General features: G+C 42.6%; 3 protein-coding genes across 4 annotated transcripts; 2 read left to right on the top strand and 1 right to left on the bottom strand.

Moving 5' to 3' along the window:
* The first annotated feature begins 3,840 nt into the window (after positions 1–3,840).
* On the top strand, positions 3,841–10,909 carry RSPH1 (radial spoke head component 1). The gene is made up of 9 exons (XM_074929365.1): positions 3,841–3,894; positions 4,484–4,597; positions 4,719–4,824; positions 5,998–6,088; positions 6,321–6,456; positions 6,754–6,825; positions 8,188–8,395; positions 8,832–8,972; positions 10,768–10,909. Exons 1-9 carry the CDS (start codon positions 3,844–3,846, stop codon positions 10,815–10,817), a joined length of 969 nt encoding a protein of 322 aa, XP_074785466.1. The 5' UTR covers positions 3,841–3,843; the 3' UTR covers positions 10,818–10,909.
* A 10,678-nt stretch (positions 10,910–21,587) lies between these two features.
* UBASH3A (ubiquitin associated and SH3 domain containing A) lies at positions 21,588–43,043 on the bottom strand. Of its 2 annotated transcripts, none has more exons than XM_074929353.1 (14): positions 42,931–43,043; positions 39,479–39,532; positions 37,672–37,858; positions 35,496–35,694; positions 34,630–34,799; positions 33,535–33,743; positions 32,564–32,690; positions 30,498–30,606; positions 28,962–29,084; positions 28,063–28,155; positions 27,119–27,263; positions 23,221–23,327; positions 22,606–22,712; positions 21,588–21,725 (listed from the first exon to the last, which is right to left on the bottom strand). In XM_074929353.1, exons 1-14 carry the CDS (start codon positions 43,041–43,043, stop codon positions 21,588–21,590), a joined length of 1,881 nt encoding a protein of 626 aa, XP_074785454.1. The 2 variants fall into 2 exon arrangements, with proteins under 2 accessions (XP_074785454.1, XP_074785445.1); XM_074929344.1 differs by having other exon boundaries at positions 23,215–23,327; positions 30,498–30,597.
* Positions 43,044–44,728: 1,685 nt separating this feature from the next.
* On the top strand, positions 44,729–63,571 carry TMPRSS3 (transmembrane serine protease 3). Its single transcript, XM_074929335.1, has 13 exons — positions 44,729–44,820; positions 46,257–46,401; positions 48,379–48,489; positions 49,367–49,483; positions 51,278–51,401; positions 52,454–52,579; positions 53,326–53,369; positions 54,157–54,322; positions 55,639–55,808; positions 57,446–57,541; positions 58,665–58,807; positions 60,307–60,459; positions 63,359–63,571. Exons 1-13 carry the CDS (start codon positions 44,803–44,805, stop codon positions 63,377–63,379), a joined length of 1,434 nt encoding a protein of 477 aa, XP_074785436.1. The 5' UTR covers positions 44,729–44,802; the 3' UTR covers positions 63,380–63,571.
* Positions 63,572–70,864: the final 7,293 nt, after the last annotated feature.

Genomic DNA, 70,864 nt, shown 5'->3' with positions numbered 1-70,864 from the left:
TAGTGGGCCTCAAAAGTGCCTTTTGGCCATTCCTCCCTACAGAAGGGCTCTCTGGCTAAATTCAAAGTGAGGGCCTGCAAAGCAGGATAAAAGGACATCCCAGGCTGTCCTCTCCCACAGGAAGCACCCTTTGGGGTCCTGTGCCTATCAGCCTTCTGCTTTGCTGTGTCACTGTCCTTCCCTGTTCGTAAGCGCCTCTGGCAGCAACATCTTCGGGTTCCTCTGAAGCTCTCTGTACCTGTGGGGCTTCTTGCTCCAACTGCAAACCAGAAGCTTCTCCAGGGCAGCCTGCAGCAATGGCAGCTGCTGCCCTCTCCTGCCAGGGTGACTGGCAGTTGCTGGCAGCAGCTGCCAGCTGAGCCAGCAGTACAAGCAGAACAGATAATCAGTGCATCCACTAACCCTCTTGGGCCTTTTTCCAAATGAAATTTATATCCAAGTTCAGAAGGACCTGAAGAATATTTATGGTATTATGTTGTTTCTTTGATGGAAAAGGAAAACATCAAGAAAATAAGGATAATAGCAGCCCTTCTTTCAATAATAATATCCTTAAAGCTTAATTTTAATCTGACATTGAATCACCAAAATGGAACTGGAAGACCAGAAACTACAAAATATATCCTCCTTGTTATTAATTATATGCATCTGTATAAGCTGTAGTTGTCCTCACAAGACAGTTTCTAGGCATAGCAAACCTTACGTGATAAACCGCCTTCATTTAGGTCAAACTGTGTGATGCCGACATACAGACATTTGTGCTATTTGCCACATCTAGATTCAGAGCAGTTTAAATTTTATAAAGAAATAGTTCTTGGCTGTTTCCCAAGAAAAGTGAACTGTTCCTCCTTCAGACCCTTTCCTCCTTCAGGACTCTGAAACAACACAGAGAGCAAGAGCGGTTAGTGATGACCAGGGGGAGTGTCTCTGACGGCTTGTCACTGCTTCCTGTTTGTGTCACAGCTGTTCCCTGGGCCACATCAACTGTGAAGCCAAAGGACACATCCGGTTATTTTTGTCATCAGGTTTAACAGGGAGCACCTCTATATGCATCCTGAACATATTTTCCCTTACAACTCTGAGCCACAGTGTCTGCTTAGAATTAATATGCTGCTCATGGAGTAAGTAACCAGTTTGTAATTAGAGTCATTACCTTACCGTAGATAAAAGAATTAAGCCATCCTTAGGTGAAAGAAGAAACTTGGGCATCATCAAGACTGAGAAAGGAGGAAATGAGCAAACTATGCTTCAGGTGACATACACTCACATCCAGTTCTGCAGGAGGTAAGCAATCGGAGCAGTAGTTTACATACCCTGCAGTTACTTATTAACAGTACAGCCACTCTTACGCAAATTAGGCTTCCCTAGTCAAGTGCTGGGGATGTGCAGGAAAGAGAAATAACCATACGATTTTGAGTCAATAAATATATAGCTTCTTAAAGCTCTGTCAGCTAACAGAATTTAATGTCAGTGTTCTTAAAGGTTTCCAACTGAAAGCACTCTCAAATTACTAACTGGGTGTTAACTCAGAAGCCCAAATGCTTCCTATGAGCTAAGAACATGATGGTATTTGGCAATAGTTCTTTTCTCTTTTCATCTTTGCCCAACTGAAAACAAAAAGACACATATGCCACATAAGTGACATGTCTTAATAAATAAATGCTATTATTGTCTAAATACTGGGTATTCAGATTCCTACCTATGAAAACTAAGGAAATTACCTGAATATATGGCATATCTTTGTATAGAGACAAACCTGGTTTTCTTCTCATTTTGGTGGTAAAGGTTTGACCTAGGGTATAAGGTGACCTCCACCATGTTTTCCAACCACTTGCCACTCCTTTTGCGGCCTATCTCAGAAGCCTTACCTCCTCTGACCAGTGCTTAGGTAGCCAACAGCTTTTCACCACACATACCATCGTGTGGCTCTTCTTGTGAAACCTCGGCCATTAAATTACTGTTCAAGGTGACAGTGAGGTGATTTGCTTGACTCCTGTATCAGTGGCAGGCCCTGAGTCCTGCCCAGCTCCTGCAAACACTGTGAAGCTGCTGCTTTGCAGAGGGGTGAAATACCACTTGCATTCAGCAACCCATTCTCAACATCTGTGGGAGGCGGGCATGAGCTGTAATGCAGTCATCTTCAGCTCCCTTAGCTGAGGTAGATTTTTAGGGCATTTTCCTCTGTAAAGAAAGCACTATCTTGCATTGCGGCAAATAAGATCTTTTAAAAGAGTGATTGTTTTTGAATACTGTTGCTCACATAGGAAACATAAAAAAATGCCACGTAAAATACAAAGGAGGTCTTTTCTGCGTGGGGTATTATTGATGATTAATATGGTCTGAGGGTGGCTATGATATATTATCCCCTCTCCTTTTCCTTGTGAGCTACTCCCTTCTACTCTTCTTGCCCTTTTGAGAAAGGAGAGCCCTTCTCTTGCCTCCCTGCATTCATTTAGCTGTAATCATATTAGTATGGGAGGCTCTTGACTGGCTGAGGTGACTGCACTTGTCATCAAGTTATGTAGATCACAGCTGAAGCTGACTGAGGGGTTTGGAGAAAAGTCAGAACACAGAGACTTTCCTACATACTAAGATTATTGAGAATTGTGGTTACTAAAAGAAAAAAAATTAGCAGAAGTGTAGTATGTGTGAAAGCAGAAGATGCCTAATCATGGACTCGTCATTCTCTTTATAGTAACTTGCTTAGAACTGTGCAGCGCCCCTGTCACCACAGCAGTACAGGTCAATTTAGAAAAAATAACAGGAGACGTTAACTTGTACTCCATTCATTTATGCAGAAACACAGTATTTTCCAGGCCAGATCTCAGGTGGTTTGATGACTTCCAGTGCCTAAGGTCCAGAAGTGATTAGCACCACAGCATTTCCCTGCCTCTGTCCTGACCCCCAAATTACCCATATGGTCTGTTGTGCCACACTTTGCATAGAAACGAGAGGAATCTCTTCAGAGTGCCCCGAAGTGCAGAGCCTGACTGCTGAGAGTACACCCAGGAATGCTGGTGACAGCCCAAGGACGTTTCTGTGATACCCGTTGAGGAGCACACGTGAGTCATCTGTCTTCAACCACACCACCAGATGTGCGCTGTCACAACAGCTGTGGAAATCCTGTGGGATTTCAGAGACTGGAGGTGAATGCTGCTGGCCTTCTGGCTCCAGTTTAAGGAGTGTCCTGAATTTCCAGTGGGATTCATCAGGCCACGTGGGTGCAATGAATCTGGTCTGTTGCGCAGGTGAATGAGACTCATCATCAGACTGAAACCGTAGGATATAAACCGACAAGATAAGACCTACGTGTGGGAGTGGTTTTAAAATCTAAAATGCTGCTTACAGGCCTAGGTGTGGAATCGGTTTTAAAATCTGAAATGTTGTTCTACAGGCCAAACCAGCCAAACTACTGGGAGCTCTCAGAAGACTCAGAGGGGTCTCAGGTCACACCTCTGATGTCACCAGCCTGTTTCCCGGCACTTAAGGTACAGGTCGGGAAAACCAAAGCTCGAGAAGCCGTCGTCAACGCCGCAGTCCTCTGGCGGCCGCCGTCCCCCTCCCGGGACTGCCGGTCCCGGAGGCGCCAGCCGGCCGGAGTACCCCTGGGGCGGCGGGGCCCTCCGCTTGCGGTAACGGCGCCTCTCCTCAGCGGCGAGGCGGCGGCGCGGAGGGGGCGCGGCCGCGGCCCCGGCCCCGTTGCTCGCCCGCCCCGGCGCCGCGGTGAGGGGCGGGGCCGCCCCGCTGCTCTCAGCACCCGGGACAGCAGCGCGACCCCCCCGGCGGCGGCGCGCACCGCCCTCCCCCGCCCGCCTCGGTTGCCACCGTGACGGCGACGCCGCGGCCATGTCGGACCTGAGCTCGGAGGGGACCGAGGAGGCCGAGGCCGATTTCGGGGTCCGCAGGGGCGGTCGGGGCGCCGCTGGCGGCTCAGCGGCGCGGGCGGAGGCGGCCTCCCCCCTCTCCCGGCCCCTGCTGCGGCGAGGGGACGGGGCCCATCCCCGCTGGCGAGCACCCGCCGAGGGCGCCGGGGAGGAGCGGGAGGGAAGCGGGCGCCGGCCGCCGGCGCCTCGGGCAGCGCGGGGGGGCGCCTGCGGGGAGGGGGAGAGCGAACGTTAAACCCCCGAGTATGCCGGCCGGGCCCAGCCTGGGGGAGCTCCCGCGGCGCTCCCTCGGTGGGCACGGGATCTGGGAAGCGGGGCTGGGCCACGTCACTTGGGACCTGCCTAACTTTCTCTGCCGGGTGGCAACAAGTCATCCATCCGTACCTGCCAGCCCTGGGCCAGGAAGGGAGGGAAGCCTCTGGGTGCCGGGATCTGGTGAAAGCGTCTTCGTAAGCAGAACAGGCGTTGGCCAGGTGCTCCTGCAGTCTCCGATTCAAGCCGAATTGGGGCAGTTTTGAGCAAACGCCTGTTTTCCTCTGTCTAATGGGGTTAGGTTCAGTCAGGTGCAGCCCTCCTAAACGTTTTTTTTCACATGGGATTAGGAGTATGATGGTGAACGCAATTCAGAAGGTGAGCGACATGGACATGGAAAAGCACGTCTACCCAATGGTGATACATACGATGGAGAATATAAGCATGGTCTCAGAAGTGGACAGGTGAGACGGTGACAGAAGGCAGCGGTAGTGCTTATGTTTAAGCAGTTCTGTTTGCTTGGGCAGTATGCTAAAACAAGAGTGAGAACTGACAAGTATTTTATCTACACCAAATATGTTTCAGGGGACCTACAGATTTAAAAATGGTGCTTACTACACTGGACAGTATCTTCAAAACAAAAAACATGGCCAGGGTATATTTTTTTATCCAGATGGATCAAAATATGAAGGTAAAACACTGAACACAGTTGCAAGGATTTCTGTAACTGAAAGGACACATTCCCTCTGAACCCCCCCACCCCCACGAACCCTCTAAATGCAAGGAAATAGTGAATTGAGAATGTGTTCTTCTAAGATAATTTTGCTGTTAAATGTTTCCCTTTTATCCACATTTTTTTTACTATAAGCTTTGAGAAGTGTGGGTTTTGTTTATGGAGATTTATGGTGATCATTGTGAGAAGTGTGGTGTTCAGCAGTGGTTTATTCTTGTCATGTCCTCCTTTCAAGTGGGGTGTTCCAAGTCCTGAGAAATATTAAGTATCTTTTACAAATCAGTACAATCTTCATAGAAGAGAGTATAGTTACTTATTTCTGAATGATGATTAGAACCACAGATTTGTTCAGTATAAAGAATTTAAGGACTTTATTAGGTCCAATTTAAAAAGATACTGATTAGAGCACGCACTTACTCAGGGATTGGGATGTCTCTGAAGTCTGAAGAGCTTGAAACTTGCATTGTTTCTCTTCTTCCAGAAGAGTACCTGAAACACCCTGAATATCAGTTAGGCTTCAGGGGACAGTACTTTCCCCCCTCTTTTCTAAGCTAGGCAAGAAAGAACATTCACATTGTGTGGGCTAGAAGCAGAGAGCAAAAAGAGCAACCCAGTTTTGCTTTACAGGACCTTCTGCACCTGTGGTTTGTTTTGTTTTGTTTTCTTCTTTAATTTCTTCTATGTTTGAATAGAAGACCATCTTTCTGAATATGTATGCCCCATGACTGACAGGACAGTTTTAGCAAATGAGTCAAACTAAAGGAGTCCTTTTTTTTTTTTTTTTTATTGGAGTGGAAATGTCACATTATCTAATGCAACTGTAATACATTACCAAATTTAAAGGTAGGAACAGAATGTTACATGGCTTCTTGTGTTCATGATGGTAATGGAGAGTGATAATGGAAACAGACTGTGATGGACTAAATGAAAGGGAAGGTCAGGCAACTATATACATATGTGTGGAGAGAGACAGAGAACAAAGAGCAAGGGTTTAGAGTAAAGAATCACAACAGTGCCATAGCTTTATTTTCCTTCTCTAATAATTCATGCATCATAACTTTACAAACTGAGCACTATATCACACAGTGAAATAAACCACGTCTCATTGTTTTTATTGTATTTTCATTAAAGGCGACTGGGTGAACGACCAGAGACATGGCTATGGAGAGTATACGTATGCAAATGGAGACACCTATACTGGAGAATGGTTTAACCATAACAGGTTTGTTTCGTTCTTACAGTGATGTTTCAAGTCACTCAATGGTATTAACATGCCAAGGTCATTTTCAAAGCATGGCTGACAGCAGCAAATCAAGAGCTACCAGATGACTTTGGGAATTTAGCCCAACTTGAGTCATTTCAGCTACTTAACTAATAGTTTTAATACCTTACGTATAACATCTTAAATTCTTAAAATTCAGTAATGTAAAGCAAAACTATTATTTTCTCCTTAGGCATGGGCAAGGTACATATGTCTATAAGGACACAGGATCTAAGTATGTTGGTGGCTGGGTAAATGGAATCCAGGAAGGAGAAGCTGAACTTATCCACCTAAACCATAGATTTAAGGGCAAGTTTTTAAATGGCAATGTAAGTGTGCTGGAAAGCTCTCTATTAATCTGAACAGTTAGCGTGGAATTGCCTTAATATGATATGTTTCCACTTAAAGTAAAAATCTAGGCTCCTGATCTTTTGTAGTATTTCTTGTACCATGTGTAACATGAAATGGAATCAATCTGTAGGACAGAATGTCAAGTTTCTCTGCAACTTTGCTTTCAAACTATATTGTTATTGACTATGCATCTTGTAATAAAGCATATTTTACATTTAGATGCTTAGAATGTATTAACTTTATAGTTCTGCTGACTTTTTTGTATCTTTGTGCAGCCTATAGGTCGTGGCAAATATGTCTTTGATATTGGATGTGAACAGCATGGTGAATACATACAATCAGAGCAGGTAAAAGAAGTAGTGCAAATTATACTGAATATCAGAGAACTCAGTAAATCAAATCTATTGTTGAGTAATCTATAAAATGGCTTATAGACATTGATGTTAACATGGATCTAACCAGTCAAAAAAGGGTAGAAACTCATGCATTCTTAAGAACCAAGTGAGGTTTCATTTTGCTTTTTTCTTTAGCTTCTCGATTGTGTAAGCTTCGACAAGTACAAGGTGTGATTTTTGCACAACTTGCAGACAGGAGTCCTTTCTGCTTAAAGTTTAGAAGAATTTGGACCTTCCCAAAACATTTGGAGTTTCAAACCACAGAAGAATGTAGATCTATTTGTCCTTACATTTAGCCTATATTCCACTTTGTTCTGAGCACCAGAAAACAATGAGAAATATTTCTTCTTGCATTTCAGAATTACTTGATGCTATGCATACAAATGGTAATTTGCAGCAGATTCATGTTTTGGAAATATGTCCCATTGTTGTCCTGGTCCTGTTAGGAGCTTAATATCCACAGCTCCTAATAATTGTAGGAAACAGCTGGGATCAGGGCCTGGTTTTTCTTCTCCTTCATGCATGAATGTTTTGAAATGTTTCTGATTAATGTGGTGCAAAATAGCTGTGGAAATAAGAAACATACCTTAATATTACTGGTTTGATTTCAAGAAAATAAGCCACATTTTAGCTTAGAGTTTGCTGCCTCTGCTGCCTGACACATTAGTTCCCATTACACACTCTGAAAATTCTCCAACGCAGCAATTGTTTCTTAAGGCAAGGACAAAATAATTATAAAAAAAATCCTATTGTTAGTGCTAGAGATTTGTAAAATATGGAGACTGTTTTCCTTTTTTGGCTAAAAGCAAGATATCCTCAAATTAAGTATCATATTCATATGAGTATCCAAACTGATGTGTATTTAGTATCCTCAATTCTGTTGGGAATTGTTGAGGCAGAGACCTGTTTTGCCACTCTGTTCCTGTGTGAGATAGACAGCGTCACATCTACCAGACACAGCATCAGGTCTTATTTGCCACTGGTACGCTATAGCCAGGCACAGATGAGGAGACATAATTGACAGGCCCCTTGCAACCATTCTGTTTAAGGGAGGGACAAAATTTTACCTTAAAGAAAGCAAGCTGGCAAACACTGATCATTAGTAATAGTCAACTGACTTCATCAAGGTTTAAAGTGTAGTTAACTTCCAAGATTTGTGGCTACTGAAGTTCCTCTGCCTGTAAATACTTTAAAATGCCATGTCATTGCTTCTTTGAGCCCAAATAAAGAGGTTTTAGTACACAAAACCATCATCTTAGTTACTCCCTTAATACCTTTAAGATGAGATGCTGAATTTCATGAGTTGTCTTCTAGGATAAAGGAGAGGAAGAGGAGGAACCCTCATTACTCATTGGACCAAAATGGAAAGCATCAGAAATTACCAAATTAACATTCTGGACTCCCCGTAGGGAAAATCCACCTTCTCCCAGAGAAGCCTCCCTAGAGGCAGCAGCAGCAGAAGCAATGGAAGAAAGAGCAGCAGCAGCAGTAACTGAAGAGAAGACAATACCATCAGTTGAAGGTTTGTTCTGCTGGACAGATGGAAACTCTGTGGTTTGACTATTCCCTGAAACTGTGTTTTTCAGGTTTAATATCAAATAGTGTGAGAGGTTTTTTGTTGTTGTGTTTGTTGGTTTTTTTCCTTATAATTTACCACATATCAAATGATAGGAACTTCCAATTCAGTTCACAAACTGCAATATATATGTGTCTGTTTTATCTTGCATAGCATAATGAGACACAACTGTCTTGGGAAGCTTGTGAATTATTTTAGTCTATATCATGGCCTGTTATACAAACTTGATTATAAACAGTTACAGAAAATTTTATGGGATTTCTCATGTGAGTAAAGACTGCAGACTTTGGTAGGAGTTATTAGCTACTGCATGAAAACAATGGCGGAGTACAAATTTGTAAAAATTATTTTTGTTCTGTATTTCTAATGTCTCACGTTTCAGTCACTGATGAGTCTGCTGAGGGTAAAGATGATGAGCCTTCTCTTCATGAAGTATCCAGTGAAGTTTTTAGCCCAGGAAGGGATGCAGGAGAGGAATATGAGGGAAGCAGAGAGGAAGAAGACAGAGATCAAGAGGATCCAGGTGAGGAATGGGACATACATGCTCATTCTTCAATTAGAAATCAGGGTTTGAAATGATATATGTCAATCAGCTGAAGTCATGCTGCTGCTGTGAGAAGTCCATTATCAAGCCGAAGAATCTCTACCTTTCATAAGGGGGGCAGTCTTCTACAGATGTAAATGGTTTTGAGTAGTCAAGTTCATATACTGTAACAGTACAAATTAGAAGTGACACTTCTGTGCAGTATCTATGCATGTACAGTTGACAGAATTCACAGAGCTGAGTTTGTAAGTGACTGCATTTGCAAACTTTTTTTTTGTGAGAAATGAGAAGGAAGATTTCAGACCCTGGGAAATTTTCAGGGCATTTTGAGCACTCTACTTTTCTCTCATGAATGGAACTGTGTATTCTTATTGTCTCAACTGAACTGAAGCAGGCAAAACAAATCTGAAGAAACTAATTTCAGGTATTGCTATGCATCATGGTTTGAACAGTCTGAAGTTGATTTGCTTCTCCTACAAGCCAAAGAGATTTGGAATTCAGACGTTCAGAGTTTTTTCCAGGCAGTTCAGAAGCCTGTTTTAAGTATAAAATACTAAGAATCAACTAAAGGATGCATCTATATTCATGCTATATAGGCCTATAGGCCTCTACACAATTGTGTTGTTTGTATTTACTGTTAAGAGTTACAAGCTCACATATATGATGTATGAAAACATAAGATAAATTTATCCATTTGTAATCAGTCCATTTTACAATAAATCAAAGCAAACCGCTATCCATAGGGATCTGAAAGACTATTAAACCATGTGAAAATGCCTGGAAATATACACTAAACATTTAGGTCAGCTCTTGGAATTTTCATAGTTTATTTGCTCTCATTTTTTACCCATCACCTCTGAAGGTGCTCTCCTGCTTCAGGGCAGACTGGCTGGCTAGCTGATCTGGTTTGTAGGACTGCAGTTTTCCTGCATAGCTCTGCTTTGAATTTGGCAAGAGTTCATTGACCCTTGTCTGTCTCAAAGGCTCTTGGACTCAGATAACCATTTTGAACTTGTTTCTAATAAATTTTCAGGCCTACCACAATGAAGCAGTTCTAGTATCCCCATTGCTTTTTTGTTTGTTTTTTTTTGTTTGTTTGTTTGTTTTTTTTTTTTTTTTTTGTTTTTTAAAAGGGCAAATGGACCCAAGTATCTATCAGAGACAGTGTAGTTGCAGATACCAATGCATGAAAACATAGGAATGTGATAGATGTTCTCAAAGCTCCTTCCAGCTCTTTTTTTCTAGAATCAGAAAGTTGGATGATTTTATACATTTTTCAGCATAGGTCTACATCTATAATTAATTAGGCAACATATTGTTCCCCTTGACTTTATGTTTAGCAAGATTAAGTTATAGTAAGAGGAAATGATTTGAAGAAAATATGCATACTGTGAAGAGCAGATGTAACAAAATCTGTTTTCTTACAGCCTTGTATTTTCTGTCCCGTTACCATCATTTTTTTCCACACAGGAATTCCATCCTTCTTGCTCCATGTTTCTTATGATATTGTCTAAATAGGAGACATTTTTGGCTATTCCAGAGTTACATATGGGCTGACTGGCTGACAGTCAGTATGTGTGTACCGAGTCTGTCTGGCAGCTGACAAACAATGTATAACAGCTAAATTCAAGTATTGGCAGTGAAAGGCAGTGGGGAAGGAGGACTGGGGTAGACAGCATAGTCCTGGAATTATGTTTTAGGTTACTTGGATTACTTTCCAGTATTTTATAATAAAATGCATACTTTATGTCCTGTCTTTCTTTTCCCTCCACAGGAACTGCTAGTTTAGAGCATGAGGAAGATGAATCAAAGGAAGCAGAGTAATTGTATACAACTAAAGATGAAGACCCTAAAAAAGAAAATTCCAGAGTAAATCATTGAGTAAACTTGCAATAGTTTTATTCATAAAAGGCTGAGTTAAGATACTTTGAATAAACATTTCTGTTACTGGTCTGTCTGAAATATATATCCCTGAAACTTTTATGATCCTGGACTGTGCAGTCTCACAACAACTTTCTTTATTCCATGTAGCAGGTAGTCATTTGTTGAATTTAGTATGGGATTATTCTGGATGCATGAAGTTGTGTCCTCACAAATTTGCAGAAGCAAACTTAATCTTCTTCCACTACTGCTAGTTCTTCTTTTCCTTGAATCCTTCCTCTGAGCGCAGACACCTGGGGGTCTTGCTTATGAAGACAAAGGCAGCACTGGCCTTCCAGCTCTATCTCTGTATCCCCTGTCACTAGACCACTGATTACAGACCTACATTTTCCTTGCCTTTTTTTTTTTAAATTGATCTTGTAGCTGTAGAAGCTGTTATTGTTGCCCTAAATGGGCCAGTTTGAACTGAAACTGAATTTTGCTTTCCTAACACACAGGTGCACTGTTTAAAAATTCTTCCTTTGTAGTCTGTTTTTGCTCCCACTTTCTGTATACTACTTTTTTGTGTGTGTGTTGCAGCTCAGTCCCAGATTTCTTGTTTATCATGTGGCCTTCCTTAAGCTGTTTAAAGGAGACTGTCAACTGATCAGGGTGAGGAAGTGGATCTGTAACAAATTCCCAATGCTGTGCCATACTGAACACTCTCATTGACCCACAAGCTCTCAACCAGCATGCTGTCCATAGTACAAAAGAGCTCCGTGCATTCAAGCTACTTCTTCACATAAAGGAAAACTCTCCTTGTTTTCCCTTTCTGTCTTTACTAAGCCCTTCGTTCATTGGAGAGCTCCACCTGTGTGAGCTGTTCCATCATGTTTCAGTTTTTCCAGGGAAGTCACAGTTCTGTGTGTGCACACAGAGCAGTTCCTAGCTCCTCCTTTTTGTTTCCCTGGATCCATTTGTTTATGTATACTCAAGGGATATGTCCTTGGACACACAGCACCTGGATCACTACACACCTCACAGGGGAGGAACCCATCACCCCCAGCCCCATGAGAGGCTCAGGCACAACATCCTGGTGTCCAAGCCCTGTCTAGGCTGTCACCACTGACATGCCAAGGGTACTTTCTTCACTGGTGCTGGAGATCAGGCCCAGTAGAGCATCAACACTGGTGTTGCACAGTCCCACGTTGTTTGGAGGAGAGTGTCTGCCTTTCCCCAGCACAAACACAAATTACCAAAAGCTCTGCTTGTTATATTCCCATCTCCCAGATGAATAAGCATCCCTACACAGCAGACAAGCAGTCCAGCACTCCCTAATCAGCACTTAACAACTGAACATACAGCTCCTTTTAAATCAAGAACCTGTCAATCAGGAAGCAGCCAGCAGGAGACAACAGCTGCAGAAGGCCCCTAGAAGCTACCAGAATCAAATGACATTATATAAATAGTAAGTTAAAAGTACGGAGCAAGGCAGAGCTGCACAAAGTTTTGTACATGCACTAAATGGCACAGACAGATATTTTATCCTCCTTTGCAGGTGAATAAAGCTGCTCTGAAACAATTTTTCCTGATAATATGTAAGCAATACATTAATTATTAACATATGTATCTGTCTGACTTTACTTGACTCTCATACTGTGGAAATGTTGGTGCAAATATTGATGAGCCTGGAGTCCGAGGTAGAGAGTTGCCAGCCAGTAGCAGTTTGGTTTTTAGGTAAAATGACTGGGTTTGGCCCAGTTGGGATAAGAGATGTTGTACTGATATTGCTGAAACAGGACTCACATTTTCTTATTATTCACCTCAGAGAAGGAAATCTATAGTAAAATTTTAGTTTAGGAAAAAGACAGAAAACATTTTAACAAATTCATTTTCTCTACAACTCACAATTTCAGCAAAGGAATGTCAGAAGTTTGAAAGTCAGTGATAAAAATGGATTAACAGAAAGTAAAGGAAACGAGTCATATGAAATAAATCGTCTGTTACTTCTTCACTGCAATTTTTCTTCTATCAGAAATGTCATAGTGAGAAAATTCCCATGCAATCTTTCCCCTCCTGTCTAGGTGTCATTCTGTTTGCAGTTTCTTGTCACTTCAGTGAACATTTTTAGACGTGGTTATCTTTTCCTGGTTTTGCTTTCTTTGGCAGAGAAGTGCTGCATTTCCATTAGTACTGTAGCTAGATCAAAACAAACTTGGCTTGCTAATGTTGGGCGCTTTTTTTGTCTTTTTATAAAATACTAAAAATAATTTGTTTACCTGCTAGTTTTAATATATTCTACTGTAAATTTGAGAAATAGCTGCACAACATATTTCCCAACTCACTTGCATTTTAAAGTAATCTTCAGGTCAAACTGAGTTCATTTCTGGATAATTTATAGTACCTTTTCCCCTGCAGCACTGTGCTGTTTATTAGTGCATGAGTGACCTCCAGTGGTACACCTGCGAAAAAAATGCATCCTGTCTGGAATGCAACAAAGGAACACTAAGAACACCTGGAAGTCTCTCATGTGTTACAAAGTGCTCCTGAGAAGATGTCTTGCTCCCGTTAGAGATCACCAGTGCTTTTCTTGGGGGAGACATTTTATTTCACTGTATTTTCCAGAAATACCTTAAGGATAATTTGGAAACTACTTAATAGTATTTCCTTTATTCCTATCTTGGAGAGGGAGGAACACCTGCCAAAACTTGTTGCACAAAGGTGTGCTAAGCCTCTCTCATCCTTCTGCCTCTTTTCAGTAATGAAGAAAGACAATGTTAGATAGTACTAGGGAAGTAATTTTCCAGACCTCTTCCTAAAGAGTAAAAAAAAAAAAAATGTGCTGAATGCAAGGGTATGATGTTGGGCTTAGGGCTTTGAAGCTTTCCCTCCAGCTGTTCATCCTTAGATTATCACTCTGGTGTCCAAATTACTTACTTCAAAAATGGCATTTTTTGAAAATATCAGACCATTTTAACCTATGCATCTAATATTTGTTTAGGTGCCCAGCTTTTTGCCTTTAAATCATAGAATCATAGGATTACTTGGGTTGGAAGGGACCTTTAAAGATCTTCTCATCCAACCTGCCTGCCATGGGCAGGGACATCTTTCAGTAGATCAGGTTGCTCAAAGTCCTGTCCAACCTGACTGCAGTATATCAGTGACATATAAGTCATGAGTTTGAGGTTAATTTTCTCCCACATATAAAGCTGTGTATGAAAAAAGTGGTGCTGAGACTATCTATGCTACATGTTTTAGAAAAACATCATATGTGACTTGCAGAGCTACTTCTTACCCAGAGATGGGACTTTTTCCACTGTTGACATGGAAGCTGGTCACAAGACTTCATTGGAACTAAATGAGGTACTTGGGGGGGGGGTCTCTCTTCTCATATCATTCTTCTCATACCAAGGTCTTGGAGGGCACCTATTTCCACCTGCAAATGCAAATTAAACCCCTTCAGAGAGATGTCCATTTTACATTCACAGACGTTAAGGCAAAGACCTGTTTGAGCTGTTGCATAAACCACCTGAGACCCCCGTGCACGTGTAGTGTAGTTTTGCAACAACAGCATTATGTAAATATAGTAGATAGGCATAAAGGTTGAGACTTCTTGGAAAAAGTATGAATATTCATGTCTTTGAGGTATATAAAGGATAAACATTTATTTTAGTATGTGCATGTTAGGAGGAATGATCCTCCATGCACCTGGAGCCAAATAAAGAATGCCTGCCTTCTGAAACCTCAAACTGGGTCTTAGAGGGTCCTTTTGTGACTTTTACCAAATTAGAAATAATGTCAGAAATCAAATGTTAGTGGAAGAAAACAGGTTAAGGAGACATGAAAATTCTTTTGTAATTGATTCAACAACTTCCCCACATATATACCTGCTATGGTTTAACTTCAGTAGGTGGCTAAGCCCCACACAATGGGATCGTGAACAGAAATGAGCAGATTCTCCTTCCTTCAGCTTTTGTTGCTGAGCACAGCATCTTATGGTCTGGGATATTCCTTTGGTCAGTTGGGTTCAGCTATCCCAGCTGTGTCTCCTCTGAACTTCTTACACACCTCCAGACTATCTGCTGACAGGGCAGGGTCAGAAGCAGAAATGGCCTTGATGCTGTACAATCACTGTTCAGCAATAGCTAAAACATCCCTGTGTTATCAACACTGCTTTGGTCACAAATCCAAAACAAAACACCCTCCAAGGTACTATGAAGAAAATTAACTCCATCCCAGCCAAAACCAGTACAGTATCTCAAAAAGTGACATCCCTTGAAAAGGTCTTTGGTAACCTGCCTTGTTCAGCCTTGTAGGCCCAGCAAAGAAGTTATTTGTAATCTGCTTCTCTAAGAGACGTAAGAGACGTGACTAGACTCTGTAAAGGTATGCAGCCCTCACATTCCTGTGTTAACTCTTACATTCACCCAACAGGTTCAGGGTCCCAAAGTTGTAGCCACGCTGGCACAATGCTGTGCCTGAGCTAATAGACACCATGAGTAACTAAGGTAAAAAATACCAGTGCTGCTCTGTGCCGAGAGCATCTCTCCAGGTGTGGCACGAACACAAAGACCTCTGCATGAAGTGCTGCTGAGCTGTGAGGGCAAGTGAAGTGAGAAACTACAGGGCAGATGCAGGTGTCTGTGCATTTGAACCCTGAAGAAAAACACAAAGGACAACAGAGTCTGAAGTTTTGTTGTGTGCATGAAGTGGGAAACAAAGCCATAAAAAAGATTTACATGTGCGTTCCTTATTCTTCTGCCTGGAGTACACAGCTTGGTTCCATTCCTGCAGGCAATGTGACTCAAAGTTCGTGACTCATTTGCCAACCCACACAATCACAGAGGTTTTCACTGGCAGAGGTATCTCCACAGACAACTCTTTAGAATTTTTTTAAATAGCACACTTGCTGTCATGTGATGGAGCAGTTTCTGAACCATCCTCAAGTACAGTGATGTACCAACTGATTTTAAACTGAACACAACAGCACATAGTAAATTAACAAATTCCCAATACAAGTTCTGTGAGACCACAAAACCCTGTTTCTTAAATACATCTAGCTTGCAGTCCTTTGTAAAGGCTGATTCTTGACTAAGATTCTTTTGAATAACTTGGTACTAGGTAAAAGGTTATACTGCACATAGGGTTTTTCCATTCTGTGTATTATTTATTCAGTTTTCTAGCCCCCAGGTGGCAAGGGAAACCTGGCAGAACACCTGGGAAATTATATCTTAGTATCAGACAAATTTAGGGCCAACTGACAGAAAATAAGGTCATTGTATTTTAAATGTGTTCTGTCAAAATTGGATTAATGAATTTTCATAAACAGATTTGCAACAGAAATTCCTGCTGTGAATTAGAAAGCACACATGTATTAGAAGCATCTCTATTTGCTCTCCACATCCCACCCCTAACAGTATCTGGACATCAAAATGCTACAGATTTAGGGCCTGGCTTTCAAAACACTTAACCACAAAAACAGTTCCAGTAAGGAGGCACTTTCAGGTGGATCAAGTTAAATGCTTTTAACAATATGGTTTTGGTTTTATTCTTTGCATTTGTAGAGGTAGGAGATGCTGCCTCCTGAGTATCCTCACCAAGAACTCAGGAAGCTCAGGGAGATCCCATTTGGAGGTTTTGCACAGTTTTTCTCCAGGTTTTTCTTTTAACTAGGTGTTAGAATCAAGAACTCCAAAGTGCTCTCCAGACCTTTTGTGATCTCCATTAAAAAATGGACTGTCAAATTCAATGGTTCACTAACTCCTTCCTATTCACCATAGTACAATCTTTCATTTGTTCAAAGCTTTCCTTTCTACTCAAGTTCAAAGAGTCATGAACATTTTAATTCTTAATCACCCATTAAAGAAAGCACTAAAAGGTCAAGACTAGACCCATACATTATTCTGAAATCACAATAAACAGCTGCATACGGTCTTTTCAAAACATTTTCTTCTGTTTCAGAGTATTTCAATGACAAAGCTCTTAGGAGACAGTCAAAAATCTCAACTGCTGTAATCCCTGCCTGGTGATTTAAAATTGTGCAAAGTGAACAGAAATAACTACTGTTCTGAGTCAGCAGACTTTCACATTCACCTTGCACCAGTATCAATGCTGGCACAAGGAAAAGCTTCGGAAAAATCAGGAACAAAACATTCATAGCATTTTTTTCAGAAATACTTTTCAGAAGAACTGGACTCAGGCATCTCTCCAAGCAGTCCTGCCTAAAATTAGTCCCAAACATTATTATAAATTTCTATGTTACTATTCTTTCAAAGTCTATGGAAGGAGCATTCTTGTTCAATAAAATGCTGCTTTTCCTCCCCATCCCTCAATCACACCAGAACTTACTTAGTCATGTAAATATGAGGTTGTGTTTTCCCACAAGGTGTCACCACAGATTAACTTCACCGTAGGTCTTCATCAAAAGAATTTATATTTTCAGTTCTTAAGATATAAACAAAACATTCAAATTCTCTCAGTAGTACTAAAATCTTATACTGAAGTACATAACTTTGTAATGAAATAGCTCCAATTAAGGAAAATTGCAATGGAGTAAAGCAATGTCTATTTTTTGAAGTCACATAAAAAAATCAAGAAACTGGAAAAGAATTTCCTATTTCTTTTGGTTACTACAAAAACAAATTCAAAGCTTCGCAGGACATTTTCTTCATTTCACCTGTGTTCAGCAATTAGTTTCATATTATGAACACACCACATTAGGAATTTTCTCTGTCTTCTAAGCACTAGATTTGACAACTAAGAATCCTTGTACATTAAAGATATAGTTTTAGCTCTGATCCTAAAAAGTGTTCTTTAGAGGTGAACCTGTGCTCATGTGGGGTCCCAGGAAAGCCAGAAATCTTTCGAGTCCTTCTGAGTAAAAGAATTTGTCCTTGCCCTTTTGTTATTAAGACTGAGATACAATTTCAATGGCTTGCTATTTCTGCTGCCTCTTCTTTCTGTCCAATTGATTTAGACGGTAGAAATACCGAAGTCTTTATAAGTTAAAGACAGTATTTTGCAACTAAGTATTTGTCCTCATCTGCTTAGCCGTGCATTGTCTGGATTAGAAACTACCACAAGTGAAATAAATAAGTCCCCTTTTTCCCACATGCCCTGAAGTTTAATTCATTGCATTCACCAAAGTAAGATTAATTGGAGTGCATCTGTATTAAAAAAAAAAAATCATAGTGGGATTTTGGTTCAAGTGTCTTAGCAGTCTGCCTTTAAGTATATTTAGTTTGCAAATAGTGTTGTTCATGCTTTGTGGGTATTTGATTAGATGCCAGGATTGGGTGAACCTGTTGAATCTTTCTCCCATACCCCCACCTGTAAGAAAATTCCTACCAGAGAGAGAGGTACTTTCCCCAGCGGTGTCCTTCTCCCCTCTCAACACCTGCCTCAAGGGCAGCCTGCATGCACTCATTTCAGATAGGAACTTGATGGACAATAACAGGATTAGAGTGCTGTAAACTGGCTTTTAGTAACATTATTAGTGTATGTAGTAGAAGTATAGTCTATAGTAGAAGTATTTCATTGCTATGTTGTACACAGTGGCAGCAGCGTAGGAAAGCTGTTCAAAGAAAGGAGATAATGCTGTTCTTACAGGTTACTTTTCACAACAGACTGACCCCAACAATAATTCTGATGCCATTGGGTGAAGGGAGGGATGCCATTTGGTATTTTATTTTGGTGTTTAAAAAAAAAAAGATCCAGATTCTCAACCCAAACTGGTATTTGCAGCACAATCTAGGATTAATATATAAGAGCATTATGGAAAAAACCTGCACATTATTTCTAAAAAGACAGAGGAAAGTTTTTCATGAAAAAACTTGAAATTTTATGTCACTAATTCTTTAAAAATGACCAGTCTTTTAAGTGGCTTCGAAGACTCGTGTTCTTGAAGGAAGTTTCCTTTTCCTCTTTCTTGCCAGTAAGTGCCAACTCCATACCCTGCAGGCAGGTGTGTCATGTAAGGAGTAGAGCACAAGTCTCACCTGCCTCTCCTTATTTGTCTCTGGCTCCATCCCCAGGCGGGCAGTGTGCCATCATCATGCCCCGGTCTCACAGGGTGTCTTCAGAGCAGCAGGCATTTTCCCTTCCTGCATGAACCTGGAGCACCACTGCTGCTCCCACCCATCCTTATCCTCACCTGGGCTTTTGATTTGCTCCAACCAACCTCCGTGCCTGGGCCACCAACCTCCATTTATGCAATACAGTTGCATAGACATGTGCCCCGTGTCTTACCTGCATTTCTTCTCACGTAGAGAGGAGGGATCAGTCCCGAGGCTGGGGCAACTCAAAAGGCTGAAAGCAGATAGACTGAAACCTGGGACACAGACTGCAAAAGCTGTCTCAAAAGGCAACATTTCAAAGGTGAGGGACAGTGGTAGCATGGACCATAACAAGTACAGCTGCTACCAGGTATTAAAACAGAGCCAGGTCCCTATCCAGAGGCTGTATTTCTAGAAGAAGGTTGACCCAGATACACATACCTATGTCCATGCAACCCTGGTACTTCACACCCCCAAGCCCTGGTCAGAATTGGGACCATCTCTCACATGGGGGTTTGATTGAGCCTGGGGCAACAGATTCTCAGATGACACCTGTCCAATGGCTTGAAATTGCTAGATGAAATCAGAGCAAGTCACACCAAACCCAACAACTTTTATGGAGAGGAAAGCCCCATGGGAACACTGTGAGGTAGGAACTGACTTCTCTGCAAGCACTGAGCTCGAACCTCCTGGGACTGACCAGAGATGTGCCATGCCCAGGGCTAGATCCTTGCCCACCCCCATTGTCCTGCTGTCCCCATTTCCCCCTCCATTTTCACCTGGACAGGTTCCTTGGTGAGGAAACAGGGTGTCCAAAGGGGCTGTTTTTCACCAACAGAAAGTTGGGCTTGCCCCTGCGGCAGGGCTGAGCCGAGTCTAAGGGAGGAGACAGTGTGGTGAGAGACCCTTCTGGTTGCTGTTAGCACAGCTGACCGCAAGACAGACATGTTGCTACCTCCCTCATCACCTTGTTCCTTCCCTACGTGCTGTTTTCTTGTGCCTTTTCTCAGCTAGACCTCTAACTCACAGCCCTCCCTGAAGACCACAGAAGAGCCTGGTTGCTGCCTCCAGGGCTCGGTGCAAAATCATCCCTCACCACAACTGCCCCTCCCAGCTGACAGTGAGTGTGTGACAGGGTGAAATACGAAGGAGTAACCAAGCCACAGTCTTAGTGCTGCAGTGGTGTCCTGCTGCCCTGGAGCAAGAGGCACTTGGGGTTTTTACCTTTTCCTGGGGCTGCATCCATAGCCACCCATCTCATGTGCTTGAGCTGCAACCAGTGATGTAGTTGTATGCTCTTTCTTGCATTGCTTGCTAGCTAAAGAGCTCCTGTCTTCACCCTGGGGCATTTGATTTTCACTTTAAAATTACAGTGCTGTCAGAAAAGTAAGAGCTCAAGGAACTTCACCAGAGCTGGAAAGTCAGTTTGAAACATTTCAGGTGCAAGACCAAGATATGAAATTTCCACACCCACAGATAATGGCGCTTGTCACCTCTCAACCCTAAAGCCTGAATGTTGGAGGGTCTCTACCACATGTCCTGATGGCTAATGGCATACATGCAGAGATGTGTCAAGCAGGAGCAGGGAGATGAAGAATGAAAACGAATATGAAAATATTTTTAGTCATGCTAAGAGAGAAAGAGAATCTCTCATTTTTTCCTTTTATTGAAAGAAACACTTGTGCTTTCCCAGAGGTAGTTATCTGAGACGATAACTAGAAAGGAAAATTAGAAAGGAAAACAGACTGTGGAACAGTGTGTTCCTGTTTGTGCATAAAATTTTAGGGCTACATTCCCTCAATTAAACAAATGACCAAGAGAAGAACTACAGAGACCTTTTAGGCGACCCATCTGGTAGGTGTATCACCATTTATACAATTTGGCATGGAACAGCACAAAGCAAAGCTGTTGTCCTGCAACTGCCATCTCAGGAAGTGTTCAGCAGTTAGAGTTGCTCACATCACAGTTTTGTCACTAGTACAGTAACAAAGGGTATCTTTCTTTGTCCCAGCAATAGTAAATCAATCAGTTCACTTTTCTTCAAAAAAGAATAATTTAGTCTCTTTTTCAATATGGATCACTCAGGAATTACTGAATGGGGAGCTGTTGTGATAGAAAATGGAACCCCTTTGTGGAAGAGGTAAATAAATAGTCAGTGTGGTATTTGCTCTTGCGGAACTGACGGAGTAAACAGGAAACCCAGTGGCTTTAAGTAGAGCTGGTCTCTTTGGGTAGGAAATGGATTTTTTTGAGTCCCAGTTTCTCTGCTTGTCTGAAAATATCCAAGTGCATGAAAAAAAGCAATTCTTACTGGATGTATTTTGGTCTTGGAAAATGTAACATTGTCTACTTTAGTGCCTTTAGCAGTGGAATTTATAATCTGGCAGTTCGGTATTTATTAAATGTTGGTGCTCTCAGAAAAGTTTAAAAGGTACTTTCTTCTCCCCCAGAAGAGTTACTTCTCACTTGCACGTCAGTTCCCAGGTTCCTTCTTCTCAGCCACTGAAATAAAACCAAAATTCAGGCACCAAACCAAACATCAAGTGTTTTTCTGTGCTTTGGCAACTCAGAGAGGGTACTTCCCAATCTCTGTAAGTCTTCTGGATGAGTCACTGGACTGTGGTGAACCATAACCTGTCTTTGGCTCATTTTTGACAACTGCAAAGGCAGAGCCAGCCTTCTAATCTTCCACGATACCGTTTCTCCAGTTAAATGCTGCATTTGCTCCATGAGTTAACGTCTTCACTGGTGGGTTGACCATCTGCCATTTGTTCTCCTCTTTCAGCTCTTCACAGAAACACATGCCCAGTGAAGGGATCTAGAAAAGAAGTTACCAGCAGAGTTACTAGCAGGGTCATTGCTCTGACATAAAAGAGGAGGCTTTGCTACAGAAGAGAGCAGACCCTGAGACTGTTCTGGAAGGAGAGACAAGGACATTTTGCCACTTCTGAAATGAACTAAAACCAGACTGGAGTCCTGTGGGGTGAAAGCTGAGGTTGTGTCATCACCCCACATTCAGACTCGGGTTTGATGATCAAAATAATTCAGTCCTTGTTATGTATTGACTGAATTCTCTGGTTGGTCATACAAAGACAGATGGTAAGGAAAATCGGAGTGAAGATTTCTGACACTGGTGATAATACACAAATAAAGTAAACAAAAAGCCTCAGAGACCAAGTCTCAAGCACAGGCCCCACTTGTGAAGCTGGCAAGAAAACCCTTCTCCACTTCATTCTGTAGCTGAGCACCAAAGTTGTGAACTTAAAGTGTCTCAAAAAACCCCACAGCTTCTTAAATAGTGACTCATGGAATGTAGCTCCAGGTTACACTCACAACACCATGGGGAAGAGAGGGAGGGCTCTTAGCCCTGTTTATAAAGGAAGGAGGCTAGGTTCAGATGGAGAGGTTTCCTAATGTGACTCTTGTGTGTAGGTGTTACCTGGCATTGACTTTCCAGAAGAGTTGGATGAAAACCTTCTCCAAAGACTTAGCTGCTAGTCACATACTGTTCACTGGGAGAAAATCCTCTTGACCTCCAGTACTTTGCTAAAACTACATGAGATTCCCTTTGTAATGAGAAAGCTAATGTAATTGGTATTGGCATGCAGTTACACATGTGTCACCATGTAAGCAAGCTCCTTACTGAACATATAATAAAACAAAAAGAAAGCTTCCTGCTGAAAAAAAAATCTTCTTACCTTTCGTACCACCTGGGCAAAGTCGCTGCTGTCTCTGGCAGGGAGCCCTATCAGAGGTCGGGTGAAAGATGTCAAGGAAGAGCCATGGCCCACAATGAGGATGACACCTGATACACCAGAAGAACCAAATAAAAGTAGTAAGGGTGCTGCAGCATTGTCAGGTTACCCATCAGCAGATAGGTATGGTGCTTTTTTGGGGCTGTTCATCTTTGCAGACCTCTATGATAATGTGGCAGGGTGTGTTGTGCTGATCAGAAAGTCTGGTGTGTTGTAGGCATGCCAGTTAGTGAGAGAAAGTATTTGCTAGGAAAAGAGAAAAAAAAGCTTTCCAGAAAACTGTATTATCTTATGCTGAGCTACATCCCAACGTAAAAAGACCCAGCAAAGAGTACACTCTTGTGCTTTAGTACTCTACTGTCTTCTGTTCAATTTTTCATTTTTATCCCATTAATTGCATGTATTTTCATTTAGCGTAGCCCAGGACAAGGACTAAGAGTCTACCTTAAGCTCTATGCGATACCAACAACTCATGTTAAATGTGTTTCCGTTGACAAATCTCTGCCAGTTCCTGCTACTGAACGTGTCTGACAATATAAAAAGATTTGAAACCTTTACCTTTGCTGGGGCAAGCACTGATGATCTTTTTTATAACCACAGAGCTTCTGCTTATATATTCTTCATAACTTTCCGATGGTACCAGAGAAGAGAGTGGGAAGTTACCCCTGACAATAAAATCACAAATATATATTAATCTAGATGAATACTGGGACATTGTTAGCACTGTTGAATGACTATACCAGAGAAAAGACGCTTGGTTAAAAGGATATAGGTTTATCTGCTGACTTGGCTTACATACTGCTACCTCAGCTTGCATGGAGCATTAGCTTCCCCTCCAGTAATTTCCATTAAATCTTATGGCTAAATCTCATAGCTCATAAAACACCAGATGCAGGGAAAATCATGCTTTAACAGAACTTGTAGTTTACAGTGGAGATTATTTAAAGTAGGATTCATGTCTAAAAAAAGCGTAAGGTTTGAGCAATTCTGTGGGCAAGGATCACTTCCCAGCAAGTGGGTTCAAACCAAGGCAAGCCAGTGATGATGTGAGTGCTTTCAATGTCTCAGTGTTAGTCTCCTTAATAAACAAAGCAAATCAAAATCATCAACAAATGAGGCATATCTGCAATAGCTGGACAAATGGATAGTGAAGACTTTCACTCCTAGAGTTAAAAAAAAAGTGTTTCCAAGGGACATTAATCACAATGCACCACTCCTAAGTATCTGAGCACTTCTACTGAGACCAGGCATTATTCCTTTTATATACTGGGGTTCTTCTGGCACTGAATAAGTATTTCCCAAAAATGTAAGAGCCAGACCTTTGAACTGCTGCAAATCAGGGGAGCCCCACAGGACTGGTAGGGCTTGGATTGATGGACACCATGCACCCTTCACAGGTCCGTTCCAAGGCTCCGCAGGAGCTTCCAGTACACCAGCTCTGTCCAGCCCTGGGAGGCAGCAGGGAAGAGCCTGCAGGGCCCTGTTGTGCAGTGGCCAGCAGTGCTAAGCGTAGGTGGCTGGGAACACCACATTCTGGATGATGGGAGGCCCTGACAGCCTTCCCAGAGCAAGATAGGCAGCAGGACCACAGTCATTTGCTGCCTCTCAACGGGCTCCTGCTTTTGATATCTACCCACATAGCTGATGCCTGAATCAGGGCTTCTTGGCAACAGAATAAAAAGTCCCCAAACTCACTTCCAATTTTTCATGTCGTCTTCTCAATCTGTCTTCTCCAGGAATGGGAAGTGTTTACTGCTGCAGCTGGCAAACAGCCATTTGTTGTGATAAATACAGGGTGTTAACTTTTTTTTCTACAAACAGCTGCCCCCCTTGCCCCAGTTTCATTGTCTCCTTATTCAGTGAATAGGAAAAAGTGAAATTAGATTTATATATTGTCGTAAGTTATGGTATCACAGTGTACTTTCACGGGTGAGTCCTCAGTACATTATGTCAGCACAAATGGCAGAAGTAGTGAAAGGCTCATGCTGGATTGTTAATCATAGCTAATAGTAATGCTGGATAGATTGGACAGGTCTAGACTGGGGTACTCAAAACCAGTCTGCCTATGGCAGAGCTGCAATTTTTTTAAAATGTGCTGTCCTGTTGGCACCTCAGTCCCTTCAGTATTAACCCTGTTATCTACCTACCAGTATTAACCAGCCATCTTGCAGCAAACTGAGCATCCCCAATACTGGTCCGGGTGGTTTCCAGGCTAAATAGCAACAGGAGTGCTCAGCCCAGGCTAAGGTCTCGGTGGTAGTGCTGTCTCCAGCTGTGAGTGTTACAGGGCAAGTGAGATGAGGACCAACAAATGAAAATCCAGAGAGGAGCAGTGAACAGGGGTCCGGAAAGCACAGGCTGTGAGGGAGGATGGAAAGAGTTCAGCTCAGATGAAAGGCTGAAGAAGGACATGGTAACAGTCTGCAAAATGCTGTTGTGAAGAGGAAAGGAAGGATCTGTCCTCCATGCAAAGGATGAAAAGGGAAGAAATAAACAGATTATACTGAGACTGACAGTCTTTAACAGCAGGAACAGCAAAGGCAGAGTTTATCTTGCTTTGGGACAGGGAGCGCCTGCCAACCTTCTGCTGCTGTAAGAATGCGAGAGAAGAGAGAGGCAGAGTTAATCTCACCCAACCGTAGCTGCCTACAACTCAAGTGTCTGGCTAGGTCAATGGATACAAGCCTCTTCAGAGAGCAATTCATGCTATCTTAAGTGTCTAACATAGGCTAGGATGGAAAATCTCTGTCTTGGGAGTCCCCTTCTTTCCACCAACAAGAAGGATGCTAACTAACCATCACAGCTAAGGCACCCAGCTCTTAGATATCTGGCCTTGGATGCAGCGAACCTCAAGGTGATTACATCTCAGCACACAAAGCATGGGCAGCAAATGTTTCAGCACGACTCATGTTGTGTCTTAGTGGCACTGGAAGCAGGACACTTTGGGTCAGGTCCACCGCTAACAGGGAATGCTGAGGGATTTAACCCAGTTGAAGATTGTCATTTGCAGTGGGTGAATACGGTAAAACCATCCCCTAGGACCTGAGGATTTTGAACCCCACACGTGATGGGAAGAAACTGGCATTGCATGTGCAAGTTTTTTGCCTGGATCTGAGTGAGCTGTGAGGGGTCTGACCTCTGCAGTTAATGTTGCTGCTTCCCCTCTGAACTTCCCACTGCTTTGCATTTGCATACTTTCTTTTGAGACAAGTGATTTTGTACCCAAAAAAGCTAGGAAAAACAATCTGTCAGTGATAAAACACACCAGAAAGCACTATGATCCAAGGAAATGAAGGATTTTATTCCTTCATGCAGTTTCAAATGAAGACACTTTCTTGGCTGTAAGAAATGCATTAAGAAATGAGAAATTTCCTTTCCTCCTTTCTTGTATACGTGGGAAACCCCATAGACACTCACTTTTATTAGCTGAGTAATTTCCTGGATCTGGCTGTGCACTTCTAACACAGAGCAGCCTGGTTTGTGAGCGAGATGAGGAGCTAGATTGAATTGGAGGCTTATCATTTCCTGCCCTGCTGTGGTTTGTAAGCACTCAGAAAAGGCATCACCCCACCCCAAGCTGTGTGGGCCCCAAAAAGTCCTTGCTGAACACAGTATTAATCTTTGAGCAACTCAGAACCAAACGATTCCCCTCCCCAACCAAATCTGGCACAAACACAACTAGTAAAGCACTATTATCCTGCCTGCTCCCAAAGCCAGGACAGTTGGCTCGTGTAGGGCTCACCTCTCTCTCCCTCAGACCCCAGACCCTGCATGGCTCTGCCCCAGGGTGCATGGGGGTGATCCCTTGCTTTCCCTTCCTCTTGTGGCTGTTGCCTCGGTGACACAAACCAGTGACGTTTCAGGCATGGAGCTGTGCTCCCTACCACCTCCCAGCCTGTGCTCACCTTCTGCCATGGGGCAGACTTCTTGCTGCAGCCCTGCAGACCCTCAGCAAAGGGCTTGCTAACATTTTCTAGGGTCACATTTCTTTGTCACTGAAAACCAGCGTGACAGGTTATTCTTCACATTTGTAAAGTGTGCTTCACATAAGCCAAAGGTAAAAGCAAACCTCCTTGTACCTGAGACTAGTGCCTGTAATACAGATATGCTTGTGCATGACGAACCACGGGCCTGAGCCAGCAGATCTGAAGGCAACACCAAAGCAGTGCTGGTCCCGTACAAGTGTCAGATGTTTGTGCATGTGCTGGTGCACCCACGTGCTACATCACACACATTGCCAAAGGTGCATGTGTGCCTCTGTGTCAGAGCAGCAAAGTTGACTTTTGCCACAAGACATCTGACAGCATAACTTATTCTGGGATCATGCAGACTTGAATTTGATCAGAATCACCCAGTTTTTGCAATGCTCGTAATGGGTTATGACATATAAAAAGACAAGGAGATACCTCAGGGGGGGGGGGAAAAATACTTCAACAGCTAGATACAGAGCAGTTACCTGTAACTTGTATCTATTTTGTAAGATGCCTCTACTAGTTCTGTCACAGTCATGAAGTTGGGAATTTCTTTGCTTGCTTCCCACTTGGTCCATTCAAACAGTCCTGGTTCCACTCTGATTTTGACTTTTTGATCTAATTTAAGTCCTGCAAGAACAAGAAGTATTACTTAGGATGAGAAAGGTACACTCAAAGTGTTACATTCAGGCTACACATTCTGCATTCTTTGCTGTACTACTTTTGTTAGTGAAAATGAATTACTTATTGTTAAGCAAAAGAGTATCGTGTTGATTTGATTAAATGAAGCCACCGTCATCTTCTTGTCTGACTAATGTTGAGGCACTACAAATCATTACATTATTTTTTTATTATTATCATCATCATTATAATTATTATTTCTGGAGCTCTCTTGTGATGATCTGCAAGGTAGAGAAGAAAATAGAATAAAAGATCTCAGTAATGCTGCAATCCAAATAAACTTTAGACAGGAACTGGTTTACCATTTTTCATAGCATTTTGCTCAGTGGTCCTTGGTGGGGCAATAAATTGTCCTACAGTGTTAGAAATGGAATTCTCCTGTCAAAAGACACATTATTTTGTTGATTATTCTCAAGAGAGGTTACTAAGTGGCACTAGTTCCCTGAAGAAATTCACTGCCTTCATAATTTTGACGTAAATATGGTAATAAACTGTGAATCTCTAGGAAGGGACAGGAGAGGAAAAAAGGAAGGTTAATGGGATCATACTCTGCAGACTGTACACGTGTCAGCAGATTTATTACTGTCTGTATTACCAGCTACACAAAACCACCTTTTCTTCCCTGCTTAAATATAACCACAAATAACCACAAAGTCGTACATCTTAATTGCTCGTCTCAGAGACCACAGAAGTTTGGCGAAGACATTTTCACCATGGCAAAAGCACCTGGACGGTTTTGCTGCCTTACCCTGCAGTAGGTGTTGAGCTGTCTGTATGCAGCGGAGCGCGGGTGACGAGTACACGTAGCTGACTGTCACCTCCTGGTCCAGCAGAGCTTCCCCTGGACAGGAACAGCAAAGTGAGTCGTTCTTATACAAACTGCAGTAGATGAGAAACTACTGCAAAATACTTTCTGCAAAGAACAGCTTGGAGCTTTTCTGTTTCATCAACGAGGGGTAGATGAATTGACAGCCCATTTCTATCCTTTTTTTTTCACACTGTCAGCTGACAGAGCTCACTAGAAAGCTTATTTCAGTTGCAACAGCAAATTTAATGTGAGAGTTGGAAAGGTAATTAAAGAAGAGTCACTCCAGATCTGCAAACAGCAGTTAGGCATTTGGCTGTCTGCATGTATAGTGAATCACCAGAGATATTTGCATCAGACTTGCATAGTCACAGTCAGCGGTGCTTCCTCAGGGAGCAGAAACAACTTCATCTGGTGAGTGAATTGAGTTGACTAACCCATACCGCCAGCCGCCAGGTACTTGTGGTGAGGTGACCACACTCTGCTGACCGTGAAGCTGCTTCCTGTGTCCAGTCCCTTCACTCCTCACTGCTCATTCAGTGACAACTGCATAAGACATTAGTCCCTTGCAGACGAGCAGTGGGGCACAGGTAGTGTTGCAGCTTCTTTCTTTTAACTTCCTTTGATAGGAAGTTGCAGAATGGGTCTCAAAGTTGAACAACCAGCCCCACTCTCTATTTTACTATTTAATAGCATCTTGCAGTGGTTGCCTGTAGAGAAGGGGTACCACAATGAGTACTGCTAAGAAGTTTTTCTACTGCAAAGCCAGTATGAGCTTTTGCAGATGATGAAAGCCTGCTTCCAAAACCCTTACATTTGCAGCAGAACATTATCTAGCTTACCTATAAGCCTTGACTGGAAAATACCACAGCAAGATAAAGGAGGATCGTATTCAAAATGCTTCATGCTGTCTTTCCGCTTCGGCAGGGTGGAAGGGAAGTTCAGATCTGCTCTGTAGTATCTTCCTGAAACAAGGTGGGACAGTTTGCTGCAGCACGAGGGAGGCAGCAGCTGAATGTACAGGCATTTCATTATAATGGCTTTGTTTCTTCTGAATCGTTTGATGACTGGTTCTGAAAACTCAGCCCAGAGTAACATCTCGATCGACAAAAGAAACAGGTCAAGGCCTGTTCTCTGGCCACAACAGCAAGTGATGAAGCAGAGCACCTGCCCAAGGAGCTGGTCTCTCTTACCTCCACCTACAAACACCCACACTGTCTGTCCACTGGTGACTGACTAGTTCTCTCCCCAAACTTTGCCTGGAAACCATGTGAGCGAGGGGGAGCTGCCTTCAGCAGAGACCATGCTGAGGACACAGCTAATAACTAAGGAGTTTGGGGGATCATGGAACAATGCCTGAACTCATATGCCTACAGGATTATTTTAGTACTACAGACATAGTCAGTGCCTCACTGATGGAAAAACCTGGTGAATACTATTACTTTAAAGAGATCACATTTTAAGATCACAACACTGGCTTGTGAAATCAAGTCGTAACAAAATAGCACCTCTTCTGCAAGCTCTGAAGGAGCAGATGGAGGGCAGGGGGAGGAGAGAGAGGACAGGAAATCATGAGAATTCAGCTTTGTGGGGCTCAAATGAAACAAAAATACATTCCATATCGTTATTCTTTTACCATTGCCAAAATGACAAAACCCAACATTTCCACTGAAGAAAAATGAAACCAATGAATTGATTATGCAGCCAGAAGGTACCACCGTCATTACCTCGTGTAATTTCTCATACTTAATATAGGAGATCTCCAGCATAACAATGGGAACTTTTAGCATAAAGCTCTCTCTTCTGAACTCCCATCTTCCTCTACTTCTCCTTTCTCTTGAGACATATTTCCCTGTTCTGGGTCAGTACTCTTCACCCCAAAACATTTTTTTTTTGAGAGAGAGAGGGCCAAGAAATTCAGCTTTTCATTTAGGTCAGTTCTGACATCTCATTTCCATCATGGTTTGTTCTTGATCTTCTTCCCCAGGTTTGGCTAGTGACATGCCATGAATCTGATCAACAGACCATGATTCTGACTCAAGCACGGAAAGGTGGAGGAGCCTGAGAGTTACCACCTTGTGTAGTAAGCAGTAGAGATTTTATGTTTTGTACATCCATCAGTGAGACACACATCCATCAGTATCACAAGAGCTTTGCTTGTTCTGCAGAGTTTATTCACATAAACATGAAGGACTTTAGGACATTATGGACTGATTACCTGCAGGTCAAAGCAATGCTGTATCTGACTTGCCAACGTTACTCACTTGTTTGTGTCAGTGTTTACATTTACATGTAGGAGACTGTATCTCTTGTACCCATAACTGGAGTTAATTGTTTTTGGTTCTGATTTGCTCAGATCCTCCGATTATCTTACTCACCATCTGCAGTCAAGCACTGTTGAAGCCAAGATTTGCCAAAGACCTGATCAACTCTTTCCCCATGGCGCATCACCAGCACACCTCTTCGCAGGGTGACATTCTGAGACAGATGTATAAAAAGGGTTTTTCATTACAATAATATATATAGACTGCATGAAAACTCTGCATTCCTGGATGCTGCCTGACGGAGGAAGGAGAAGCAGACCTGTCCTGGGAGGTTAGATAAAAGGCACAAAGGGGGAGAGAAAGAAGTTGCTATAATAGATACCTACCTTTAGGACAATAGTAAGTCTGACTGGCTCTCAACTGAAGGCAAATGAAGCAGATTGCTGATGTTCATGGGCTACAGATTAGGTTTTAACTCTGTGTTTACACTAGTGAAAGGCAGTGCTGATAACAGATCTTTTAATTCCAGTGTGGGAAGGAATTATAATTTTAATACATATCATATGGCTGATATCAACAAAAGAGGGAAACTAGGTAAGATTTAACTGGTAATGCTTTTTTCTACACCAGGATTAACACCAAGATTGCCCTTTTTTTCCTAATGAAAACACCACTTTTACATTTTCATAACTGTGTGTCCAAGTCAACAGTGAACTCAGATCTCCTCTGAGGCCACTTTTTAACTCAGACTGCATGGAATTACAAGTAAGTTCTAAGTAGTCTGGGGTTAGTATACAATGCACGTTAAATACAGATGAGAAGATAAGGAAGAACAGGTCAAAGGCTTTAAAGCTTTTTCAACAGTAACCCATCGCAGTGTTACTGCGCTGAGGTTAGCGATGTGTATCTTCAGCAGCAGAGAAGTGAATTCTTAAGAAGTGGCATGAAATTGATATTCATGTATTCTGCTAAACACTATTGCATTTCTGCTACGAAGCACAAATCAACCGACACAAAATCAGAATGTAAAACTAAGGTTTTGTGGTCTTGCTCTTCTGCTTGGGAGGAACCCAGAGGCCAGGGAAACTCTAGACTGGAGACATGCACATCTGTAAAATGTGTTCCTCAGGTGAAGCAGTCACTCTGCCACAGATCTGAGCTAGATAAGAGAAGCCAAGAGCAATCAAGAGCCAGTGAAAGGATGTGTGACTTGTACAGAATTTTCTGTTATACACACAGTGTCTTGGGAGGCCGCAGGATGGAAGTTCCCTGAAGGTGCCCTCAGGTTTCTCTGATGGTAACACAGATGAACCCAGGTTTATTCCCCAGCACAGCGAGAAGAGAGGCCATGTGGCCAGCAAGCCCTAAGGGGATTCTGCAGTGTGTCAGTGTGCCAGAAAGGACCATCTTGGCACCCCTGACAGTCAGAGCCAATAAGACAGTGCAAGTGCAAATGTTCTGTAGGTGAAAAAAGAGTCCTCATTTGTTTTGCTCTTCCTACCAGAAAACCAGTGGAAAACCTGGAAAAAAAATTGATACATAATGATTTTGAAACTAGAAAAAAAGATCTAATCCCATCAGTGCTGCTAACCTTTCCAGATAGTTGCTCTCTTGCTGCAGTTCTATGTAGTTATTTGCATTAGCTATGTATCTAAACATACAAATGAAGAGGAAACATTTAAATATGCTAACATCTGGGACCATGTAAACCACTAGGGTGGCATCTGTAGAATCAGGACATAAAAGTAACAGTGAACAATGAGCCTCATTCTGTTCTAATTGCTCTGTTACAAACCCATATGAAAGTCAAGGGAAGCTGTGCCTGCATCTCACATGTCAGACTTGTCACCATACCTCTGCACATATTGCCCTGTAAGGCTGTGAACAGAGAAACCTGAGCAGAGAACTCATATATTGTGCTATTATGACAGAAATTAAAGGAGTTTTATGAAAGAAGGCAAGACTAATATACATCATAGACTTCACAAAATATTTATGATATGTTACGCCATATGGTATGAACATATGAGTTTGTGTATATATATGTGGATTGCAACATAACATGAAAATGTGAGGGACAAAAAGGAAGATACTATTAATTTACTATTAAATGCTTTTAATTAATAATATAATTTGCACAAGCATATGGCATAGATAAGAAATGGAAAAAAGTCAGTTACCTGAAGAGAAAGTACATTGGTTATGCCCCTTGATGTACTACGATTATGGACTTCTCCATTCAGCTTTACACTAGGTTCATTTTCAGTTTGGGTGAAGAATCTTGAAGCTGTTACAAAGACATATTCCCTGTAGAAAAAGCAGAAGCAGCACACACACAAACTTATGGGCAAACATGCAAATAGAAGGGATTTTTCAGACATGATTTTGTCTACAGGCATGTGCAAGTGAGGATTCATGTTCCGTTCAATATTTTTTGCACGCTTGCAAACCACTTTATCACTTTTCTCTTGATTTAGAATATGCCCAGTAAAAATGAGGTTAAAATATTATGAACTGATGGCATATATTGGGTGTAACACTGCTGAAGTGTGACCTTCAAGCAGGAGATACTACCTGGTTGCCTCCTCTCTGTCTCTGAGGACTCAGCAAGAAGTGCACCTCCACTTCCCTACAGCTCTAATCTAGAAGTACCATCCGCCTCTCTGTCAGCTGCAGAGCAAAGTGCAGGAAGCCAGACAGATGCCTGCTGATACAGAGTAAATCAACAACACGAGGGTGGGCCTAAGGTGGTGGAGTAACCTTTGTGTGGTTTCATTTCAAGTAAACTTTGCAAGCTCTTGAAATGAGAAGAAAGAGAAAGCAGTGAGCTGAGCTGAAGACTCAGCCTGTCTGGCAGAACATGGTCTTTCAAAATTAATTTGGATATTCAGGTTGCTGAAGAGCAAATAGGGGTCATTCTTTGAGCAGCTGATATAATGAACTCTGGATGTCTGTGGGTGTGTGTCCTATCACTTTTCTTTCAGAAATCTCACCATCCCACCCAGACACCCAGGACCACCTTCACCTATGCCCACGCCACCTCCAGCTCCCACCTGGCAGCCCACAGTTCATGGTGAGGAGGAAATCTGTCACAGCTCCCCAGCAGGAATAGCGGCTGACATAAAGCAACATCCATGAAACCCCAACTTACCTGTGCTTAACCCATGTGTCTGACTCATTGGCCCTCTCAGTGTAGTTTTCAGGAAGAAAACCCCTGCAGCCGGTCCGATGGGAGGTCCCGATCACCCAGCCTTCACTCACATCAGACTGCTGCGTCGGGTCAACGTAGATGAAGTCCCCCGTGTTGATCATGAGTTCATCGATGTTCTGGGGCTTGTACTGGAAGAGGGCCCTCAGTGTCTGGGGGGAACACACAGCAGGGTCAGGCCGCTGCCCAGAGCATGCTTCTGCATGTACCGCAGCGGTTCAGGGGATGCTCATTCAACTCGCTACTGGACATACTGACCGGTACTATTTTCCACTTTGCAACAGGCTCTTTAATGGCACTTCGACAGAGAAAAAGGAAGACACTACTGCATTTGCAGTATGTGTAAAAATAAGCCCTTGTTTTCGTTAACATAATTTCCCCCCCAACTAGTACAGACTTATTAGAAAGCAAATATAGCAAAAGCATTATCAGTTATTTTTGTGACTGATTACTTGCAGCTCTCCTGAGTGTGACCAAAATCCAGTATGAGACTTACGACAAAGCGATGTACTGATCTGACTAAAAAGTATTGATCATTCCATAATTTAAATTTGAAAATGAGAACTGGAAAAATGTGAACTAGTTTTAACCAATAATCTGTTAAGCAGAAAATCATCAGTGAGAACTGTGCCTTGATCACTGGTATTTAATCTGTGCAGTTTCCATCATGTCTGGAACAATCGAGAAAACTAATTTTGCTGAATGGAATTTTACTGCAAAGCTGTGACTGACAAGTCCTAGCAAATATTTAAGAGTCATAATTTTCTGTCTCTTTTATTTTCTCATGTCATGGTAAGATTATTTTTTTCTGCTGGAGTTTGGAATTAGACGTTGCTGACATGCAGGTCAAGCATAAAGGTATCTTCTACTGATTCATGAGTACAAGTTTTCAGTCAAAAGAGGTACTTGAAATAACCATGTTTTTTGAAAGACTGTACTGTACATGTACTGATTTTCTTAATGAAAAAAAAGGCAAGATGATTGTAGCAAAGCATCTGACTCTGGGTTTAGGAAATTAAGCAAATATGATGACAGTACCTGGTAATGTACAAAACGCATGTCCCGTGAGTAGAGGGCAGCTACCCACTGGCAGGTCTCCCCTGGGTTAATACATTTGGCCAATTGTTCCAAAGTCTTTTGATGGTGAGGATAAAACTTGTGAGCCAAGGTAAGGTGGAGTTGCTTTAGGCAGGGCTTCACATGGCAATCTAGGAATGAAACAATCATGTCACAACATAGAAGCAAAGGTCATTTAAAGCTCTTCTTATTTTATCCTTACATGCTTTGCATGATGCAGGAAATATCACAGTAATTTGTAGTAGAATAGATTGTAGTTTTGCTGAATAATGGTTTTGCAGAATGTCATGGGTTTAATCACACCAAAATAATTCACAAATCTGGATTGGATTTGCTCCCTGGTTTCAGATGGGAGAAAAAAAATGAACAGGATTTGAATTCCTCTCCCAGTCTGATATCTATTGAACTCGTTTTTCTCAGATGAAGCTATGCTGAGTCTGTGTCCTGTCAGTCTCCACTGGTGATGCAGTTTCCCTTGGATGTCACTGGAGTGGGAATTAAGACCTGTTTCTCAGGGATGAAGTCACCAAGGGAATGGAGGTCTAGGAATAGGAAGTATTATATCCTTGCCCATCTTGGTTATCCCAATTGATGGCCTATCAAGTTACACAGCCAACCATTTCAGCTTCTAGACAGAAGTACTGTGTTTTCAAAGTCTAAAACATGCTCCCCTAGCCACGTTGTTTTCAAATCTGTAAGAAGAAAGGGTGCTTGCTGGCAGTAAGACATGAGTTAAGTTTCCCCTGGAAGACAGGGGAGATGTTTTTTGTACCATGACTAAGCATTTGTGCTATGACCACCCATTTTCCCTCTGATGTTGGTCCTACCTGCCAGGGCTGAAGCCTCTGATGAGAATGCCAGAGCAAACTCTTTGAGTATATTTGCGTGGCTGTCACCAACGAAGAAGCCAAGGTAGCTGGTGGATGTGTGTAGTGATAGGGAAATGGATGGCGGAAAGCACTGTGAGAACCTGTCACCGACTCTCTTTAAGGTGTCATACAATAATTCCACTTTCTGATCTTCACACTGAAAGAAAACAGAGGAGGAGCAGGCTTTACCCACTGGCTCAACAGCCACTGTGGTGGCCTGTCTTATACAGTAATACCAGAAAACAGCGTGGGCATTAGACTTCCTGAGAAAGACAACACACCTACAAACTTGCCTGAAATTCCTGGTATAAAAATCAGTAATATTGGGCTATTTGATCAGCACAGTATCTGGTGCTAGAATAGGAGATGAAGCCTTCTATCAGGAGGTGTATCTAGCCTGGGTAAGAAAGAACCAAAAGATGTGTGTGCAGTAACCTGTCTGAAACAAGTCAGAGATCATGATTTCCCTCTTCAATTCTAAGTAAGAATTAGTGTTGTTATTATTATCCCAAAGTCCTTAGCTGAAAACACTCTTGCTAAAACTTCAAGATCTCAGATGCTGAGCAACATACCTAGCAAAATTCATCAGACATCTTTGTTATTATGATCCTTAATGCTCTAATCACAGCAAATTAGAGGCAAAAAAATGGCAATTAAGAAATTTAAGAAGTGAAGAGACAAAGACTGAGTTTGTGCCATCCAGCCAAAGACAGGGACATTAACAGTGCTCCATTTCTGGGCTGGTTTATTGTCCTCCACAGAGCTATTTGTTCCATTCAGCCTTTACGCTGCATGAAGCTGCTAAAGAGGAAGAGCAGAAGAGAAGAAAGGAGCTCCTCCTGCTTAGACTGTCTTTCTCTTTTGAGCATTTCTCAGGCCTCAGGGAGGAGGGATGCACCAAGGGGGCACTGGGCAGACTGGGCTGTGGCAGGACAGGGGCAGGTGGGATCCTGCACAAGGGCAGGTACCATGTAGCAGGTTCCTCTGCGGCCAATGAGCCCAGGAGCTGCAAAAGACATGGGGAGCCAGGAAACAGGAGAGGGTTGGATCAGGAGAAGGAGGTGGGAGCCAGGTCAGTGAGTCTTGCCTTCTGCCTGTGAAGTGCCCAGGTCAGATCTTGCTGGCAGCTGGGAGCAGTAGCACCAGAAGATGCATTTAACCCTGGAAATAAGCTACCTGAAATGGGACTGAGATATGCAAGGTGAGGGTTGCAATTCAGTTGTCTCTTCCAGGGACAGGCCTTTAAACTTGTCACCTTTCAAGAGCATGGCATTCATTATTAACTAATGATTTTGGTTCTGCATAATTATGATTAATGGCCATGGGGTACTATTCAATATTTTGCAACAAAATACTCTTATTTTCACTGTCTGTACTTAGTGTCATGGTTTAGCATAAAAGTATGATTAACAGCATAACTTTTGTCCAACTACTCTAGCTCATGTCTGTTTCAGCACATCTCAGCCATCATGTGCCACACCGTCAACATGCAAAAGCTGGATTCTAGGTGGCTCCAGATTTTTCCAGACCACTCACTCTTTGGTGGTCTTTGCTGATACTAGCATATTCACCTATGCGGGAGAAGCATAGGTGAAGCATGCTGGAAAGTTCTCTAGAGGGCTACCCAGCATTCAGAAGGCCACCAAAGTTGTCTACATCCTATGATAACACTGTCGCCGCTGCACAGCTGGCTGAAGACAGCCACTGCTGCCCTAGCCAGGAAGGTTTAACATCCTAGATTGATGCAGCAAAGGGCACAGTCTCTGAAGCCTGCTGATAGATGCATGTGGAGAGCAGTGCTTCCTGCTGACAGGTCTATGCGCAGCCTGAACTGCACAGGGTTGCTCTAGATGGATGCTAGGCATGTGTCACTCAGCTACCCTGAAGCATTTCACACTGGCCCCAGCATCCAGTTTTTAGGTGTGCTGAGGTCTAAGGTGGGTAGCTAAAGTGGGTGGTGGGAAGAAAGCCCCTGGTGCCTACACAGGGGCTGAACACTCAAATATCAAACAAGCAGGCCTGGACATGAGTCATGTCAGCTTGATCACCAAGAAGTTCTGGTGTAAGACAATGGCGGGTGGCTCAGTTTCACCAGTAACTGATATTTGACACTTGCACATCTTTTGTTCCTTACTGTGAAGAAATCACAGAGAGTGATGTGTGGAAAAATCTCATGGGCTCTGTTCTTCCCGCACTGGTGCTTGCTCGCCTTCCAAAACTCTTGCAGGTGGTTATGCAAACGGCCGGTGGGACACAAGTAAAGAGCATACTCTTGAGGGATTGGGTCTTCCAAAGAGGGATCATTGCAGTGGGAGTGCAACCTGAAATCAAGAGCAGATCACAAAGAGCAAGTGTTTGCACCGCTTACTCTTGTTTCCTGTGGTTGAAGGCATCCATAGTAGAGACCAGAAAAAGGAAATACAAGGTTGTTATTTTCTTACAAATGAAAAGCTAAAATAAGAGGTCCTTACAAATTTTCTCTCTGAAGTACTAACTAATGGAGAATGGAGGTTTTTTCTGCTTAAATTTTGTGTACTTTATATTTTATTATGTGCCTTCACTTCCTTCAATGTCTGAAAATGAAACACAACAAAAAAAGATTTTTTTAGTGTTTTTGGGGTTATTTTAACCCCTTTTTCATGACTCAAAACAGAGGAATGGAGGAGGAAAAAGAAGCAATGTGTAGAAAATGTTAAAGAATGACAAAATGAAAACTAACTGAAGATTACAAAAATACTCAGAAAGAGCTAGACTTTATATTCAGCTGTAATAAAACGAGACAAATCAAAAAATGCACAAGCAAAGATCAGAAACTTGTATCCCATGTGATGATATTCTTCACCACCTTCTTCACATGCTGTATGTCTGGCTTTGCAGCTGTTGGATAGGGAGTGATTGTTGTAAAGTGTGGTAACATCCCTGACAAAAAATTGTTTGGGAAGAACATGCCATTCTCAAATATGTCCTCAGACTTTTCACAAAGGAAAAAAAAAAAAAAAGCAATCAAATCAAGGGGGGGGTGGGGGGGGTAAAGCACAACGCAACCCAGAAGAAAGTGCAAGGAAAGATTGGATTTAATTTGAAGGTGAATTAAAGCAAAAAAATCAATTATCAACATGTGAATAACATATGAATACTCTGTGGGAGTCTTGGTACAGAGGAAAAATCTTAGGGAGCATGACTAACAGGTGATTTTGTCTCTAATGACACCTCCGTCTGATCATCAACCTTTCAACTTATTTTATAATGAGCCTTTCTCAAGGGAAGAAGAGGGGCTGTTTGCTTTAAGCCCATGCTATTACTGCACACATTTGTAACAGCAGTCACAGATTTACAGATATTTTCCCTGTTTCCTTCCTCTTTCCTTTGGGACATAGAGTCCAGATTCCCCCTGGGGGCCCTGTGCCCATTGCCCTCGGGTGCACACCACGAGGTGTGGGCACTGTGCTGAGGGAGGAAGGACACCTACCCCGCAGGTGCCTCTGAGCGCCTTCCTGGACGGGCCCCTGTGCGTGCCTGCAATCCTGGCTCAGAGATCAGGACCCCCTTGCAGAGGCAGTGAGCAGATCTTGGCAGCCATGGTCATAAATAAGTAGGAGGCTTAAAACTGAGAAGTGTCTGCCCAGAGCAGCCGGTCCCATGAGCTGACTAACGTCACTGTGGCAAAAGTAGCTGCTTCTGCCAATGACTGTCTTCTCCTCCTCAGCCTTTTTGATTTACCCTAGACCTTCTGCAAATAACCTTGCTTCTCGGAATAAGTACAAATACGATTATTACTTTCATTTTTTCTTTCTTTCTAAAATGAAACAAACAAACAAACAAACGACTCAGATGCAGGGCTTTTTATGGCATGTAACTTCAACTTCATGACTTTGCACATGAACAAGGACTTTTAACCAGGTTTAATGCAAAAACACTCCTTAGAAATCTCAGGTACTTACCATTTTGCAGCGTCTTCTATTGTATTTTGTCCAGTAGCAGCCAAGGCTTTTTGCCTAGAAAAAGTGGATTCATCAGAATAACAGAAAGAAAACATAGAAAGTAAAGAATGAACATGCTGTGGTCACCGAGTCTCTTTTCCTGCAAAGACAGGACCTTTAACAACTGGGTTTTTCTTGTCAACTATTAACATTCTGTAGCCCTCCAGACAGTTTTTTCACTGCAGGTCTTTAATTCCTTGAAGATTGGTAACCTGTCCTCCCCACAGAATGTCCTCCTCTGTGCTCTGGAGGTGTTTCCCTAGTAGCCTTACTGAATATATTAATTTCCTTAGGGCTGAGTAAACCATCCATCCATGCACTGTAAGAGTAGGGTTGCTCGGTTCATAGGATAATGTTCTGGTTCAAGATGCCCAAGCTTGTACATATAAACAAACCAAAACATACTTATTTTAGGGTTAGAAAATATTGGATTAAGCATCTCCCATAGGCAAGCAGTGAGCTAGATCTAAGTCACCAGTTCAGACCAAGATGAGGGACAATATCTCACATTTCTCTCTGTTAATGTAACTGTCATACTCTGGGATTGGATTTCATTCGCATTTATTTTCTCACTAGAGCTTTCAAAATGCCAACTATGCGCTTCACATGAACAAGTCTTTGTGACTAAATGTTAGGTGATGTGTGAAGGATTACAGTGTTTAAGTAACACGTGCACCCACGAATGCCATTTCCAGCCATGTAATCCACCTACAAACTTCTCAGAAGAGACATGAAGAGGAAAAAGAGACAGTGGACATGGAGGAAAACCTGCTAAATTCCTTGGCATTTGCTCATCTCTTTCCTTCTCCCTTGAAGTCATTCCTTCTGGTCACTAGGTCCTGAGGGCATTAATTCATTTAGCCTCCTCACAGTTTTATCATCCATCCATCCATCCATCCATCCATCCATCCATCCATCCCTGTGACACCTGAGCACGCACCAGCACTGCAATGAGTGCATTAAGCTGCAAGTTCATCCTTGGTGCTTCCTCCTAGCCTTCTGTCTTCCCTCTAGTGCAAAAACCACACATGGGCTTGTTAAAAATATTTAAATATGCTTATGCTTATGTGCAACCATGTCTGGGTCTTTAGTGGGCACTTAACAAGGATGAGTGTTAATGTGAGCCTTTCCACTCAAGCTTTACCTTCTACCTTTCTTCTCTGTAAAGTAAATCAACTACCATGGCCAAATCGATGAAAAACCATGGTCTAAACGAGCCTGTGTAACTCTGTGAATGAACACCACCAACCATTTTCTTTCCACATCTCTGCTGGGTCCCTCTTCTCCATCACATCAAACATGAAAAACCTGAGTTTTTGTTGTTCTCCCCATGCAGCCCTTACTACCATGTCCTGTTGAAATGTCAGCACCTGCTGCTGCTTGGTCAGTGACGCCAGACTTCATCAACAGCTTGTTACGCCTCAAAGTCAGTGTTTTGCTGCCTCATGCCATGCTGCTCCTCCCACTTGGAGAGAAGCTCTGTGCAAACCACCCTGAAGCCAAATGGAGTTTGACTTCAGCTTTTATCATAGAGCCTGCAAAAGACAAGCGAGACCTGAGACCATAGACGGTCAGGCTGCTCAGAACTATTTCCTTGCTCCCTTATGCTCCTCTCTGTGTCTGCTCCCACCTTTTCTCTCATCATATACTTTGGCTGTAGGATTCTTTCCAGCAGGGTTTGTAAAGCCCTTCGCATCAGGAGATCATTAGGCTGTGGCTAGACATTCTATGCTTCCCAGAATAGCAGTGAAGACTGAAAGATAATGCAACTCTGTATATACCAATTTCTCTTAGAGAGTAGGACCAAACCATCGAAAAATCTGTACTTAAAATAGTGTCTTTACAGTGAGAATAAACTGGTTCTTCCCTAAAGCAGAAACTGCTGACACAGATCAGTTGTGTGTAAGCACCAGGGGAGGCCCATTTTCTTGATCTGATGCGAGGCTTGATCCTCACACATTTGGTTTTTGTTCTTTGGCGAAATGTTGCTTTGGCATACTGGTTCTACAGTATGAAATATCTTGTAACATTTCATCCCAGCCTCAATTTTCTCAGTCCAGGACATCTCAAAAGAACAACTTTTCAGTACTTTCATTTATGGTTCAATCCAGGAACTAAAGAGACAGTTGAAAGATTTTATCAAATCGTAATCAAAACTCTGAAGGTCTTAAAGTCAATAAAAGCCAATAATTTTTTAAAAAAATGCTTTCGGACATTTTGTCATTTTATGTCAATTTGCATAGTACTTCTGCCACTGATTCTTGCTTTTGACCTGGGAAGCACAAAGCCATCCCAGTAATGGAAGGAAGTGTTTCAAAGGGGATTTGAAGAACATCACATACAGGACAAAAAATAAGAAAACTAGCTACTACTTTAGGGTGACAAAACTTGTAGTATTACCAGAGAAATGATGAGCCAGGTTTTCAGCTGCACAGCTAAAATTCCACTGTGCATAACTGGGAACAAGGGACTCACAGTTCCCTTGTAAGCTGTGCTCACTGTGTCTAAAGTTGATTCACTAAAAACAGCTGTTCCTAAAAAAGAGACACAGCACTTACAAATGGAGCCTTTTCAACTTGCTTAATTTTCAGTGAAAAAGGGAGAGATATTGCTCTCCTTTATAAAATATTTTTATGAGGAGTTATTTGACATTTAAATAAAAAAAATTATGTTTCGAACAGTTGAAACCATAGTGTCCATACTTGCCCTTCAGAAGTTGGAAAATCCTCCCCCAGACTTCCCTGTCCAACCAGAGAGATGTTTTAAGGAGGAGTGACCATCACATTTCTTTTTTATTAATTTGGTTAGCTGCCACCAGTTAATCTCTCATCCATCGGGTTGCCAAGAATAGTGCCTCATTCTTTACTATTACATTTTCCAGGTAGGACATGCTTTTGGAACAAGATCATGATTCAAGACAGGAAGAAAAATTGACAGACTTACGTGGCATCTTGTTCAGGAAAGCTTACTCTTTTAAAACAGATTCCAGTGACAAAATCTAGCATGAGGTCTTTGCCAGGCTTGAAAAAACTTTGGATAGAACTTTCATCCACATTTAACTCCCTTATAATAACAGTGATAAGCAGAAAAAATGGAAGAGGATAAACCCCAAGAGCAAACTATGAACATCAACTTCTTAACTCATTGTGAAGTCTCTCGAAGATGTGGAAGGGCATGTGTCTTCAGATATACACACTATAAAAAATGTTATAGAGCAGGTTGTTTTTGCTATATGAGCAATATACTTCAAGAAATTAAAAGCAAGACAGGTCTGACCCCTGTATAAGGACATCACTCCCAGGAAGCAGCACATTCTCTTCATGCAAAAAGCAAGCTGCTTGCTGTCAGGATCTTATGAGAAATACCTCTTGTATCTTAAATACTGTGTAAAGGCAGCTGAACACATTACTCACGCGATATGAGCTGGGAATCCTTTGGTGAGGAGAGACTCGAGCAGTACAGAGCTGCTTTTGCTCCTGTGCTTGTTGGACACCTTTGCATACAGCTGTGTCTCAGCCACCGCCATCTCCTCCGCTCTTCACTGACCGTGTGCTGAGTGCTGACAGAAATTGGGAGGTGGGAGGAGGGTGCGAGGGAGGGAGGGAGTAAGAAAATGAGAGAGAGAAAAAGAGGCAGCTCAAATAAAAAAACCCTCAAACCTCTTGTGATCTTTTCTGACAAAAGCTGACATCCTGTTTTCGTAACATCTGCATCTCCGAATTTTTGTTTTAGGGTGGCTAAAAAATTAAAATCTATCTGCAGGTTTTTCCCCTTTGCCCCAGCAGAACAATTTAAAGGTAAACACCAGAGTCAGGGTGGACTTGCTGAAGGGTCTGAGATGGGATCTTCTAGCCTTTAATTTTAAATTGTTTTCTGACAGCCAAGATACCCACCTGAGCTGCTACTGCAGTGTGGGAATGGTAAATGGGGATGTCCTGCACCATTTAAGAAGTTAGTCTGTAGGCCAAATTCTTTCCCTTTGGGCTCAATTTTCATGTTCTCCTGTCCTCATCACACATGGCTCCTGCTCTGGTCTTCTCAGCCAGTCAATGAGCTGGGCAACTGTGCAAGGTCAAACCCAATGTCTCATCATGCTCCTTGCTTGGAGCAGCTCAGGGTGGCAGTGGTGAGAAGCCTGTCTTTCCCAGCGGTGCCACGGGAGCCTCTGAAGAGCTGTGCCTGCTGGTGCCTAGGGTTTCCAGCATGGCTACAGCAGGTAAAATGGTTGGAGACAAGTTTCTCTGCCCTGGGCTGTCCTCATTGACAGCTCCCTGGGGAGCTCCTTGGGGAGGACAGGACCCCATGGACTGAGACGATCACCTAAGCTGCTTGGTCTCCTGAAACGAGTCCTCATTTTCTCCCACTTGGCTGAAGTTCCCCTTGGGGCACCTGGTTAGCTTGGGCTGCTTCTCCAACCATTTGTCTCTGAAGCCCAGTGGAGAGAGCATCAGAGCACTGTGAGCAACTCAGAAAGTGCAGCTTTCTTTATACATTCTTGTCTGCTTTCTTTCTTTTCCTTCTTCCCCCTACCCTCCCCTCTGTCATCAGTATCTCTTCTTTTTTTTAAAAAAAACAAGCCAAATTATTACTACTCCTGAGCAGTTTATGAAGCTGAGCATATATTTTCCTTTTCTAAATCCCAGAGTACAAATGAGTTGTTGCTTCAGAAACAGGAGATACAGCTTGCAAAGTATTTCCAAAATACTGTGCCATATTTAATTATAAAATTTATCCATAACTAAAGCATCGGGTCTTTTTCAAAAATCCTCTTTAAATGTGCTCTTTGCTGCAAGCACACAGCAAAGGCTAAACCAAGCGAAGCAAGAGCCAGATGAGCCTATGGGCCTTGTGTGCTGAAGCAATGAAGCACCTGGGGTTTCTGCCTTCTGCTACCCACAGCTCTGGGCAGGCTCCTCTTTTTAGCTGCGTGAGTTTTGATAAAAGACAGGCAAGCAGGAGCCTATGCAGTTTGTGGTGCTCCCTTGTTGAGGGGTTACAGAAATGCTTGCAAATACTACAATATTACCTGATGCTCTTAGGCTAATTAAAAAGCATGCTGAATTTTTATCTTCCCCTTTCTGTAGCCATGCCATCCAGAGCTACCCGATACCCCTCACCAGGTTGAATTACCCAGGCTGCTGCCATAATGCCATATGTGACAGATGACTGAACCAGCCACGGGCAGCTCAGTGAAAACCTTTCCAGAGCAGACTGGCTTAGCACCCTCAGAATTTCCTTTTGGTTTCTTTTGATAATGAAGAAAGAAAACAGTTTTGCTTTTAACTATGACTTCTCAGGAAGAGGTGAGTGAAGCTTTGGGAGCATGTGATATCCTCTAAATAAAAGATGCATCAGTTTTTAGCTTTTGTGTAGTATACTTCATAATGCTATTTTGTATCCTGACAACTTATGCACTACTTCAATGGCTTTAAAAAATATCTAAAAATCACATACAGCAAGCTGTCCTTTTTGCTGCCTTAAAGTTAGCAGATTCTGTATAAAATTTAATTTATGTTCTTTTTTGAAATGTACATGAAATTTTATCAAACAAAAGAGCAGAAACCTTATTGCAGGTTTTGACTAAAAGGTTAAAAGATATTCCAGGTGACTTAAAAACACAGTGTCACAGACAAAACATATTTTTTCCCTAAAATGTGTCATTGTAAGCATTTTCTGGGACTGACTCTGCAAACACACTGCTTTTACATCTTACCAGCACCACTGTCTTTAACAAACTTGGACCTATTTCACAACACTGTGAGTTCAAAAGTCTGAATCCTTTTGCCAGTGATGGTGTGCAGAAGCAGAGTCAGAAATTAACATTTCAAATCTATTTATCTTGAATCCTAGTGTGGCCCGTTTTAACTGTTTTTCACTGTGTAGAAAGTGATCAAAGGTTTTCTGAAGTAAAATGTGGTGTGCTGCTGCATGAGGATCCTGTCAGGTGCTGTGCAGGTGTCATACACTTTTTAGTTTTTCTCTTGTTTCCTATTGCAATTAAGGAGCAGGGGATGGATTCACACCCCCAGTGTGAGTTATTAAAAGTAGCTACCAGTGCTTAGACAAATTTGGGGAAAAATTAACTTCAGTAGTTTGCTGGTAAATTAATTGTAAGCTCCTCTCATGAACGTTGAGTGCATAACTTAATGTACTGCATCCAGCTTTGGAGTCCTCAGCACTGGAAAGACATGGATCTGTTGGAGCGGGTCCAGAGGAGGCCACAAAAATGATCAGAGGGATGGAATACCTCTCCTGTGAGGACAGGCTGAGAGAGTTGAGGTTGTTCAGCCTGGAGAAGAGAAGGCTTCAGGAAGACCTTATTGTGGCCTTTTGGTACTTAAAGGGAGTTTATAAGAAAGATGGGAACAAACTTTTTAGCAGGGCCTGTTGCAATAGGACCAGGGGTAATGGTTTTAGACTGAAAGAGTGTAGATTTAGACTAGATACAGGAATAAATTTTTTTTACAGTGACGATGGTGAAACACTGGAACAGGTTTCCCAGAGAGGTGGTAGATGCTTCACCCCTGGAAACATTCAAAGCCAGATTGGATGGGGCCCTAAGCAACCTGATCTAGTTGAAGTCGTCCCTACTCTTTTTTGGGGGGGGGGGGGGGGGCAGGGCACATGACGACTAGATGATATTTAAATGTCTCTTCAAACCCGAACGATTCTCTGATTCTCTGATAACATTTTACAAGGAGATTATCTTTTTTTTTTTTTTTTTCTCCTGTTGAGTCAGGTACAAGAGACAAATCCCACTACTGGAAGTCTTGAAATCATCTCTATTACAGAAGATGAACCGCCAGTACCAGAAATTCAGTTTTCCTTCAAGAGATTTTTCTTCATACCACAAGCAAAAGTGGACCCCAGCGCAGATGGACCTGGTAGGGATACTGCACAGCTTTTTGACCTTTGTAATCTAAATGGCTATGTAGGTCTTTAGCCTTGCAAAACTATGCTTGCACACTCATTCAGAGAAAGCAATCACCTAGAGGAAGAAGAAACACAACCTCATTCCCCCAGCAGTGAGTTTTGCCAGCATATTAACAGGTGATGACATCCTGTGTCTGCTTGCCTACGCAAGCATTTTTCACAGACAGATTATTCACACCCTTCAGCCACAAAGCAAATATCTGCCCACACTTTTCAGACACATTTTTAAATGACTTATTTGAAATTTTACAAACCTGGAAATTGGTCCATTAAAAAACTGAGTATACAATACAGCAGCCTTGGAGGAATAGTATGCATGTTTGTTACTTGCCATAGTTTTAATGGCAAAAACTCCCATCAACTTCAACAGAGGCAGGCTGATCATCAAGGATGAAGATAGAGCAGTTTAATTTTCAGGTCCATTAGCTACTACAGCTGTCTAAGATTTTTGGCATACCAGGCATCATTGCCAAAACCAGTTACTCAGCTGCTGCTGAGAGAGTCTGTGTAGGCTGAGATTTACTTGTGAGTCTATAAACACTGTGAGATGCTCCACATCTTTGACTGATTGTGTCTGCCAATCTCAGATTCAAAGCTTGAAGAATGAGGGGTGAAGAGCTGCATGAATTAAAACTGAAGACAAGGTTCTGCCAGTTCCTGTATGCACCCATGACCAAGCTGTGTATGCTATTTACCCATAGTTTGTCCTTTGTATATCAGAATACATTTGAAACAAGTAAACCATTCATTATATTCAGTGGAATCTGTTGTCTTCCAGAGTGACAATACCTCTAAACTGAGGTCAGGTATGGAGGTGGTTGGTGAGCAGGACTGGTCCAGCTCATGAAATGTATTCAGAATTTACTACTGATGCATATTTTAACTTCAGATGCATCTTTTTTCCTTGAAAATTCAAAACTCACCCTTGAGCCATTGCTCAGTTCTCTCCTTGTCTTTACAGCAAATCTTTAAACAGATCACCTTTTCCCACATTTTTCAAGACTAGCTTGGGGGTCCTTTTTTTTCAAATTTATCTTTCTATCATTTTTAGTTAACCTTGCTTCCAAGTCCAGAAGAACCACTGACTTTCCTTCTCCTTGTCTTGAACACCTATTTACTAACTAGTCTTGTCTTTTTCCAATATCCTTGCTCCTGTTCAAATCTTTAGGTTCTTCTTATTTGTTTCCATGCCTCTCTTACCCCAAATCTGGAGGAATGCATTGTACATGGGACTTAACTCCCTGGTGCACAAGGGCTCCAGTCTCATCCCAGGATTTCTATTGTTCTGGACACAATGTTCAGAGCAGCATCCAGCTGGGGCTACAGCTGGAGGGAGCACTGGGACCATAGGCTCGGTACTGGCAAGAGACAGGGGTCATCACAGACAGGAACGGTTATAAGGAGGAGACTCAAACTAGTTCATTCTTTGCTACTTCCACTGAAAGAATTTATTCATCCACCTGAGCTTTTTGAAGTCTTCAGAGAGTATACCTGTACCCTGAATGCAGGTTTGATTACACAATCAGGTCTGAATTTCATTTTCATACTGGAACTCACATTTTCAGGAGAGGTGCTCATATACTTCTAAAGCTTGCAGTGTGATGTAGCCCACAAGAATAAAAATTTAGAGCTCATATTCTCAATTGTGTTGAGGACAGGCCAGGTGCTCTGTAAGGGCACAATGCAGATCCCTCATGAGGCAAAGGCTGAAGGGGTGTCTGAGAGCACCAGCCGGCTACAAAGCACTTGGAGCCTTCTCAGCCCCTGAGCTGGGGGAATCCGAACCCCTGTGGGTCAGGTCAGCTCAGCTCCTGAAGTGTATGCAGGGGTTACTACTGCCATCTAGTTTAATATTTGATAAACCTTTCTCATTGCAAACTCAAGCTGGTTTAACTTCACAAAAGTTGTTCTCTCTGTTTGGTTTCTAGGAGATATTGAACCACCTTCGATGTGCCATGTTTTTCTCTCCCTAAAATACTTTCCATATATCTGTGGTTTCTTCCTTGCAGTAATACTAGCAGTTGCCATTGGCCTGGGTGGTGAGTACAATTAGTTATTCATTAAGTTCTCGCTTAACCATTCAAATGCTTAATTTTTCATGAGCCCTTTACTTATAATGGAATTAAACTGCTACTGCAGCTTGTTTGCTGAACTAAAAATCTTGTTGATGTGATGGCTTCAAATTTTATTTACATGTAGGGATAAAATAGATCTGGCACTCAAGAAAGGATTGTTGTAATATTTACAACACTGGGAAACCTGCACCTCCAGGAAACTTTTCTCTAGTAAAACTTCACCAGTTCCTCTCGGGTGGTGAGCTAAGAGTTTAGAAACCGGGAGAGGCTTCAGGCAGCACACGCCATAATTTTGTCCTGTAATTCATTTCTCTAAGCAAGTTCATTTTCAAAGAATTAAAGAACTTTCCCCTATCACAAAAAACTTCTACAAAGGAAACAAAAACACAGCATGAGTTTAGTTGTGACTGGAAAGTGTGACCTGCCCAGGTCTAGGAGCCAAATGTGTTGATGCTAGAGGAGTGCCTTCACAGCTGCCACAGGGATAAGCTTGCAGGAAGTTGAGGCATCAGCCAAATTTTGCAAGGGCCTCCTTGCTTTGCTGCTGAGGGGCTGAGGCACCAGGCAGAAACTTGCTCTGGAGTGAAATATAAACTGGGTAGAGGGAGCTGGGAAGGAGTCAGCACATACAGCAAGGCTGACTCATCCTACAAGTCATTACTAATGGATGAGTTTAGCAGTACCATGCAGCAACCTCCAGGTTGTATCTCAAAAGTTCCTAGAGTACAGGAGTTGTCTTTTTGTTAGCAAGACAGAAATCTGGCCAGATAATGGAAGTTAGATGTGTTAAACTAATATCCAAATGTGTTCTCATCACCCTGTTTTCTTTCATTCTTGCTAGTCCAATACAACTGCATTGGGAAGTTCCGCTGCCGATCATCCTTTAAGTGTATCCAGAAAACAGCCAGGTGCAACGGTGTCTTCAACTGTAAAGAAGGGGAGGATGAGTACGGATGTGGTAATTTATATTTGATTATAAATCCCTCCTACCTCCTCTTGTAGCATCTGGCATCTTATCAAGAAATGCATGTTGTAAAGAGTTTGTGTGAGACAAGAGAGATACTGACGGTTTATCTAAATCACCACTTCAGAGGAACAATTTCTCTGAGGTATTGATTTAGAGTTTATGAGAAATCACACTGCTCTTAAGACATATGTGAATGATTTCTGAATATTGCTACTGCCATATCGAGCATGTTTCTCTATTAGAAGTCTAGATGTTTTTTGACTGCTAGTATTTCCTTTGCCTGCAAGTTATAATATCACTGCCTTATAGTGTGTATATACAGCACTCTCTGTAGACACTGGCACACAGTTGTACTGTGTTGGTTCTGAAGACTGCAAAAGCCCATTATGAGAGAGACCAGCACTGCCTTCTGTGAATTGAGTAGCACAGAGTTTGCTTCTTCCTGTGTGAAATGCATGCCCCCATGCCTGAGTTTCTGAGTAAGGGTTTTGGGCATCAGAGGGCCATTTTAAATGGTCCCTTCTTGTCCTGTGCTATGGAAGATGACTGTGGTGTTTGCAGCTACTGGAGGGAAAGCACTCTAATATTAGTAAAGAGAATAACTGATTTTTAGATCAGTGCATTTGTAATTCTGACTTGTGTACCTATGTGTGAGGAGGCAGCACAGCTTTCTATCTGTGCAATACAAGGAATGACACGAACCATGAGCTTCTGGCCCCAGCTAACCCCTCATAATACTTTCAACCTTTGGCATGTTTTTCCCAGGGAGGCTTCAGGCCTCTGTGGAGCCTGTGGGCAATGTGTCTGCTTTTCTTGTGTGCCTTTGCAATGCCATAACCCCAGCCCATGGGCACACTGCACCTGTCCATCAGTGACCGTGTGTGTGGCCTCCCTTCTCCCTGGGAAGACCATGTAGACATGCCCTTTCCCAGGTCAAGGTGCCTCCTGCTCCTCTGAGGCTCTGTGGACTGGAAGCAGCTTGGTGCAGGGGTGGGGAGGACATGGCGACATGCAGGACAAAGGGACCATGGGTGATGGTTCTGCACCTGGGCCTCCTGCAGTATTTCCCCATCAGTCTCTTGGATGGAGGCAGCACAGCTTGCAGCAGTGCTGGCTCCATGGGGTGGCTCAGCCCTGTGGTCGCCAACAAGGAAGGGTTGTGCTGAGCAGAGTCAGGCTGGTGCAGGGAGGGAGTTCTTGGGAGCTGAGCTCACAAACTGTGCATGTCTCCTCTCCCCAGCCTTTACACACTCATCAGCTCAGACATGCCAGCATCATTTCAGCAGAGGGAAGCAGGTAGGACACTCCATGGGAGCCCAGGGGCATCTGGGTGCAAGTGCATGCACCTCTGACTGTGCTGTGCTGTGCTGTGCAGGAGGTGCCAACCACTCTTCATCACTTATCTTGATTGCAGGTTTTCTTGGTGCCAAGCACTTGCCACTCCAACTTACTGCAGTCAGCAAGTCTTGCTTAGGCTTACTGGAGGGCAAGTGTACTGGGTCTGGCTGAGCAGTATTACAGCTAGCATCCCCTACCCATTCCATGAACATAGACTTCTTTCTCGTGGCTGTTCTAGCTCAGCATACCTTAGTTTCCTTCCTTAAGGGGGGGCGGGGGGAAAGCACAGAAACGTTCTATCAAAGGATCCAAGTGATGAAAAAGACAAGTAGTTAAAACTCAGTAAGCGAAGAAATATAGATGTCACGGTGGTGCACTGACATTGTTGTGTACCTGTTGGTTCTTCTTCACAATTCACTCAGACTTTTCTTCTCCTGAATCTCAAAGTCAGGTTGAGTGGCAAGAAAGCAGTGCTGCAAGTGTTCACTTCTGGATCCTGGCGAACAGTCTGCTCTGATGACTGGAAAGCAGAATATGGAAATACTACCTGCAAACACCTGGGTTTCTCAAGGTATGAACGCAAAATAGAAGAAAGTTTACATGGCATTTTGAACAAACTCTGAGGTTTTTAAGCTTTCTAATGAAACCATGTATTAGTCTGTGCTTTAAAAGAAAAAAAAGACTTAACAATCCACCTTTGTGAATGATATGGTTGAGAAGATTTGGGATTATGTGGGAAATAGTCTTGAATACTTGTGTATTGCAAATACCATTTATTACTGCTATAAATCCTGAATGATGGCTAAATACAATGGTTTGGTTAAATCTTCCCTATGATGTCCAGGTGCCTGAATCCTGCTTCTCTTTCTAGTGGTTAACAGCCTGTCAGAAAGGCATTAAAAAACATAAGAGCTTTTCCAATTTCTTTTACTTCCTCTGTAGGAAAATTTTATATACAATTCATGTCATGACATCTGTTAGAAATTGAGGTCCACCTCACAATTAGAGAAAAACCTGATAAGGTGGTTCTTACTGGATTGATCCCATTTCTGGAAAACACCATTTCTTTCACAAACTTTCACACAATTGGGAAAGAGTTCGAAGTTGTGACTTGCAGTGATGCTCTGTTATTCCTTACAATGGCATCTTTCTGATTTGTGCACATTATAGTTAGCAGTATAAAGCTTCTTTAAATAAATTCTTGTTGCCTTTAGGATAAAATACATCTTAATTGTTAAACAAAAAAGACAAGAAAAACTTACAAACTATTCATCCTCCCTGCTGCAAAATGTAACTCTAGAAAAAGGAGACAATGAGCTTGTTAGTGCTTCAGGAAATGTGCCAGCCAGTTACAATAAAAGCTTTATTACAATATTAGAATAAAATTTACTTTCTCTGCAAGCTAAATGTCTCTCGGCATGTGTGACTTCCACACATGATTATGGCAAAAATACGTGCACATTATAAGAAGTGTTTCTTGGAGAGGATAGGATTACTTTATCAAGTGTCAGAATCCGATTATTGTGGTTTCTACACTGGGTTTTCATTAGCAGAAACGCTGAATTATTTAAATAGATTACTGAAATGCTGTCTGAGGAAGCTGTGTTTATGGTTTATTTGCAGTTACGTGAGTTCAGGTTACCTGCCTGTGGCTGCAGTTGAAAAACAGTTTCAAAGACATTTTGTATCCCTTAGCCACTGGTTATCAGCTGATCAAGTGACATCTCTGCACAACGCAACAAACCTCAGGTATGCCTCAGCTTGTTCATCCTGGCAGAAAGAGAGCAATCAATAGAAGGAGAATTGTTAAAACTTGAGATTGTAGCCTATTTTTTCAGGCATGTAGTACTTTGGAAGTGGTTGGTATTGTTATGCATTATAGACCAAGGTTTAGTAGCAGTCTTGCTGGAATATAAATTGAGAGTCGGATCCAGTGCCCATTAAAATCAACAAAGGCTTTAAAATGAGCTATTTGAAAAGCCTATTTGTCCCATGATTTTTTTTTTTATTTTTTTTTTTTAATGGATAGACACCAGGCACTTATCTTTCTCCATTGTGAAGCTGTTTGTTTCAGTTTACAGATCCCTAGATATTTCCCAGTGGGTTTATAAACCCTTCATGGTCCATTTCTTCCTCCTGACAATCGCTTATTTTCCTTAGTTACCTTTCACTGAGAAGCAAGCTATGTATCCAAGGAGACTACAGATCACCTGTTGAAAATTGCTGATGAGCCCCACCTTGTGGAAGAGTGAACCAACCACTCTTCAGCTGGGCAGCATATGGTCTGCAGGCTCCTGCTGGTGTTTAAGTTCCTAATTTAAGTATTTCAGCTAAATGCCCTGAGCAGACTGGATGAGTACATGACTTTACACCTTTTTCAATATATGAGTTACTTATATTTACCTGCACATAGCAGTACAGGGATATGACACAATATTAAAAAAAAAATAGTATTTGCAAATTGGAACTAATACTGCACTGTCTTTTCATCTTAGAGAGGAATGCACTTCTGGCAATGTGATCATCTTAAAATGTTTGGGTAAGAATCAGGAAAAGTGAAAATAAAATCAGAAATTCTCCGTCTTCATCCACTGCATGACAAGAAATGGGAGGAATTGTGTACTTTGGGCATACTATGCCATCAGTTTGGGCATACTATGCCATCAGTTTATCACACCGAAGAAAAATTACATTTCTTATATAAAATTTAAAAGAATTTCAGAAAGTGAGAATAGGCTGGTAAGGCAGATTGGGAGCATCAAGTAGCAGGGGCGTTTTGGTGAGAATCACAGTAGGAAGTAAACATCTAAGGATTGTGAGTTGAGTCCATGGATTGATACTGTAATTACAAGTCTTTGACATCTCATCAGGGAAAGGGAAATCTGTCCTGACATTTGAACTTTCATCCCACACCTCTCCAAATCAGCTAGTTTTCACATAGGGATATCAAAATTCAAAAAACAATGTCAAAATAATCACCAGGGAAGACGAGATGTTTCAGCCTGCCTGTGTGTGTCCCTGGGACCCTGTGCATTTATGAAGGGCAGAACAGGAGGTTTTATAGCTTAGCTGAGCACTATGTCTGCAGGGGAAAAGATGTGAGCCCCACAGCCCCCATGCCATCTGCCAGGCATGATGCTGCAGGGGTGGGAGGGAGGAGGAGAAACTTCGGGGGTCAGCCACAGCTCAATATGTGGACCATGAGGATGGGGACAGTCCTGCTGCAGAGACATTCCAGCCTCAGCAAGGCTGGGAGTAGAGGGGCTGAAGGTGACCAAAACCATGCCTCTTTTCCTCCATGGACCCTAACCTTTGCTTTCTGGCAGCATGTGGGACGCGGGCCAGCTACGGGCCACGAATTGTGGGGGGCAACGCGGCCTCCCCCCGGCAGTGGCCCTGGCAGGTCAGCCTGCAGTTCCATGGGCACCACCTCTGTGGAGGGTCCGTCATCACCCCACGCTGGATCATCACGGCCGCCCACTGCGTCTACGAGTAAGTCCCTAAATTGTCTTTCTTGGGGTGTCCCTCTGACCTGGCTTCAAATGGGTCTGTGTGTGTGGCCCCCCCAGAGGCGGGCAGACACACTGTGCTTTCTTTTAAAATATGAACTGCGGTAGAGATTGGGTTATCCTTACTTCATGGTCTTGCTCCATAACATTTAAACCATTTCTATCTCTTGCACGAGTGCAAGACTTTGCTGAAGACGTTATCTCCTGAAGAGAGACTCAGGTCCAAATCAGGGGCCCCAGTTTTCAGATATTCTAGGCGCTCCCAGCTTCCTGGGAAATTGGCTTAAAACAACATCTGGGTGCTAGATATTAGGTATCCTGATCTGAAATTTCTGTGTATTGCATGTGAGTTAGCAGCTCAGGAGGAATTTGCACTTGGCTGCTCTGGCACTCTGGAACTCCAAAATTAATTACACAATGCTCTTCAAATTGACAGGATCAATCAAAGGTAGTAAGTTGCACTGTGCTTAGTGCCCACATACTCACTGCTCCTTTTTATGCTACTGAAGTAGTCTTTGAGTTGTAAATAGATGAAATAGATGATAAACAGTTATTTAGACTCCTCTTCTTTGTGTAATTATAGACATAGCCCTCTCATTTATGAAGAGTTGTCTGGTCCTGCAGTCCTGTTTGTTGCTAATAGTGCAGGAGAGCTCTTTTCTCTCACACAATCTCCAGGCCACTTTCACCAAAGACATTTACACAGCTAAAATGGGATTTGTCTGATCACTTTTAGGCACCCACAACACCAGTGCCTGCTTCTGAGCAAGTCCTGTAGGATGCTTTTATACCCAGTAGAGAGAAGAGATGGAACAGACAACTCCCACTCCTAGATCCTATTTAGAGCCCTGTGTTGCCATAAAAATAATTACTTAGGAATTAAGCATTTTAGGACTTTTGTCCTTAGCTCTGTGCCCCCACAACATAGTTGGTTGTAGTGTGTTCAAAGGCTGATGGGGATGGGAGCTGGCAACACAACCCACATCCCTGGAGCCTTTCCCCAGCACTGCCGCTAACCCACTGCTAGCCTGGTGGGGAGAAGACAAGAGAAGACTCACGGATCTGTAGGAAGCTGCACAGATAATGTGCCAGTGACCCAGTGCATTACCAAGGTGAGTCACCCTTTCCACATCTTTTGAAATTAGATGCCAAACATAGCCAATATTAATAGCTAACAAGTACAGCAGACCGTAGCTATTTGCCTGTAGAGTTTTATGTGGTTTGTAAGCTCAGGAGACAATTAGAAAACCTGAGGATTTTCTTGACAGTTTTTCACTCTCTCCTACCTCTTTGTTTCAGCCTGTACTTGCCGAGCTCATGGAGTGTGCAGGTTGGTTTTGTGACTCAGCAAGACAGCCAGGTTCACCCATATTCAGTGGAAAAAATTATATACCATCGAAACTATAAACCCAAGACAATGGGAAATGATATAGCACTGATGAAACTGGCAGCACCACTTGCTCTCAATGGTAATTCTTTCTGTTAGCTTTCACTTGACTTTCTCGCCTTTCTAGACAAAAGCAAGACGGGTCTTTCCTAGTACCGACAGGGAAATTTCTGTTGGTGCCCTATGCCTGACCCAGAGCAGGTGGATCCCCACTGCCTCTAAAAGCAACGAGAGATGTGCAGCGTAGATGTAGCCAGCCTGCTGCTGTGATGGTGAGGCAGCCATCCCTGTTCAGATTACACTGGCAGAAACCCCTACCCTCAGTATCAGGAACTCCTCTGTACTCAGTGTTCAGGCACAGAGAGCAACAGCATGGTCACAGAGCTCTGCAAAATGTTCCCAGTCTGATCTGGTATTGGCTTACTGAAGGTTTTTAATAATAGGCAAACATTAACTTTATTCTTTCTAAATATTTTTCCTATCTAAAATAAACGCCCCACCTCATTTTATTTGGAGATCGTGGGGATTTTTATCATGTCCTTTCTGTGAGTGCAGGGAGATCCAGCAGGGTCTAAAGCTGAAATTCAAGCTTAAATTTCAAAGAGAAGAAAAGGCAGTTCAAACACAATGATGCTTTTAAATTAAAAACACTTCTATTTTCTCAAAGGATGCTGCCTACAGCTGACAGTCAGTGAATTGAAATAATGTGTAACAATATTGTATGAACTTAAATGACCACCTGCCAAAACCTCCTAATCGCTGTAAGCTCTCTGCAAAGGGGAACTGGTGCTCTCAGACGCATCTAGATTGTCAGTTCCTAAATAAATTGTCTCAAAATACTTTAAACTCCCACTTTGAATGAAAATTAAGCTTGATTTCATTCTGGTTTATATCTCGGCTACTGCTGGTTTCTTTTGCTTGGTAATAGGTCTGGGAGGCTGTTAAGAACAGGAAAGGCCCCTCAACTGAGCAAGATACCTGCTATGCCCTGGGGGCAGCCTGGGGGGCTTGGAGGCTCCATGCTGGACACTTAATGCTTTGAGCTGGGGTCACTGCACTATGGAGAACTGAACCACTAGGAATTGCCCAGTAATACCTTGTATCTTCCCTCCTTCTGCTCAGTGCCAGCTCATCTTGACACATCACAGTCTGTCCCTGCAAGCATCAAACACTGATTATGTGGCATGGCATTCTGTGCCCCAGGGCGCAGAGGCACTGAAATGCTATGAACTGATGGGTGGGAAGCAAAGAGTACCCCAGATGTCTTGTTGCCCTTACAGCAGAGCAAAGAGATGTGCACATATGGCTCTTTGTACATGACGTGGCACAAAACCTGTTAGGAGGTGCCATGCAGTTGTGCTGTGGTTAACCAAGGTCATTTCTCTCCCTGAGCAGCGTGCCACGGAGTCTTTGATCTGCCCGTCACCCGCCTGCATGGCTCATTTTCTGTTAGCTCATTCTTCAATTTATTGACCTGCCAATACCTCCTTCTGTCACTTCATACCTGAAACTAATTAGTCCTGGTGCAAGTATTGTTCCAAAGATGTGGTATTGGCCATAAGACAAAAGACCTGCAGCACTGCTGGGCTATTTATGTGGGAAGCAGGCGGTGTTCATACACTGCAAGATTATACTCAAGTTTTACTGAGGCATATAATTTTTTTTGCTGAATTTTAAAAGCAATTCTCTCTCTTTTTTTTTTTTTTTTTTTTTTAATAGGTCACATAGAACCAATTTGTCTGCCTAATTTTGGTGAACAGTTCCCAGAAGGGAAAATGTGTTGGGTATCAGGATGGGGAGCAACTGTGGAAGGAGGTATTTTAAATGGGCTGCTGTTGGTTACACTACATCTCACATACAGTAAATACAGGATTTGGTTGGAGCATTGTTCAACATTAAGTTTTCTGGGATATCTGGGGGGAAAAGAAAACATATTCCTAAATTTTATGCTCATCCTGAACTGCAAAAGTGCTGTACAAACGCTTATCACAAAGAATGGATGGGTACACTCTGTGAAAATGTTAAAGATGACATGTAGACAGCAAAACTGTCCACAATGTTGTACTCAGCCTCAGTCAAACAGAATGTCCTTTAAAACTTCAAGCATAGAAAGCACATGAATGCAAGTATCAACCATCCAGTTTTGGGGAGAAAGTGTGTAAGCATTTTCAGGCAAGCAGGTTGATGTAGAAATTGCATCTGTGAATAATGCCATAAAGAGAAGGTAAGAGAAGGGATTTTTTTTTTTTTTTTTTTTTTTTTTTGTCACCATGACTCACGGGTCATATTAATCAATAATATATACTGAATCACTTCCATGTGAAAATTCTTGAATTCTCAGGTCATTGTTTTTTATCATTCTTCTTTCATCGCATTTAACGTGTTCTTATTGTTCAGTATGCTACCTGACCTACGGATAATAGCGAAAGGTAGGAAAAAAATGAAATCAAGGTTTACCACATAAAAAGTCAGCTATAAGTTGACAGTAGACAGTGTGCAAATACTCCCATTTGTAGAGAAGATCCATTCAGATTGAATAAAATAAAATAAATATTTATAAAATAAATCAGATGTTTGCAGATGACTTGTTGACTAACAGAGCAGGGAATAAATTTGAAACAAATTTTGGCACTAGTATTGAAGACTGTCCAACTAGCTCATTACTCTCAATAATGGTCTAGTTTGAAGTAGAAATATACAATGTACAACATTATATTGTATACTGTGATGATCCACAGCTCTATAGAATTGCTAGTTACTGGATGCTGTAAGTGATGCGACACCTTGTTGCCTTACTTGTATGTTGTCGTTTTAACTGTATTTCTTTCATCCTTGCTTGCCAATTCTTCATGTACTAAAACCTTTTCTGTTTAGAATTAATGTTTAATTTCAAGGATAGAGAGTTTTTTCTTTGTTTTTGTTTTTGTTTTTTTAACAGGTGATACATCTGACACCATGAATTATGCAGGTGTTCCTCTGATTTCTAATGCAATTTGCAATCACAGGGATGTCTATGGTGGGATCATAACTTCTTCAATGCTTTGTGCTGGTTTCCTAAAGGGAGGGGTAGACACCTGCCAGGTATGGAAGTTTCCAAACTGCAATTGTGCTCATTAAGAACAGCAATGGAAAAACATTAGTGATAAGTTATCAGCAGGCACTCCCAGGCTTTTCTTGAGCAAACATTCAGTTTTGTGCCATTTACTCTGTTTACCACGAATATCAATCTCTGACTGTGCACACATTCATGTGCTACAATTCCCTTCTTATATTTCTTCTGAGGACCATATCTGCTACTTCTGAAGCCAATTTTACTTAGGACATTTTTTTTTATTGCATGTGCTACAGCATAGTGACAACTCTTTGCCCCGGCCATGGCCTCTGCACTGCTCTGAATAGCACTGCACTGCACTGTGAGCATCTCTGGAGACTTGCAAGGTGTAGACACCCCTTGGTGAAAAGCAGACAAAGCATATATCAATAAGAGAAACAGAAGTGTGTGATTTTGGAAAGAGTGAGGCAGGGGAAGGAAGAAAGGGAGAGGTGTTTGAGTAACTCAGACAACTGGTAATGACTCTGGGGGAGAGGGGTTCATAAATCATAGCTCATGGATCAGAGGATCTTTCACAACACAGGGTGGTGATGATTCAAAATCACTGTCAGAGTCATGACAGTGGCCACCTTGTGCAGGTCTCATCCCCATACACACTAATGTGGACTGACTTAACTAGTCACAGATGAAGAGCAAGGGCTGGGGAGGAACTTCATGTTTCCAGACTTGCTCAGTCCCAGTTATGCGTGGGACAAGACAAAGCAAAGGGATTAGGTGCACACATCTTCATTTAAGCCCTTGTTTGCACAACCCCCCTAGCAAGGTGCCTGGCACCAGCACTACACGATGCCTGGGAGAGCTGCCCAAAGGCAGCATGCTCAGCATACAGCTCCAAATGACAAACTGAACCCTACACGCCAAAGAGAGAGGCTTGTTCCAAATTCCCTTTCTTCTGTGGTGCTGGTTCTGACCCTCATAGGGTGAGAAACTGTTTCAGTAAAATAAATTGAGAGTTTTCATTACTTAGATGTGAGTCCACTGTGTCAAATCTGCCTAGCAAAGTGTCTGGGAAGCACCAGAAAAGCAGCGTGCCAGACTGCGTGCAGGAGCAGGCAGGAAAGGAGGCAGGGTCCAAGCTTGTTGTTGCAACCCTTGGCTCAGCTCAGCTCAATAGCTAGGAGCTTTTTGAGAGAAGCAGCTGTGAGAGACCAAGACCATGGCACGGAGACTGCAGATGAGCAATGCCCTGCCTGCAGGACAGGCATGCTCCCCAGCACCCAAATGTTGTTTAACAGCAGACTTCAACATTGATTCTGTGGTACTACACTGCTAACAGGGGAAATAAAAATATGATCTAACACACATCTCTAAGAAATCTCCAACTTCTGCTGTAACATGTGCTTTTCCCAGGACCCAGAGAACAGGAGACTTTGAATTATTGGACCATGCCTCTCCCTATACTCCCCCAAATAGACGTTCCCCTCCCTTGCTGGGACACTGACATTTGCTTTAATTCTTTGTCCTCCAGGGAGATAGCGGGGGCCCTTTAGCATGTGAAGATATGAGTATCTGGAAGTTGGTTGGGACCACCAGCTTTGGAGTGGGCTGTGCAGAAAAGAACAAGCCGGGCGTCTACAGTCGAACAACCTCCTTCCTGGGCTGGATACACGAACAGATGGAGGTCTGGTTTTGCCATGTCTCTCCACCTCCAGTTGTTGCTTTGCTCCACCTATGCCACACAGTGTTTAGCCCATATTTGTCGCAGCTGAGTTGTGTCATACAGACATCTGTGAGCCAAGGGAGCGTTTGGGGATCAGGGCAGGTCCGTGGGCTGAGTTCAGGTGTCTTAGCAAGATGTGGGTGGGGAGAAAGAGGGGAGAGGAAGGTGGGAGTGACTGGGGAGGGATCCTGGAGGTGCAGAGCAGGGAACATGGAGGTGTGGAAGGGCTGAGTAAGGAGATGGGGAGGCAAGGAAAGAAATGCTAGGGGACTTCACCTGAAGCTGTGAGGCTGTTATAAAAAAGCCTTCGAAGTGGAAGCTAAGTAAGCCAGAGAAATTGAGGAGGGGGGGGGAGACAGTGCTGGTTGGAAGGAGAGGATAGCAGAGGCGAGGAAGTGGGGGGATGCTGCAGCCACCTTCACCTGACTTGAAGGTGATCCACTCTCCAGAGACCAGGTCCTCTGCTGTCAGCACCCCTCTAGCACTGCCAGAGAGATAATGGGTTCAGTCAGCTGAGCAGGAGAATTATTGTCTTTCAAGAAGACTCTCAGGCAGGGATCTGTTGCCTAAGCAGAGGCATCTAGAGCCGTTTTAGAAACCCCAGGCTGTCCTGCCTGGCTCACAGGCATCCCTGCAGAAGCGCAAGGATCTGCAGCTAGCCCTGGGTTGTATTCAGCATCCCCATGGGGGTGTCGCAGATACACTGTGACAGCTCAGGTAGCTATGATAGAGGATCTATGAAAGATCTGAGGCCTTCCAGACCAACTGCTGGAGTTCAGGCAAGTGCACTAAGACGCCCCAAGTGGCATTAGTTAGTGCATTCATAAGGCAAGTGAACCATCCTCCCCTGCCCTGCTAGGAGTCCAGACACTCAGCTCACGGGTAGACACCTGCTTAGCTTTGTGGCAAAGCCATCCTAAGCACCAAAGTGTACGTCCTATCCTGCTCCTCACAGACAGTGGTGCCGGTGCTGTTATTCCAGCACCCAGTTTGCTGGAATGAATGAATGACGGAATGAATAGCAGTGATGCTCTGACAGCACCAGCAATACAGACCCCAGCCCTGACAGCTGCCCGTGCCACCGTGATGGCATGTGGGGAAACCACTCCTGTCCCCATCTCATTTGTGAAATACGTGAGACTTCCTCCTCAAACTGAAGTGCCAATATCAAGCATACACAGACAAAATAAGGTTATGTGTGCAATTTCATTTCAGCCTCCTACCTGGATACTGTATGACACATACTGTTTCCACAACTTATATTATACATGAAGATTTATGTTATCACATGCTTATCTGTTACTCCACAAAGCTAAAGAAGACAAGATAACATTTCTAAATCTTTAAGACCTCTAATATTACTTTTTTTTTCTTTGCTCCAAATATATATATATATATCATTGTGAGTCATTTGCAGATACAGTTGCCCAGACATTTCAGATGAAGAGTTCATATCCAATGAAAGCACAGATCTCCATCATAAAGAAATGATCCAGGAGAAAAAAAGTACAGCTAAATCAAAAGTACAGCTAAATCTTTGTTTAGCTAAATGCAAACATGTTATAGTTTTTCACAGGGACATCCTTCAGATGCAAACATTAATTCATCAATTTATTCTCTTAGAAAGGATTTTAAACTGCAGCGTAGAAACACAGACTCTTTTTAATGGACTCTGAAACAAACCAGAAGAAAGTAGAACTAGTGCGCCTTTGAAAATGGGACCAAGGGAATGGTTTGCACCTGGCAGATCTGTATTGTGGCATAACTGTCCTGATCTGCTCTTACCTGCTATTGCTCATCATGGACTGGTGTTATTTTGGTCTCCAGAATTTTTTGTGCTTTCTTCAAACAATTAAAAAAATGACTCTTTTAGCTAAAGCTTAGCAGAGGAGTTAGGAAAGAGATCCATTTTGATCTAAGAGATGGAAAATTGCAAGATAAGGAATTTGGCCATCAACATGCCCTTAAAAGCTTTCTTTCTGGAAATAAGCTTTATAACAGCTCACCGGTCAGGGACAATCATCTAATTTAAAGCATGATCAAAGAGAAGGCATTTGTGTTTTCTGATCTTCCATTTCTAGTTTTGAAACCTGAATAAAGTACTTCTGTCTCCCAGATTTTCAGGAAGATACAGACATTTTGCTAAAGGCTCTCTCCTGTGAAGGCAAAGAAAAGTTTCTTACTGCTTTCCACTAAGCGGTGAAAATTAGCTGATGCCATTTAGCAAGATGTTTCTCCAACACTGTGAACAGAATTTCTGCTGCCTTCATTTTGAACAGCTGTCCCACTAGGGAGGAAACAAAAAGTTTATAGCACTAAGGGGAGTGCCAGTGACCTACATACATTGTTGTCTGAGAAATATTATACTTCAACTATTAAATCTGAATAGACATGGAAAGTTCCCACCCCACCAAAAAAGGGAAAAAAGAGAAAATAGCAATGGAATAACTAAGAGGAAAACTATAAACCCCTTCAAAGCCTACTTATCTCCCTGTATGCATGTGTCTCATGCATACAGTATCTATCACTATTACTAATATATTCCTCCATCCCCCATAACCGTATTTCTTTATGTTCCTGTCTCACCTCACGCAAGACTGAGAACTAGTGAACTAAAGCAGAGAGGCTGATGGCATTTGCTGAGGTTCACAATGCACACAATGGGAATTGGACTACAGTTCTTTTGTCGAGGTGGTGTCTTTTTCTGAAGAGCTCCAGCTGGCAGGACTGACTCCAGCAGCCCTGTGGTTCCTTTGGTGACCCTAGTACAGTTGGGAAAAAAAGAAGTGTTTCCCTTTCAGAGTTCAGTAGGTGGCAACATGATCATTTGAATGGATGCATAACTGGTTTTGCTTCCCAGAGAGAAGAATTGCAGAGCTGAGGAGAGTGGCAGTACGCTGGGCTTCTGAAAACCCACATCACCCTCCAGCCCCACAGAAGGACCCACCACACTCTTCTGGATACCTGCTCTAAGCTTTGCACCTTCACAGACTCCTTTTTACCATTTCTTTTGGGTACTGGTAACTATACTTAATGAAAACTGTTGCACATTCAGCCTCTTTTGGATGGAAGAGTCAGCTGGATGCTGGATGCTGGGCATAAGTATAATATTTACTGTCAGCTATAAATTTCACATGTAGACTAAGTGCAAAGATTGATAACCAAGGATGCAATCTATCACAATAAAGTATTGCAGGCACCATGAGTAAAAGTCTAGAACAACTTCCGATCAGGTTGTTAGCTGTTATTTTAGTACTTACCTTCCAAGAACCAGACTACATAAAGACTTTTTCTCCTAAAAATATTCATATAAAAGGTCCATGGTCTGTTGCACAGGCAGCACCATCATTCTTTGAAGCCATAAAGCAAGCAGGAAGCAAACAGTTGGCAATTTTGGCAAGCAGTTAGCAAGTATATTCAACTCTTGTTAGAAAAAAAATCTCTGAATTCAAGTCTTTTATCATGTGGCTCTGAACGAAGTCCCTAAAAATTGAATTCCTAGGTGTTTTCTTCTGGTAAATAGCTCTGAAATGAGCAACACACAGGTTGTAACTTTACTGAAAAATTCTGAGATAACTAAACAGGCTTAAAGGGAAGAGGAGCTTCTTTACTGCCTTTCGGTAGGCTAGAGAGCCAAAGTTATTGCTCTATCTGTGATGCACCATGGAGTGCAATAGCCATTGAATACTCCCAAGCTGACATTATGTTGTACAGTTCACCAAGGCATTCACGGTCAGTCACCTTCCCTGTTTTCCTGCCCTTTCTCTGCACAGGACAATATAGATCCTGCACTCTTTGTATCTATTAGTGACACCAGTGGTGCGGACAAAATGATGAGACCCAGACATGGGACAAAATATCTGAAGTGCTGCTGTAGTTTCCTGTTTTACAAGCCTTCTTAACATAACAGCCTCATGTTGTTAGGTTGAAAAATGCCTGATTGTTTTGCACTTTCCCTTTGTAAAAATCCTGGGATGAAAGTTGTCAATTTTAGAATTGATTGACAGGGTCAGTAGGGTAAATAATTGATAATATTGTCAGAGCTTTTAATTATCAGTCAAAATTGGTCATCATCTGATCAAGTGCTGCTCATCTGCTTGAAATGTGGTTTTGGATCTTGTCTGCATGCTTCTAAATCAGTATCTGCATCACTGCTGTCATCTACCACTGCTGCAAGAAATCATCAGTGGAACTGGAACTGCATTCTGACAACAACGAGTCGTGTCCAAATCAGGAAAGAACAGAAAAACCACATGAACTGTCAACCTCCATGTTGTTCTGTAGATACAAACTTTGATGTTATAGGACACTGCATCAATATCTTTTACCCTGGCTGAAGAAAATGCAGTGCAATGGAAACAGCACTTCCAAAACCAGCATGCTGGTAAAAAGAAGAGTGAAATATTATTGCAAAGATGACACAAAAACTGGAATGAAATGGGAAATTTCAACTTGACAGAACCATGACAGAATTAAAACAAATTATGCTGAACCCTTGTGTAACTAAGACGTTTTCAGAAGAGTTTTAATGTTCACTGTTTGTTATCATAACACTTTCACAGCCCCAACATGGCTCATGTTTGAGTATTATCAGCAGTCTGAAGATGAGGGGGATGCTCTCTGAGCTCATGGAGTTGTTATTTCGTATTTCCAAGAAGACCCCTGCAAATTCCTTTTAAAGTCCTTCTATTTCCATAAAAAGACTGTACAGTAAGTATTCACTGTGGCCTGCCTTTATATTAAAGAGAAATCCAATACAAAATGTGAAAGCTAGTGAACTCTTCCCAACAAGAAACCACATTGACCCCCAGTACAATGACGGTCACTTCTAGCCCAATGAGCCTGCAAATCATTCTTTTGATTTCTCTTATGCCCCTTGCTGTGGTGTCTTATGTATAGGAAGAATACAAAAGAGTCACTCTGTAAAGCTGTATTTTCCTCCCCCAATTTATGCCATCAACATGCATGCCAGGGGTTTTAAAATAAATATAATCACAATACTATCATATTTCTTTGTGTTTACCCAGGTGAAGATACAGAGGGGTTTAAGGCTTGGAAAGTGGTTCTGTACAGAGCTGGGCATTGAGTTTTATTCAAAGAGAGGTGGGACTGGTGAGCTGGTCACTACTGGTAGTCACTATTACAGCTGGAATGAACCGGTAGACAGAAAACTAACTTTTCAAAGAGGTTATATGACAGATTACCAAGTCCTTCCTTTTGCTTGGATCTTCTTCTCTCTATTCAATGAAAATAATTGGCTACACTGCATGTGCATGTGCCTGCCAAACCAGGTGGGGCTGAAGGTAGCTCTAGTTTAGCTAATCCTGATTAGGAGTTTTATGGTAAACACCTTTGAAGTATTTAAGATCTTTATAATAGAGGAGTGTATATCTGCTACATTATTAGAGGCTGATGAAACAGATTCTAGTCTGTGAACTCAGCTCACTCGTTAAAATGGTTGCTTTAACATAGGATTATGTTACAGCCATAGTATCCCTTAGAAATACAACCTGCTTATGTGCACAGACTGTGGAGAAAACTTGCACCAAAGTGTATAATTTCACAAGAAATGATCAGCACGTGAAGAAAAATTCCTTTGCCCTTCATCACCTGTTCCTGTCATCATGGCAGTTAAGTCTAGAAACTGAGACAAAGCTGGTAAGTTTGGATGAACCAGCTGTAACTTTTATTCAATATCAAAAACATTACATGTATAAATTCTCCTTTAGCCACACCGAAATTCATTTTTTTCACTTGAGATGTACAAATAAAAAGACGGTTACTGAAAGATACAGAGATAAGCATAAAAACAAATACCTGTTTGGTGTCTGAGAAAGCCAAAGTGTTTTCTGAGAAGTGCTGTGCTTTTAACATGCTAACACACCACACACCAGGAAGAAATCACTGTGCAGAGGCAAGGATGCCTCACAGCTCTGCTTGTAGAAGCTGTCTCACTGGCAAAATTCATATAAGTCTGTAAATGGCAATACAAGAACTGTACATTAAACTTTAAAAAAAAAAAAAAGATAGATCTGGCTCATCCAATTTTTTTGAGTCTTCAACATCCAAAGAAAGCAGGTTGAAATCTTATGTTCTAAATGTTGCACTGTAAATCTTGCTGTTGTAACAAACCTAGTTTGATCCCTGAAAGGTACACACTCTCCAATATCTCTGCACCTGTAGTACCATTTTAAGATTTGCAGATCAAATTTATTTTCTTCAACAAATAGCCCTGTGAGAAGTAGTATCACACTTGTGGGCAGCAGGAGCCTGATAGTACGTAAAGCACTGTAAGAAGTGAGCTCACTTCAGCTGTTTAACTTTAGGGAACGTACAGGGAAGTGTTTCTTATCTGAACTGAAAGAGTACACTTGATCATTGCCTTTAATCTCTGGTTTTGTGTATTTTACAAGAGCGGAGGCTTCTGAGTTTATTTTATTGCTTTTGTCACATGTTTTCTTGCTGGCGGAGCTCCTGCCCCAGTAGAGGACAGCAGGTTGTGTCCCCAGCATTGGCACCAGTTAGATGGGTAGGATTTTGAACAGTTTGCTTCAAAATTTGGCAGGGGAGAGGTGAAAATGCAGCCTCCGGATGGTACAAAATGGTCAGACCATTTTTCCTGATGAAAAGAAAATTGACTCCATGAGTGATTTGTTTTCCTGAAGAGCACCTTGGTAGCTGCCTGTCTGAGCAATACAAATGTGAAAAGTGCAACGGGCAAGAGGAAAAAAAATTAATGATCTCCCAAATTCTAATGCTGGAGTGAGTTTACACAAGGTAATTTCAGGCACACAAGTGGCAGCTGAGTTAGGAGCTGTGCCCCTCGCCTTGGGCACCCACACTAGACCTCTGGTGTGAGCATGTATCGATGTGTCCCCATAGCCGGGACTGAGTAAGGCTGCACAGCGAAAACAAGCTCGGCAAAATGCAACCTTAGAAGGTAAGACCAAAGCAACTACTTTAATCCTTTAGCAGAGGACTAAGTAAATGGAAATTAGCTGCAGCAAGTGGGATGCTACTCTGTGCACCCATTTTTCAAGGACTGTTCCCTGCTGAGCCTGGTGCAGGGCCAACTAGTGGGGCTCTGGTGGCTGAGTGACCACCTGTGGCTTTCCTAAGAAAGGATTTGCTCAATTCTTGTTGAATTAAAGTGATTACCGAGGAGAGTAGTGGGAATGAAGCCTTCTTCTCTGAGGTGTTATCTTAAAATAAATATGTCCCCCTGAACCTTGCCAGTGAGAAAGGGAGGGAGTGAAAACTGAGAAGGGAAGAGTAAATAAGACTGTCCTAAAGCACCACAGCATGAAGTGCTTGAGGGGGAAATAATTTGCACTTAAAATTAAAATCACCAGTAAATTTATAATTCCTTTCTACAGATTTCCCACTTTTTGAAGGATGCTTTGCATAGAAAGTCAAATAGAAGGGAGTTTTAGATCTTTTTTTTACTAGTGTGACTGCAATATATCATTTATTTGGGCATCCTTACCCTCAGTAACGTTACCTCTATCAGAAATTAATTTGAAATGCTTATGATAATATAAAGCCCACAGCAGATGGCAGCATATGTCAAAATTTTGCCTACACCTTCCATTTTAAAAAAAATAAATAACCTCAAAACAGTGCCTACCTCAACCACCAAAAGTGGGTAATGCAAACACAGTTATGGTCCCCATTCCACTCGTGGCTATTTGAGGAGAGGTTAGTGGGAAGATGCAGCTCCCCCAGCAGAGGGGTGGAATTCTCAGGCACCCAGGATCATGATCAGAGCATCTGCACACCTGCCCAGGTCTCTGGTGGGCGCTGGCCCTGGCTCTCCAAACTGCATGGCTGTGATGTGTGTTAGTGCTGCTGGCTCCTCATGCTATGGGATGCCCTGAAAATCACAGCCTCAGGCTTTCTCATGCTTTGATATATTTAAAATTTGAAAGCTTGATATATATTCAATACATTAAAGTATTACAGCGGATTAGTAGTAAGATGTCACTGCAGAGTTGTTTCTGATCCAGAGAGATCTGTGGAGCAGTATATTTATTATCCACACTCCAACCACCTCCCCTCTGTGACTGAAGCTGTAATTGGACAATAAGAGTGAAAACGAACCTTTTCCCTACAGATTATTTTGCATCACTCACCAATGGCAGAAAGAAAAACATTTATTTAGAAATTTATCAACCTTCCATTTACTAGCACTTTTACTAGGACTAACTGACACACCACTTACAGACTTCAGGGCAAGAATATAACTGTCACATACAAATATTTCTGTACAGGTGCCCAGTGCTAGACACTTACAGCCATGTTCAGGTACCTGTTAGATAGCATAATTTTAAGAAATACTTAAAGCCAGTAGGAAAACAGAAGGTAAGCTTCCCCACTTCATCACACTGTGGCTGCAGCGAGAGTGAAGGGAAAGATGGTTACCTATTTAAGGTTTCTTTCACCTCCTCCTCCAGCTTCTCCTTGTGGCAGGAGTAAGGCACAGCCATGTCAGCGGGAGGCCATGGTCAAGATCTGTGTCCCTGCCCCTCCATGGCCCTGCATCCCCATGTCCACCCACCCCACAGTAATCACTGCTTTTGCCTTCTCTGTAATACCACTAGATTCTCTCCACCTCTCAAGACCTTTTTGTTGCCTATCAAGCCCTTTGAGTTCTTCACCCCTCTGCATCCCTAAATACCCATCTTCACCTCCCTTGGCTGCCCCTCATGTCTCCTGCTCACAGCATTTGGCTGAGCAGGAGGCAAGACAAAGCATCAGCCAGCTGGACAGCCCAGAGGCGGATCCACTGATGGCAAACCAAAGCCTGAAACCTCCCTACTTTTCCTTCAACAGGAACAGTTATACAGATCTCTTTCTTCCTCCCAGCTGCACAAAACTTGTCAGAAGATGGTATGACTGATTTAACAGTTTCTCTCTCAAGTTCTTTAAAATAGTCAACAAGCTCAGAAGATGTTAAGGGACTGGGAAGCCGGTCAGGAGGAGGCCAGATATGCTGCCTGCTTGCAAAAAACAGGAAAAACCCCACAGGTATCCCCAAGGCATGGGATAGCTTCAAGCCTTCCTTTCCTTCCAAAAGTAGCAGCTTCTCTTCTTCCTCCTCAACTCCTCATGCCCCTGGGGTGAAGACTCTGGTCACAGTCCCAGCCAGGCCTCAAGAATCCTCCTACTTTTCCTGAAGTACCCACACAGACACACAAGGGTGTGTTTGGTGGAAATGGGGCTCCACAGAGAAAACCAAGCCCAGGTCAGTGGTTAGAGACAGAGCCCATCTCACTGTGTCAGGTGGCTGCAAGGACCCCCACGGGTGGAGCCCCTGCCTCCACCAGTGGGACTCAGAGACGTTGCCCTCCCTGCCAGCAGCAGGCAGAGCAAACTAGGAGCATCCCATTTTAAGCATTATCAAATGCAAGATCTTTATCTCTGGCAACCCTGCCTGCTGTGTAACACCAGATATACTTACTGAATGTGTGCTACAATGGCATTTTCTACCTTTCTGAATTTAAGGGCCACAGAGTCATTTTAAACAAAGCTAGAGATCTCCTTGCATCATGTAGTGAAAACAGTTTTTTATTTACAAGTAGAGCTGCTTCTTTATGCTAGCTTCCTTTTTCTGATCACCCACTTGTATGCATGGGTACGTGTTCATATTTATAAATATCTTTTTTTTTTTCCTTTTTTTTGGTAGCTGTTGTGCAGATCACCCTCTGGTTGCTAACAAACTGGGACTGGAGACTCAGAAATGCTGGTCCAGTTGATGAATTAATTCCCATTCATGTTGCAGTAGGACAGTAAGCAAATGCTGATTGCTGGCCTCTGTGGGACTTGAAGCACCTCATCCCTGCCTGAGATATGGGTGAGACAAGGGAGAGCAGTGACTGCTGTTTCCAGCCACTCTCTGAACGCTGCCGGCATCCCTTTGTGAGACACCAGGGACACCCTTGTGAGACCCATCCTTATGGAGACCTGCATGTCACAGGGGATTTTTCCCTCGCTAGAATTGCATAAATCACACATAGACACACACACACTGAAGTGTGAAGACTGAAGCAGAGCAGGGACAGACCTGGGGCCAATCCAGGTGAAGGCCGGCTCAGGGATATCCCCAGCCCACACCACAGGCTTCCCCCAAGGAAGGGATCCCACAGCCCTGGGAGTGCTGCCGGCACCTGAGGGCTGCCTGGACCCAGCTTGTGCCTGCCTGGTGTAACCCCTGCACCTACGCTGCGTGGCATGTGACAATGTCACCCTTTTTACCACACAACGTCATCAGTTCTGCGATGTTGACCGAGCTGTCATCATCCTTACGGACAGCATCTGCAACTGCAATGAGTGTAATATTTTAAAGGTCTTTCTTTAGGCCCTGTTG

This window comes from Athene noctua, chromosome 1, assembly GCF_965140245.1.
Source record: "Athene noctua chromosome 1, bAthNoc1.hap1.1, whole genome shotgun sequence".
Lineage (NCBI taxonomy): Eukaryota > Metazoa > Chordata > Aves > Strigiformes > Strigidae > Athene > Athene noctua.
The sequence above is the reverse complement of the archived record's forward strand: the minus strand, read 5'-3'. Positions and strand labels throughout refer to the sequence as shown.

What these genes read in the sequence shown, in the direction of transcription:
- UBASH3A (XM_074929353.1), bottom strand. Translation starts at nt 43,043, where the DNA reads ATGGCGGTGGCTGAGACACAGCTGTATGCAAAGGTGTCCAACAAGCAC. An exon ending in GACACATGGGTTAAGCACAG is followed by an intron (nt 32,691 to 33,534) that starts GTAAGTTGGGGT and finishes CTTTTTCTACAG; the next exon opens with GGAATATGTCTTTGTAACAG. An exon ending in AGCTCAACACCTACTGCAGG is followed by an intron (nt 27,264 to 28,062) that starts GTAAGGCAGCAA and finishes TTGTTCTTGCAG; the next exon opens with GACTTAAATTAGATCAAAAA.
- RSPH1 (XM_074929365.1), top strand. Translation starts at nt 3,844, where the DNA reads ATGTCGGACCTGAGCTCGGAGGGGACCGAGGAGGCCGAGGCCGATTTC. An exon ending in AGATGGATCAAAATATGAAG is followed by an intron (nt 4,825 to 5,997) that starts GTAAAACACTGA and finishes TTTTCATTAAAG; the next exon opens with GCGACTGGGTGAACGACCAG. An exon ending in GCAAGTTTTTAAATGGCAAT is followed by an intron (nt 6,457 to 6,753) that starts GTAAGTGTGCTG and finishes ATCTTTGTGCAG; the next exon opens with CCTATAGGTCGTGGCAAATA.
- TMPRSS3 (XM_074929335.1), top strand. An exon ending in CACAACGCAACAAACCTCAG is followed by an intron (nt 52,580 to 53,325) that starts GTATGCCTCAGC and finishes TTTTCATCTTAG; the next exon opens with AGAGGAATGCACTTCTGGCA. An exon ending in GAGGGGTAGACACCTGCCAG is followed by an intron (nt 58,808 to 60,306) that starts GTATGGAAGTTT and finishes TTTGTCCTCCAG; the next exon opens with GGAGATAGCGGGGGCCCTTT.